Consider the following 72,089-nt stretch of genomic DNA (forward strand, 5'->3'; position numbering starts at 1 on the left):
TTGAAGCTTTGATTGTATAAAAATTGTTTTCATTATCAGTTTATTAGTTTCAAGTAAGATTATGAATTTGATTTTATTTATTATGTTATTTATTGTTGCAAGAAAAGGAATGAAATTAAGTCTTAGTGATCGAATGTTCATGCATATTAGTGATGTCGGATAACTAAATAAGTTATTATCGATTTGATTAAAATTGTTTAAAGTTTGTTTTAAAGTATTATTCAATTTATTTTATTGTTTTGAAAAAGGATATAGATGCAATTTGTATATTTCACATTATATTATTTATAGATTCAATATTTGCAGAGTTATTGATAGTTAATAAGGGGGATTTTTCAATTTTGCGTGCGAAAATAACACCATTGCGTACCCATACAAATTTCCAGTTTTCCTCCTTGGCTTTGGATTGGAAGAAGATGACGATTTCTAAAAGTCAATTGGTCGTTTATATATATATATGAATTTATTGTTTGTGTTGACTTGTTCCTCTTTGTTTATTATATTTAAATCCACTCTATGTTTTTTTAATTTTGCTCATGAATTCGTTCTTTTTTCTCAGTGTAGAGAATGCTATAATTACTTTATTTTGTTTTTCGATTATGTATGCATTGCCTATATCATCTTCTTTTATTTCCACATTAATTGTTGTACCAATTGTTTTGACAACTTCATACTCAGAGAGTTCTCTATTTTGTATGTTTTTTATTTCAATGTTTTTTTTTATTATTTGTTCTAATTTGTTTATACGTGTTTCGTTAGTATTGATTTGCATATCTATCTTTTTGTCTTTCTCATTGATCTCTTTGACTTGATTAACTAGTGCCGCCAGTGTATTTGATATCGTTGAGAAGGCGAGTTGAATTTCCTCTTTCACTTGTATACCCAGCGGTAAATGAAACAAAGTACTTAGATAATAATCGATGACGTCAGTATGACGTTCTAAGCGAGCAATCTAAGTACTTAGAGTGCAATATATGCGTAATCCAACATATCATGCACTTTAATTATAACATAGATTACGATTTAAGCAGAGAGTTTATTTCTTTAACAAAAACTTAACTAAAGTACCGTTTTATTTTTCTTTTGTATACTACATGAAAAGAAGAAGTGACGTTGTGTTTTGTTAAACAAGTTATTTTATTGTAAAAATTTTAAATAATTGTGGTGATCTAAATGGCAGAAACGGACTTAAAAATTGGGGTAAATTTACTTCATTTCATATAGGTTTTTGCAAATTTTTCCTTCATATATAATAATAAAACTGTAAATATTGTACATAATATAATTTAAAAACTCATTACTAAGTAGAAAAGGGACATAGCCCCTAAACTCTTTATACTCTAAGTCAAATGTAATACAATTGATTTTATTCGAAATAAATAAATAAAATAAAATAAATAAAAAAATTTACTTCATATATTCTAGTTTTAATACTGACAATTTCCTCTTGATTATTTACAGGATCTCTAAAGGAAGATGACCGGAAGTTTCAAAAGAAAATTAAGATTCATTTCATTTATCTTCGTTAAAATTGTTTAATTATATTTTTATTGAATTAACTATGATACATGTTTATTATTTGATGATAATTTTTAAATAAACTTGCATAATTTTAAAATAAATATTAAAAATATATATTTTTTCTATAACAAAATCGGAAGTCATGGTACTTTAACTTACAAATGAAAATAGGATTGTAATCTACATACATTACATTCTTATTTGCAAGCGTTTATAGGCGTCTCATTACCTTCGCTTAGAACTCCACACATTATGTAAGTGAAATTTTAATTTGTCTTAATGATGTTGTGGCTTACATTCTAAGCGAGAGCACATCGATGAGGCGGCCTAGAGTTATATAAATATACTTAATACACTTACTATTCTATGTACATATATACATACAATTACGTATTTATTATAATTTCCATTATTGTTTCTATTTTCTTAATTTCATTTTACTTATACCTATTTTATAAATTATCATATATTTTACTTTAAAACACTTTATCAAATATTCCCTTTTTTAAAACTTATTATCAAATATTTTATTTTTCATTATTATTATCGAATATTCCATTTTACGTTAAATATTCTTACCATTCAATATTTATTGTTACTTCCAAAACCGTTAATTTAAAATGTTATAAAATAAGATATGACTGTTAAAATCAGAGCCATATAGTAGAGATATAGGCGAAACTGAAGGGGTTGTCAAACAAAATTTGTTATTCTCTTCACACAGACGAGTTCTGAGAGAATAAAACACACTTGATAGAACTAAACGCACTCACAAAACTTCAACATTTCGTCGCGAAATTGCGAGGATATTAGCACTTAATAGTTTTTCTTATCACTTAAACTTAATATTTGTTATTTTTTGCGACACTTTTATTGCATTTAAAACCCCGAAAATAATTTATATTTTACAAATGAAAAAAAAAAAAAAAAAATTTTTATTCTTTGACATTTCATTTTAATTAAAACTGAAAAAAGAAAACTTGTAAATTTTGGTATTGAAAATGAAAAAAGTATTTCACATACTTTTTTTGTTCTTCCATTAGTGCAGAAAAAAATAACAAAAAGACGTGTTTATAATATGTTTTAAGATGAAATATATTCTGAAAAAAAATTAATTAACTGTTATTTTCATTCTGTAGTATATAAAATCCCAGTAATAACATACAAAAAATAACGTATCAGAAATACATTTATTATTTAGCACCTTTTGAACAACTGTGTTTATTTTTGTGCTTCTACTAATACATTTTCACCAGTTAGGTTTTTGACAGGGGACTTAGGTCTTTGACAATCACTTTCGCCTATGTGCTACTATATGATCAGAGCATTAATATTTTGTCACTTGAAAAGACAAGTTAAATTTTAAATAAAGAAAATAGAGTATTATTCACACACAATCAAAATTAGTTTCAATCATATTTATAATTCTAGGACACTTTTATGTTAAATCTAAGTGGAAGAATAAGTGAAAGCATCACCACTGACTGCCACGAAATATCACTTAGATAAGAGAGTACATAATTGTTCAATTCACAATCAAGTTGTATATTGTACCTACTAAAGTGTAGTAACAGTGATTGTGAACAGATCTTTGCAGCAAGTCATAAGTTTATGTTCTCAATGAAAAAAAAACAATCAAAACAAATATACATAACAATGTCAAAAGATAAAAAAATCAAAAAATATTAAACTAATTAAACATGCGAAATGAACCAAATTAATTTCTTTGAATTTTCAATTCTTTTATTTTCTTTATTCCACATTTTAAACTAATAAATAAACAGTTTTTAATTAAATTTTAGCTCTTTTGTTTTGGTAAACAGCTGTTTGTTTTTCATTTCAGTGTTACCACTTTATCGTTTTTTATGCTAAAATCGTTTGAATTTTTTGTTTATATGTTGAAATAAACATTTGGCAACACTAAACTTTCTTACAACATTCGAAAAACATATGAAAAATTGTCGTAGGAGTTGTACAGAGCTTTTGCATAGAAAATACCAACAACATTGTTATGACTATTGTAGCAGCTGCTGACATACAACGCATCGATTGTGAATTGAACAAATGTGTATTTTTACCGCTGGGAAGTGGTCAATGCAAGAGTTTGTTTTCTTTGTTATGTCTCAATCCATTTCAAGAGATCATCTCGGTGTATTTTGTTGTTGTGATGCTTTGGTTTTAAATATTAATATTCATATCGCCAATGATAATTATATCTTGCTTATTGTTTTGTGTGTTTATTATTGTATCGAGTTCTAATATGAATTCGTTTACATTATTTTTTGGCGGTCGATAAACTGCGAATAAAGAGAATGTTTTGTTTTTATTTGTAACATCCCTGCCAGCAAATTTGAGTTTAATTTTGGATAAATGAACTAAATTTACACTATTTAGGCTCAACTTCATGTTTCTCAGTGCTAAATAAAAATATTTACAAAAACAAAATACATTATTTTCTAATTTTTATCCCATTTTTTTAAAATTTAAGTTCGATCTAATATACCAAAAGAAACGTAAATGATAATAATTAGATAGAATAAAAATGTATAAAAAGAACACTTTTTAATACACTAACAAGATAATTTAAGGCAGAATTATTTTTGCTCTCAAAATTTAAAAGAAAAAGTGTTTGTATATTTCAGTAAATATATTAAGTTTATAGTGATCTGTTGTGTGAATAGTAACATTTGTGAAATTTTGTAATGATTTTATTTAAAATTTAATATATAAAAGATAAATTTAATATATAATAAACATGAGTGAGAGATTAGTGAGTATAAACAATTTTAAATTATTCATAAAGTAAGAGAAATAAAGAAAATGTATTATAAAGTCGCTTTTACTACATAAAATAGTGTAAAATTAGATACATTTCCAGTTTCCCTATTGCTATGGCAAAACTGGAAATTTTACTAATCTTACGCACTTTTATGCTATAAAAAAGAGACTTAAAACTGAAACGAAATCGACTCACTAAGTAAGTATTAAACATGAGGAACAGTTTCTTACCAACGCGATCACTTTTCTTCCTTTCAAATTGTGCAATATTAGATGTTTTTTAGATATTTTTACCTACACGTTGTTACGTTATGGATACTATTTAGATAGCAATTGTTTGCAGGAACATGGCTTCTATGTATATGTATATACATATACATATGTATATAGATTGAATAAAGAGTTGGAACTATATTATATGCGTATACCCTGCCAGCAAATTTGAGTTTAATTTTGGATAAATGAACTAAATTTACACTATTTAGGCTCAACTTCATGTTTCTCAGTGATAAATAAAAATATTTACAAAAACAAAATAGATTTTTTTCTAATTTTTATCCCATTTTTTTAAAATTTAAGTTCGATCTAATATACCAAAAGAAACGTAAATGATAATAATTAGATAGAATAAAAATGTATAAAAAGAACACTTTTTAATACACTAACAAGATAATTTAAGGCAGAATTATTTTTGCTCTCAAAATTTAAAAGAAAAAGTGTTTGTATATTTCAGTAAATATATTAAGTTTAGTTTATAGTGATCAGTTGTGTGAATAGTAACACATTGTGAAATTTTGTAATGATTTTATTTAAAATTTAATATATAAAAAATAAATTTAATATATAATAAACATAAGTGAGAGATTAGTGAGTATAAACAATTTTAAATTATTCATAAAGTAAGAGAAATAAAGAAAATGTATTATCGCTTTTATTACATAAAATAGTGTAAAATTAGATAAATTTCCAGTTTCACTATTGCAGGGTACCCTGCAAACAATTGCTATCTAAATAGTATCCATAACGTAACAACGTGTTGGTAAAAATATCTAAAAAACATCTAATATTGCACAATTTGAAAGGAAGAAAAGTGACCGCGTTGGTAAGAAACTGTTCCTCCTGTTTAATACTTACTTAGTGAGTCGATTTCGTTTCAGTTTTAAGTCACTTTTTTATAGCATAAAAGTGCGTAAAATTAGTAAAATTTCCAGTTTTGCAATAGCAATAGGGAAACTGGAAATTTATCTAATTTTACACTATTTTATGTAGTAAAAGCGACTTTATAATACATTTTCTTTATTTCTCTTACTTTATGAATAATTTAAAATTGTTTATACTCACTAAATAGTGTAAATTTAGTTCATTTATCTAAAATTAAACTCAAATTTGCTGGCAGGGTAAAAGAGTGAAGACGTATTAAAGAAAAATAAAATAAATGTGCTTGTTTTTTTTATTTATTTCAAAAAATTTAGAGCCATAAGACTACTTATGTGATGGTTTGATTACATCCGTAAACAAAATTTTGACTTGTGGTATAGTCTAAACTGTCTTTAAGGTATGTTCAGAAACGTCATGATTCCATCACAAATAAGAGATTTAGTTTTAATTTTGTTTTACTTCTGCCCTACTGTAGCTCATTTTATATTTTAAACATTGGATGGTTTAATTTGTTACATAAATACTTTTTTTATAATTTATTTGGAATTTAACATTTGTTGAGTAAGGTAAAAAATATATTTAAAAAAGGATTGTTTAAAATATTTATTTTTCTTTACGATTGGAAGTGCGTATGTAGTCTAAGTGGTTAGAGGCTCAAACTGAAATTATATAATCTGGGTTCGAATATCATTGATGTAAGGACACTTTTATTAAAAAAATGTTAAAAGATATTATCAATATTTACAGCATAAAAGTACCAAAAAGAAGTGGTGGGTGGATACAATTTATACATTTTTACTGTTTACCACTGAAGATTAAAATAGTACCAGTTCATTTTTAAAAATCTGGGAAACTTATTTATTTTTGACACTCAAAAATTTATTAAAAAATATATTTCTTTTTTAAAAAGTACCAATTTTAGTTACTTTTTTTACCCTTCATTGCTCGAATTTTAAAAAAGTATCGAAAGGATTTTTAAAACCCTTTAATTTAAATAGGATTCATTGAAATGTTTATTTGCGTGGTTATTTGTTTAAAAGATTTGGACGGTAATATAATGTTCTAATGGGAAAGTTTTTACCCTGTTAGCTCTCTATAGTGTCGAATTTCGAAAAAGTACCAGATACCTATCAATTATTTTTTTATATAAAAAAGGATATATTTCTAATTTTATTTATATCTTCGCTTCTTTGGGAGATATTAAAGATACCAGTTTTACCCTTTTTTACCCATTTCGAGTTTTTAAAAATCGAGTTTTTAAAAATCCCTTCTTAGTGGATCTATAAAATACCAAAGGAATCTATAACCAAAATTTCATGACTCTAGCTTTAACGGTTTGGGCTGGGCGATAATGAATCAGCCAGTCAATCAGTCACGCAAGCCTTTTATATATATATATAGATTTACTTTACCTAATATTCTATGGTGTTGACCACTTGCAGTCTTTACATTGGAGAATATTGGTATTATTATACCCTCCACCACCATCAGTGGTGATAGAGGGTATATATAAGTTTGTCGTTCCGTGTGTAACACCAAGAAATATTCATCTAAGACCCAACAAAGTATATATATTCTGGGTCCTTATGAAATTCTGAGTCGATTTAGCTATGTCCGTCTGTCTGTCTGTCTGTCTGTGTAAAACACGCTCACGTTAAAACTAAGTAAAGGCAATCAACCAAATTCACCCAAAACATTTATTATTATCCTAAGCAGTTTGGTATTGAAAATCAGCAAAATCGGTTCACAACGTAAAAAGTTATGAGTAAAAATTTCAGACTACCTCGAAAAAAATTACGTTTTCCTAATTCTTTTGAAGTTTTCTCAGAAACTACTAAAGATATTGCGATGAATTTTGTCATACATTATTTTTTCAGGACAGTGATTAATTATATTCAAAATCTTTACAATCGATCCAATTTTTCCCATAGCCCCCATACAAAGGTATATATTCCCGGAAATTAGTTTATCGTTAATAACTCCCTCAAATATATCGGTATCAACACAAAATTTTGTATATATAAATATAATATGAACAGAAATACTACTAACGTAGATCTCAGTCGGTCCACAATTGGTCATAGCTCCCATATAAGGTCCACATCCGAAAATCAACTAAACGCACATATTTCATTGATGAATAAAGCTATTGTGATAAAATTCGGGCTGGATATGTTTTGTGTACATGCAAATCATTCTACAAAATTTTTTGCGGATCGGTCCATTATTGGTCATAGCTCCCATATAAGGCCCACTTCCGAAAATCATTTAAAAGCTCATATTTCATTGTCAAATAAAGATATTTTGATAAAATTCGACACAAATATGTTTAGTCTAAATATAAATCACTCTACGAAATTTTTTCCGGATAGGCCCATAATTGGTCATAGCTCCCATATAAGGTCGACTTCCGAAAATCACTTAAACGCATATATTTCATTGAATTATAAAGCTATCGGGATAAAATTCGACACAAATCTGTTTTGTACACATACAAATCTTTCTACAAAATTTTTTACGGATCGGTCCATTATTGGTCATAGATCCCATATAAGGCCCACTTACGAAAATCACTTAAAAGCACATATTTCAATGTCAAGTAAAGCTATCTTGATAAAATTCGACACAAATATGTTTTGCCTAAACATAAATCACTCTACGAAATTTTTTCTGGATAGGCCCATAATTGGTCATAGCTCCCATATAAGGTCCACTTCCGAAAATCACTTACACGCATATATTTCATTGAATTCTTAAGCTATAGGAATATAATTCGACTTGAATAAGTTTTGTATACATACAAATCATTTAACCACCTTTTTCTCGGATCGGTCCATTATTGGTCATAGCTCCCATATAAGGTCCACTTCTGAGAATCACTTAAACGCACATATTTCATTGTCAAATAAAGTTATCTTGAGAAAATTCGACACTTATATGTTTTGTCTTTACATAAATCACTCTACGAAATTTTTTCCGGATAGGCCCTTAATTGCTCATAGCTCCTATATAAAGTCCACTTCCTAAAATCACCTAAACGCACCTATTGGAGTAAAATTATACTTGATCTTTTTCTGCATTATACGAAATTGTTTCCTGATCGGTGCATAATTGGTCACAACTCCCATATAAGGACCATTTCTGAAAATTACTTGAACGCACATTTTATACATAGGTATACAATTTTTTCTGGATCGGTCCATATTTTGGCGACTTATCTAAAAATTAGATAGTTAGATGGGTTTCAATAAAAAGTAGCTTGCTGGTGGAGGGTATTTAAGATTCGGCATAGCCGAATATAACACTCTAACTTGTTTTTAAACCTAATTCTTCTGCTAGTTCTCTACATCCTTTTCCTAATATGCTCACAGATGCTCCACTATCTAATAATCCTAATATTTCTTTTCCTTCTAATTCTACTTCTACATAAACACGATTATCTTTTAATTTATCTATCCTAATTACAGAATCCACAATCATTCTTTTACATTCCTGTTTTTTTAAATTTTTAAAATTCTTTGTGACAAAGGTTTTCGAAGTTTTTCAGTGTTAAATATTTGTGCTCTCACATAATCATAACAGTCTTGTTTAGTTTTTATAGGTAATTTGTGTCTTATTTTAGGCATATATTTCGCTATTTGTTCCCAATGTTCTAAATTTTCATTATCTTTATCTGTTTGATGACTGTGTAATTTTCTTTGTTGGGATTTTTGGATGGACGTAGGTCCCCAGTCATTCCCACGCCCCGTTTCAAGTTTCCCTGACAAATTGGGCAGTTTGGAGTTATCACGTTTGGTTTGCCACAACGGCAACGGAGGACATTCCATAAAAACGTGTCCTGGCACTTTACAATTCCAACATACCAGATTAGATTTTTGTTGATTTAAATGTATAGCAGGAACTTATAAATCCTCAGTTATACCCCCTTCCAAGTTTGTATATTATCTCGAAGTTTGACCTGGATGTTTGGTACTGACTTAGCAATGCTTGCTTCAACCCTAGCCATTTAACACCGAAATGAGTTTGGACGAATAACCAGTATCAATCCTTCGCTGGACCTGATAACAATAGATGGAAGTCTCTTTCTAACTCTTCTACTGGAATTTCATATTGAGCCTCTAAACGTTCTATACGGAAAATGAAATCCTCTACGGTCATACGTAAGTTATTCCCATCAAAAATGAGACCCATTTATCTATTCTTATCCACATTTTTGGTAACTCTTTGTGTACGGCTACATTTGGAATAGACGATGTATTTGGGACATTATTATGCCGAAACTATAACCAGTGGTTGCTTGATTGCTACCAAAATTTCCATTAAATGGTAAGTTACCGACTATATTCTCGCCATAATTAGTGTTAAATTGAATACCAGTGGCTTGAGGAATCTGATTTGTTGCCATTGTTAGTAGTTATTTTAGGAGTTAATCTATCTATATATATAAAAGGCTTGCGTGACTGATTGACTGACTGATTCATCATCGCCCAGCCCAAACCGTTAAAGCTAGAGTCATGAAATTTTGGTTATAGATTCCTTTGGTATTTTATAGATCCACTAAGAAGGGATTTTTGAAAACTCGTATGTTTATGGGATGAAATGGGTAAAAAAGGGTAAAATTGGTATAATATCTCCCAAAGAAGCAAAGATATAAATAAAATTAGAAATATATCTTTTTTTATATAAAAAAATAATTGATAGGTGTCTGGCACTTTTTCAAAATTCGACACTATAGAGAGAGAGCTAACAGGGTAAAAAACTTTCCCATTAGAACATTATATTACCGTCCAAATCTTTTCAACAAATAACCATGCAAATAAATATTTTAATGAATCCTATTTAAATTAAAGGGTTTTAGAAATCCTTTCGATACTTTTTTAATATCTCCCAAAGAAGCAAAGATATAAATAAACTTAGAAATATATCCTTTTTTATATAAAAAAATAATTGATAGGGGTCTGGTACTTTTTCGAAATTCGACACTATAGAGAGCTAACAGGGTAAAAACTTTCCCATTAGAACATTATATTACCGTCCAAATCTTTTAAACAAATAACCACGCAAATAAACATTTCAATGAATCCTATTTAAATTAAAGGGTTTTAGAAATCCTTTCGATACTTTTTTAAAATTCGAGCAATGAAGGGTAAAAAAGTGACTAAAATTGGTACTTTAAAAAGAAAATATATATTTTTTAATAAATTTTTGAGCGTCAAAAATAAATAAGTTTCCCAGATTTTTATACCCTACACCACTTTAGTGGGGAGGGTATATTGGGTTTGTGCTGATGTTTGTAACGCACAATAATATTGGTCCTATACCCACCTTAAAGTATACCAATCGGCTCAGAATCATTTTCTGAGTCGATTTAGCTATGTCCGTCCGTCTGTCCGTCCGTCCATGTAAACCTTGTAATCAAACTACAGGTCGCAATTTTGAAGATAATTCAATGAAATTTGGTACATGATCTTCTATTGTCCCAGGGACGAAGCCTATTGAAAATGGTTAAAATCGGTCCATTATTTCAGCCCCCATACAACTGAACCCCCCAATAGGGCTTGTAATCCTTGTAATCAAACTACAGGTCGCAATTTTGGAGATAATTCAATGAAATTTGGCACATGATCTTTTATGGTATCACAGACGAAGCCTATTGAAAATGGTTAACATCGGTCCATAATTTCACCTAGCCCTCATACAACTGAACCCCCGAATAGGGCTTTTAAACCTTGTAATCAAACTACAGGTAGCAATTTTGGAGATAATTCATTGAAATTTGGCACATGATCTTTTATGGTATCGTAGACGAAGCCTATTGAAAATGGTTAAGATCGGTCCATTATTTCACCTAGCCCCCATACAACTGAACCCGCCGAATAGGGCTTTTAAGTTCATAATTATGTTTAATATACTCATTTCTCGACAAAAAGCTGCAAAAACCAAGTTGTATACAAGACTTGATGACCCGCACGAATTCCATAATAATAGGTTCTCATATGACCCTAGCCCCTATGAAAAGCCCCCATAAAAATTTCACTTAAATGTCCACAATTTTATTCAACAATAAACGGTTTAAGTATGTATATCTAAGGCAAGGTACAATTCAACTTAATTGCTTTATTATGGCAACTAAATCACATTATATTTTTGTCAAAGGTGTAGGGTATTATATGGTCGGCCTCGCCCGACTATAATTTCTTACTTGTTAAAAATGAACTGGTACTATTTTAATCTTCAGTGGTAAACAGTAAAGCCCCCTTCACACGAGCACACAAGTAATATGATCTGTCAAAATTTTGTGTAGAAGAGAACGGATGGGATCGTCTAAACGCAATATGTAATGAAACCATCACACATTGAGAGAAAATACGGATAGAAAATTTGACAGTCGTATGGCTCTCTTCATTTTTTGAAATGATTCAAAAAACAAGCAAGTCGCATTAGATCAGGGATGTATTTTTATATAAACACGTACAAAAAAAGTGAAACAGCTGTTCCATCTTACTTTTTTATTGTTTTATACCAATCGTGTAAACGCAAAAAATATAAATCATACGACTTTTCTTCTCTTTTTTGTCATACGGATGGAATTTCATTTTACTTTTTCATTAGACTTGTCGTACGTAAAGTATGACCGTGTGAAGGGCCCTTAAAAATGTATAAATTGTATCCACCCACCACTTTTTTTGGTACTGTTATGCTGTAAATATTGATAATATCTTTTAACATTTTTTTAATAAAAGTGTCCTCACATCAATGATATTCGAACCCAGATTATATAATTTCAGTTTGAGCCTCTAACCACTTAGACTACATACGCACTTCCAATCGTAAAGAAAAATAAATATTTTAAACAATTCTTTTTTAAATATATTTTTCACCTTACTCAACAAATGTTAAATTCCAAATAAATTATAAAAAAGTATTTATGTAACAAATTAAATCATCCAATGTTTAAAATATAAAATGAGCTACAGTAGGGCAGAAGTAAAACAAAATTAAAACTAAATCTCTTATTTGTGATGGAATCATGACGTTTCTGAACATACCTTAAAGCCAGTTTAGACTATACAACAAGTCAAAATTTTGTTTACGGATGTAATCAAACCATCACATAGTCTTATGGCTCTTAATTTTTTAAAATAAATAAAAAAACAAGCACATTTATTTTATTTTTTTTTTTTAATATGTCTTCACTCTTTTATACGCATATAATATAGTTCCAACTCCTTATTCAATCTATATACATATGTATATCTATATACATATATGTAGAAGCCATGTGTGACTGATTGACTGACTGATTCATCATCGCCCAGCCCAAACCGCTAAAGCTTGATTCATGATATTTGGATACTGTGTTCCTTTGACATTGTATAGATCCACTAAGAAGGGATTTTGGAAAAGTCGAACGTTTAGGGAATGAAATGGGTAAAAATGGTAACCTTTATATCTTCTACAAAAGCAGAGATATAAATAAAATTCCAAATATATCATCTATTATACAAAAAAATAATTGATAGGTGTCTGGCACTTTTTAAAAAATCGGGATTTTATAGAGCTAAAAGTGTAAAAACTGTCCGTGTAAGACCTTTTCTTAGCCTGTTAATCTTCTAAACAAATGACCATACAAATAAGACTTTTAATGTATCTTATTCTAATCGAAGGATGTTAGAAATCCTTTCGTTACTTTTTAAAAGTTTGGGTAATGAAGGGATAAAAACGGTGTCTAAAATTGGTACTTTAAAAAAACAAGTTAGAGTGCTATATTCGGCCATGACGAATCTTAAATACCCTCCACCAGCAAACTACTTTTATTAAAGCCCATTTAAATATCTAATTATAGACATTTAGTAATTTCTTTGTGCATACATGGAATTAATTTTGATTAGGTCAAAAAAATGTATATTAAGTGATTTTCGGATATTTTCCTTTTACGGGTGCTATGGTCTATTATTTAGCTGAATAATTTATCTATACACAGAACATACTCATGTGGTATTAAGTGATTTTCAGAAGTGAACCTTATATGGGAGATATGGCCAATTATGGTCCGATCCAGAAAAAAAATCCGTATAATGATTTATATATTCAAAGAACACATTCATGACGAATTTTATCCCGATAACTTTGATTGTCAATGAAATTGTGCGTTTAAGTAATTTCCGGAAATGGTCCTTATATGGGAGTTATGACCAATTATGTACTGATTCAGAAAAAATTTTGCAAAATGACTTATATGTACACAAAACATATTCAAGTTGAATTTGATAGCTTTATTTATCAATGCGTTTCAGTGATTTTCGGAAGTGGTCCTTAAATGGGAGCTATGACCAATTATGGACCGATCCGGAAAAACTTTCGCGGAATGATTTATAAATACACAAAACATTTTCATGTTGAATTTTATCCCGATAGCTTAATTCATCAATGAAATATGTGCTTTTAAGTGATTTTCGGGAGTGGACGTTATATGGGAGTTATGACCAATTGTGGCCTGATACGGAAATTTCGCGGAATGATTTATAAATACACAAGACATATTCGTTTCGAATTTTATACCGATAGCTTTATTCATCAATGAAAAATGAGCTTTTAAGTAATTTTCGGAAGTGGACCTTATATGGGATATATAACCAATTATGGGCCGATCCAGAAAAAATTTCGCACAGTGATTTGTATATACAGAAAACACATTCATGTCGAATTTTATCACTATAGCTTTTTTTGTCAATGAAATAAGTGCGTTTAAGTGAGTTTCGGGAGTGAACACTATATGGCACCTATGACCAATTGTGGACCGATACAGATCTACGTTGGCATTATGATTCCTGTTCATATTATATTTATACATACAAAATTGTTTGTTGATATCGATATAATTGGGGGAGTTATTCACGATAAATTAATTTCCGGGTACATGTACCTTTGTATGGGGCTATGGGAAATTTTGAATCGATTGTTATGACTTTGAACATAATTTATCTCCGGCAGAAAAAAATAATGCGTGGCAAAATTCATCGACATATCATTGGTAGTTTCTGAGAAAACTACTTTAGAAAGGGGGAAAAATTTTTTTTCGAGGTAGTCTGAAATTTTTATTCATAACTTTTTACTTTGTGAACTGAATTTGCTGATTTTTAATATCAAACTGCTTAGGACAATAATAAATATTTTCGATGAATTTAAATCTACTCAGAATTTCACAAGGACCCAGAATATATATACTTTGTTGGGTCTTAGGTGAATATTTCTTGGCGTTACACACGGAACGACAAACTTATATATACCCTCTATCACCACTGATGGTGGTGGAGAATATAAAAAAATAAAATATTTAGAGTATATATGTAGAGTATAATATGTTGGTCACACACGACTATACTTCCTATAAATGGACGCTAAATTTAGAGCTTTTTTGTTCATAAGAATCTAAAATTTATTTATCTGATAACAGGAACACTTGCCGTAAATCAGTTTAAAGTTGTAAAATACATAAAGTTCATAACATTTACTATAATTACAATCAAAATGTCCTTATTTATTATCCTTTTGTTACAAAAACTATTAAAGTTTTAAAATCTGAAAGTTTTTCTAAATGTTCTTATTATAAACTCTCAAATGTATAATACAAATTTTAGACTTTCTAAAGCTAAATAAGGATGCGGAAAAAAGGCTAGAAAAATCCAGAAGCTAAACCATACATTTCGAGGCTAATGATAAGTAATAAGGCAAATTTAGCCTTAAAAATTATTTTTTAAAAGGCCCTACCAGCGATTAAAAATCTTGATCTCAGTACAATATGTTTTAAAAAAATTCTGCAATGTTTTCGAAACGGGTCTCAAAAATTCCACAACTGTGAGCTTATCGCGTGAAAAATAATTTAAATTTTTGTTAGAGTATATCTGATCCGCAAATGTAATAAAAGCTAAAGTTACTGCTTCATGGCTGACGTAGAGCAGTATGAAAATTAAAAATTGTGAAAAAAGTGTGATTTTTTTTACTTAAATGGCCGTAACCAAGACATTAATCATAAATTTTGGATTTCTTTTTTTGGGTTGAAAGACAACACTTGCATCTTTAAAACAAAATATCCAATTTGAAAATCGGTTGCAAACTACCAAACATATATTTTTTTAAAGTTAAAACTTCAAAAATAGCTCTTTTTCACATCTTTTGCTCTTTAAAAGGAACTAAACGCAGAGATCGGGAAAAATTAAAAATATATTCCTACTCTATGAACTATAACGAAATGGAATTGATATATGAGAACCCCTGCATTTTTTGCTGTATCACTGTGTAATTTTCTATTTTCAAATTTTGATTTTCAAAATTAGTTACTTTTGAATGAAAACTGCAACAACTTAGTGCGTTGCCACTACTATGCTTACTAAACACAGCTTCTCTACGACTTATATTCAAACAGCTGTTATTTACATACACATGGCGTATAATTCAATGGATGATGGTAAGTAGTACGACAAATTTTAATATTTATCTTTTATTTTTTTATTTTCAGGAATCTAGGACAACCTTTGGACATGGAGATGGGTAATTATGTATTGTTCCAATTGTTTTCTTTACTTTTATTAATATGTTTTCTTTTCTCTTTTCAGGTGCAAAATATAAACCAAAAAAAAAAAAAAAAAAAAACAAACAACAAAATTAAATCCACCGAGATTTGGCTGGAGGAGTGGTGGTTCCAACTGCATTTTTTGTTAGCCCAATCTCCTAATAATAAATCCACCGGGAGTGGGCAGGAGTGGTGGCTCCATACGTATTTAGTAGCCCCTCCCTGTTACCAAAAAAAATAAATCCACCGAGATTGAGCTGGAGGAGTGATAGCACTAACTGCAATTATTAGCTCAATCTCAATTACAAAAGAAATCCACCAGGAGTGGTGGTTCCATACTTATTTAATAGCCCCTCCCTGTTACCAAAAAAAATAAATCCACCGAGATTGAGGTGGAGGAGTGGTGGCTCCAACTGCAATTAGTAGCTCAATATCAATTACAAAAGTAGCTCCATACACAATCCCTATTTAAAATACTAATTTTGGGAAAAAAGGGGTTTTAGGATTAGACGACCTCTTCCCAAACAGCGATTTCCCCGATTAGTTCATGAGGTCCTAGTCTATAATTATTTCTGTATTCCGCAAAATCTTCTAAAACTTTATCTATTGCCATTTCATCTACGTGTACAATTTCTGGAGCTAAATTAAAAGTACGCCAAAAATATATTCCTAGGTATAAATGTTGTTCCAAATCAGGACAAAGATATAAAATTATATTATCTTTCTTTTCTTTATACTTTATGAATAGACTAGCTTGCTGCCCGCTACTTCGTTAGCGATAAATTTTTGTATTTAATTGAATTAAAATTAGGCCCTATACTACGTGGTAGCCAGTGTTCTAATAACGAAAATCTTATTCTCGGGTCTTTTTGGTACCATAAACCTTCCGTGGCAAATCGAGTTTTCTAAAACCATTCACAAACAAATTTATATGTATTTTTTACAGTATATTCTATTATTTAGATACTAAATTTGAAAGAGGGATTAACCGACCGCCCCCCTACCCTTGCTTTTTCTCCTTGTAAAACAATGATACTTGAAACTTTCCGATTATGTATTAAAAAAAGATAAAATTTTGTTTAGATTAAATATCGAAAACTTCAAAGCATTTGCAGCGGAATTTTTTTAACGCTGGGAAAAAATAATATACTTTTCGACGTATTATTTTATATGCTATGTTGAATTTATAGGCCCCATTTGAAATTTTCAAAAATTTTATAAAAGTTGTTACTTTAATATATACATTTGTAAATAATTCTTCCAAATTTTTATTGTAAATGTCAAAACACTCTCAATTTTTATACCCTCCATCAGTGGGTATCAGTGGGTATACAACAAAGTATATGTATAAATATCCGGTTCTTATGAAATTCTGAGTCGATTTCGCTATGTCCGTCTGTATGTCTGCCTAAAACACGCTCACGGTAAAGCTAAGCAAAAGAAATCAACCAAACTCACCGAAAATATTCACTGTTGTCCTAAGCAGTTTGACATTGCAAATCAGCAAAAATGGTTTACAACTCGAAAAAATAACCGTTTTTTTCCTAAATCTTAAAAAGTGTCAGAAACTACAAAAATAATTCGATGAATTTTGTCACGTGTTATTTTTTCGCCCAGTGATCTATTATGTTCAAATCATACAAAGGTACGTATTTCCGGAAATGGATTTATCGTTTAAAATTTCGTTATCACCACATCCGAAAATTATCATCCATCTCCGAAAATTACGTAAACGAACACATTTAGAGAAAAGAGATATCGCTATAAAATTCGATATGAGTATAAGTACATATTTTTGTATATACAAATCATTCCGCAAAAATTTTTTTGGATCAGGTCATAATTGGTCATAGCTCCCATAAAAGACCATCGTTCGAAAATTATTACTTAAGTGAATATAATTCATTAACGACATTGAGGTAAAATTCGACAGTAATCTATCTATATAAATAAAAATCAATTGTCGTTCGTTGGTAATTGCATCAGTTGAGAACGGCTAAACCGATTTGGACAATTTTTTTACTGAAATGTTTGTCATAGTCCAACTTAGGTTTTTACGGAAAGAAAAATTGACAACGCCCACTTTTACGCACACTTTTTTCGATTTATCTAAAATCGGAAAACGGCTGCACCGATTTGGATAATTTTTTATTTAGTAGTAATCTAATTTAAGTTTTTACTGAAAGAAAAATTTACCACGCCCACTTTTTTCGATTTATCTAAAATCGGAAAACGGCTGCACCGATTTGGCTAAATTTTTTAAAACATGTTCGTAGTAATCAAATTTAAAGTTTTACTGAAAGAATAATTGACCACGCCCACTTTTACGCTCACTTTTTTCGATTTATCTAAAATCACAAATCGAACATAAACATTTTTTTTAATTTGGACAGGACAACGTCTGTCGGGCCAGCTAGTATGTAATGAATGTCGTAATTTTAAGCATATTCAAAAATAGAAATTTGTATATTATTTTGTTTTTATATGACTCCTATACAGTAAAAGTCGTTTTGCAGATCAGATATACTCTAACAAAAATTTAAATTATTTTTCACGCGATAAGCTCACAATTGTGGAATTTTTGAGACCCATTTCGAAAACATTGCAGAATTTTCTTGAAACATATTGTACTGAGATCAAGATTTTTAATCGCTAGTAGGGCCTTTTAAAAAATAATTTTTAATGCTAAATTTGCCTTTTTACTTATCATTAGCCTCGAAATGTATGGTTTAGCTTCTGGTTTTTTCTAGCCTTTTTTCCGCATCCTTATTTAGCTTTAGAAAGTCTAAAATTTGTATTATACATTTGAGAGTTTATAATAAGAACATTTAGAAAAACTTTCAGATTTTAAAACTTTAATAGTTTTTGTAACAAAAGGATAATAAATAAGGACATTTTGATTGTAATTATAGTAAATGTTATGAACTTTATGTATTTTACAACTTTAAACTGATTTACGGCAAGTGTTTCTGTTATCAGATAAATAAATTTTAGATTCTTATGAACAAAAAAGCTCTAAATTTAGCGTCCATTTATAGGAAGTATAGTGGTGTGTGACCAACATATTATACTCTACAGCAATTATAAGTATAATTTAACAAATATTTTATTTTTTTATATTCTCCACCACCATCAGTGGTGATAGAGGGTATATATAAGTTTGTCGTTCCGTGTGTAACACCAAGAAATATTCACCTAAGACCCAACAAAGTATATATATTCTGGGTCCTTGTGAAATTCTGAGTAGATTTAGTTATGTCCGTCTGTCTGTCTGAGTAAAACACGCTCACGTTAAAACTAAGCAAAGGAAATCAACCAAATTCATCGAAAATATTTATTATTGTCCTAAGCAGTTTGATATTGAAAATCAGCAAATTCAGTTCACAAAGTAAAAAGTTATGAATAAAAATTTTAGACTACCTCGAAAAAAAATTTTTCCTCCTTTCTAAAGTAGTTTTCTCAGAAACTACCAATGATATGTCGATGAATTTTGCCACGCATTATTTTTTTCTGCCGGAGATCAATTATGTTCAAAGTCATAACAATCGATTCAAAATTTTCCATAGCCCCATACAAAGGTACATGTACCCGGAAATTAATTTATCGTGAATAACTCCCCCAATTATATCGATATCAACAAACAATTTTGTATGTATAATATAAACAGGAATCATAATGCCAACGAAGATCTGTATCGGTCCACAATTGGTCATAGGTGCCATATAGTGTTCACTCCCGAAACTCACTTAAACGCACTTATTTCATTGACAAAAAAAGCTATAGTGATAAAATTCGACATGAATGTGTTTTCTGTATATACAAATCACTGTGCGAAATTTTTTCTGGATCGGCCCATAATTGGTCATATATCCCATATAAGGTCCACTTCCGAAAATTACTTAAAAGCTCATTTTTCATTTATGAATAAAGCTATCGGTATAAAATTCGAAACGAATATGTCTTGTGTATTTATAAATCATTCCGCGAAATTTCCGTATCAGGCCACAATTGGTCATAACTCCCATATAACGTCCACTTCCGAAAATCACTTAAAAGCACATATTTCATTGATGAATTAAGCTATCGGGATAAAATTCAACATGAAAATGTTTTGTGTATTTATAAATCATTCCGCGAAAGTTTTTCCGGATCGGTCCATAATTGGTCATAGCTCCCATTTAAGGACCACTTCCGAAAATCACTGAAACGCATTGATAAATAAAGCTATCAAATTCAACTTGAATATGTTTTGTGTACATATAAGTCATTTTGCAAACTTTTTTCTGAATCAGTACATAATTGGTCATAACTCCCATATAAGGACCATTTCCGAAAATTACTTAAACGCACAATTTCATTGACAATCAAAGTTATCGGGATAAAATTCGTCATGAATGTGTTCTTTGAATATATAAATCATTATACGGATTTTTTTCTGGATCGGACCATAATTGGCCATATCTCCCATATAAGGTTCACTTCTGAAAATCACTTAATACCACATGAGTATGTTCTGTGTATAGATAAATTATTCACCTAAATAATAGATCATAGCACCCGTAAAAGGAAAATATCCGAAAATCACTTAATATAAATTTTTTTTGACCTATTCAAAATTAATTTCATGTATGCACAAAGAAATTACTAAATGTCTATAATTAGATATTTAAATGGGCTTTAATAAAAGTAGTTTGCTGGTGAAGGGTATTTAAGATTCGTCATGGCCGAATATAGCACTCTAACTTGTTTTTTTAAAGTACCAATTTAAGACACCGTTTTTATCCCTTCATTACCCAAACTTTTAAAAAGTAACGAAAGTATTTCTAACATCCTTCGATCAGAATAAATTACATTAAAAGTCTTATTTGTATGGTCATTTGTTTAGAAGATTACAGGCTAAGAAAAGGTCTTACACGGACAGTTTTTACCCTTTTAGCTCTATAAAATCCCGATTTTTGAAAAAGTACCAGACACCTATCAATTATTTTTTTTGTATAATAGATGATATATTTGGAATTTTATTTATATCTCTGCTTCTGTAGAAGATATAAAGGTTACCATTTTTACCCATTTCATTCCCTAAACGTTCGACTTTTCAAAAATCCCTTCTTAGTGGATCTATACAATGTCAAAGGAACACAGTATCCAAATATCATGAATCAAGCTTTAGCAGTTTGGGCTGGGCGATGATGAATCAGTCAGTCAATCAGTCACACCCCTGCCAGCAAATTTGAGTTTAATTTTGGATAAATGAACTAAATTTACACTAGTTAGGCTCAACTTCATGTTTCTCAGTGCTAAATAAAAATATTTACAAAAATAAAATACATTATTTTGTAATTTTTATCCCATTTTTGTAAAATTTAAGTTGGATCTAATATACCAAATAGAAACGTAAATGATAATAATTAGATAGAATAAAAATGTATAAAAAGAACACTTTTTAATACACTAACAAGATAATTTAAGGCAGAATTATTTTTGCTCTCAAAATTTAAAAGAAAAAGTGTTTGTATATTTCAGTAAATATATTAAGTTTATAGTGATCTGTTGTGTGAATAGTAACATTTGTGAAATTTTGTAATGATTTTATTTAAAATTTAATAAATAAAAAATAAATTGAAATAACTTGAGCAAACTTCTATAGATTGGAAGAGCGGGGGGAAAACAAGTGGATCAATCTAAAAGAAGTTTGAATTAATTATAATTACTCTCGTCCGAGTAATTATAATTATATGCGTGCCGTAAAAAAAAGAAAAGAGAAATAAGCGGGGATTAATAAAATATTTCTTTTCCTTTTAATAAGAGAGTAAGGGTTTTGGGGAATGAGGAAACTCACCTTTTGTTCTGCCGGGCCAAATCAAAGTAAATGAAGTGGAGTTGGTTTTTTTTTGTATTTTATTTTATTTTATTTTGTTCACAGCACTGAGAGATTAAAGAGCGGGAGAGATATTTTAATGTTTTCACAACGACTGATGAATTACAAGTGAAGTTTTATTTTCGCGATTACAATAAAGGAAGCTTAAGATTTATACAAAATGGCAATTCAGCTAATAATTACAACAATTTGACAATTCATTTTTCGTACTAAAAAGGGTTTACTTAACAATGATATATTTATAATATTACGGTAATGCAGTTTATGACAATTCAATGCAATTCAATTTAACTGGCAACAGTAAGAATATAAATAAAAAAGTAAACAATTCAAATCTTATAATTCACAAAATAATTCAATAAAATAATTCAATAAAAAAATAATAATAATATAAAAAAAAATATTGTGTCCAAGATTGGACATGCCGCCGGCCTTGCCCTTAGGCAACAGATGGCCCCTTGTTGGTGGAGCAGAGTACTTCTGCTAAGGATTTAATGGCTTCGATGATTATATTTTGATTTATGTTGGCGGAAGTTGTTGGTTGAGTTGTTTGTGGGTCTGGTGTTTGAGCGGTTGATGTGTTTGGTGGTTGATTCTGTTGAGGTCTTTGAATCGTTGATAGTAGGGTGCGTCTGTGCGGCTTGGGCCGTTGATGACGTTGCTGGCTCGTTTGGTTGCCGACGGTAATACGAAGCTTTGGTGGGTGTAACATCGTATGATGAAACCGGTGGCATCTGCGGCAGCTTGCCATTGAGGTACAGTCCCGAACAATATGGCTTTTGGCCAAACAGTTGACACAGTATTTGTGTCTAGTTACCACCTCAATCCTCCGGATGACTGTCATGTTCAGGAATTTTGGGCAAAACCGTATGGCATGGAACCTCATACAAAGTTTGCACTGGTACAATGCCGGATCCCTTCGGGTGTTGTGCTGGGTAGTGTGGTGACGGCTTCGCTGCCTATTGTGGCCTTCACTTTGCCGTGAGGTTACGCCTCTGTGGTGATGACTGCTGCTTTGGCTGCGACGTTCTCCTGACCAAGTGGTGGTGCTGTGGTAGTCGTCATTATTGGGGGCTTCTCTTGGCCGAGTGGTAGTGCTGCTGTCTTCGCTTGGCCGTGTAGCGGTAAGTCTTCGGTTGGTTCTAGGAGGAAAAAAAGTGTAAGTAACTGATAAAACAAATTAAGGTGGATTAGTGCTGGGAAAATTAGGGATTGTTAAGTGTGTAAGTGTAATAATGAGAAGTGTTAAATGAGAGATTAGTGTGAAAGGAGTTAGAGTAATTAAAATATATAAAAAGATATTGCTACAGGAGATATTATTTATGATATTATTTATATTGGATTAGAATTTTAATCTAAGTTAAAATTCTAATCATGATTTTCGCTTAAAAATGGTAGGTAACATAATTTGACGATGGGCCGAGTAATGATTCCTGAGCTTATTCTTACTTCGGCAATGCGTACATTATTATCTGAACCAAAGTAAGTTTTTTCGATTCTTCCTAGACGCCATTCGTAAGGCGGCTGAAGATCGTCCATTACAACGACGAGATCTCCGATTTTAAGATTTGTAGTAGAGTTTTTCCACTTATAGCGTTTGTGTAAAGTTTTAAGATAATCATTTTTCCAGCGTATTGAGAATTGATGATGCATAGCTTTTAATTTTTCCCACCTATTAATAAGAGATATATTTTGATAATCTTGTTCTGGGAGAGCCATTATCGGGACTCCTCTTAGGAAATGTCCTGGGGTTAGAGCAGTTAGATCTGAAGGGTCTTCAGATAAAGCTGAGATTGGGCGAGAGTTTAGTACGCCTTCAATTCGAGTTATAATTGTTGAGAATTCTTCAAATGTGAATTTTTGAGCACCAGTAATTCGTTTTAAATGAAATTTGAAACTTTTTACGGCGGCTTCCCATAAGCCGCCCATATGAGGAGCGTGTGGGGGAATAAATTTCCACTCAAAGCCGTGTGTCAAGTACTTTTGAGCTATATCTTGAGATGCGTTTTTTATAAAAGAGGAAAATTCTCGTAAAAGTTCTCTACTAGCCCCTACAAAGTTTCTACCGTTATCAGATACTACCCTTTGGGGTAGTCCTCGCCTCCCAACGAAACGAGAAAATGCAGCTTGAAATGCCGCTGAAGACAGATCAGAGCATACTTCTAAGTGAACAGCTTTCGTACTAAAGCAAACGAATACGCTTACGTACCCTTTGACAAAAGTAGATTTTCGTAAAGCTGACGCTTTGAGCTCAAAAGGCCCAGCAAAGTCAATGCCTGTTATTTGAAAAGGTAGCGACAAATTACATCTGGTAGGGGGTAGAGGAGCCATTATTTGAGAACAGGGTTGCTGTTTGTAAATTATACAAGTTTTACAGTTTCGTATTATATTTTTTACACGAGGCTTGAGTCTGAATACATAAAATTCAGTTTGTACCATTCGGCACATTTGACCACATTCGGCATGGGATAAGAATTCGTGTAAATATTTGAGATAAAGTTTACAAAAATGTGAATTACCGGGTAAAATTATAGGATAGCGTTCGCTATAGGGAAGTGATGATTGCGATAATCTTCCATTTACTCGTAAAATTGAGTTCGAGTCTATAAATGGATTAAGGGATTTTAGCGAACTTTTATTGGGTAATGCTTGAGATTTTAAGCAACATTCGTATTCTTCGAAATAGAATGTTTTTTGAGCGAGTATAATTAGTTTATTTTTTGAAAATTTCATTTCATCTTGAGTTAAAGATAATTGAGTAGCGGAATTAACTTTTTTACATTTGTTAATAAATCGAAAAACATAGCACATAATACGTAAGGCTTTGCTATACGACGAAAATCTTTCAAGACTATCTGTTTGTTGAGTTTCTGAATGCATTGATACTATTTTCTTTGGACATTCAGGGTTTTTTAAAGGATTTCTGTTAGGCCACTCAGACGATGGTTTAGTTAGCCATGATGGTCCATGCCACCAAAGTGAATTGTGAACAAGGTCTTGAGGTTTACAACCTCGAGTTCCCAAGTCTGCTGGATTATCATGCGTTGGGACATGTTTCCATATGGCGTTTGGCGTTAAACGATGAATTTCTGCAATACGATTTGCAACATATGTTTCCCACGTAGATGGGTGTTTAGAGAGCCAACCTAACACAATGGATGAATCAGTCCAAAGAAAGATTTCTTTAGTATTAAAATTTAATGAAGAAATAACGTAATTTACTAATTTTGATAGCAAAACTGCACCATTTAGTTCCAGTCTTGGAAGACAAACAGTTTGAATTGGTGCCACTTTACTTTTAGCTACAAGTAAATTTACAAAAGTGTTATAAGTTTTCGTTTTACATCGAATAAACACTGTAGCGCAATATGCTGTTTTAGACGCGTCTGAGAATCCGTGGATTTGAATATCGTCAGATGGCGTATACTGTAACCAGCGTGGAATGGAAATTGTTTTGATTTGAGATAAATCTCTGACTAGATTATTCCACTTTTGAAGAGATTCAGATGAAACATCTTCATCCCATTCCAAGCCTTCTAACCACAGCTGCTGCATCAGCATTTTTGCTCTGATGACGATGGGTGCAAGCCATCCAGCTGGATCAAAAAGTTTTGCAACTGACGATAAAATTTGACGTTTTGTTATTCTTTGAGATTCATCAATGGGTGAAAAACTATAAGAAAATGTATCAGTTATTGCATTCCACTTGATGCCAAGTGTTTTAGTAGAACTTGCTTCGTGAAATCGTAAGAAGTCCAAATCATAAAGATCTTCTTTGGGTAAATGAGCAAGTAATTGCGGGTTATTAGCAGTAATTTTCTTTAATGGGAAACCTGCTGAGTTTAATGTTTCAATAAGTTGAGTTTGAGCAGAAAGAGTTTCTTCAATTGAATAACCTCCTGAGAGAATGTCATCGACATAAGTTTCTGAGCGCAGAATTGATGCTGCTTTTGGGTGTGCAGGTTCGGAATCTGTTGCGAGTTGAAGAAGTGTCCGAATCGCGAGATAGGGAGCACAATTTATGCCAAAAGTGACGGTTTTGAGCTGATAATCTTTAACTGATTCATCTGACTCAGTTTGAAATAAAATTCTTTGAAAAGATCTATCAGCAGGGTGCACAAGTATTTGGCGATACATTTTTTGTATGTCGCCACTAAATACATATTGGTATTTTCTCCAATTGAGGATAATCGTAATTAAATCATTTTGTAGAGTGGGACCTGTGTATAACACATCATTGAGCGAGAATTTAGATTTTGATTTTCTTGATGCGTTAAATACGACTCTTAATTTGGTCGTTTTGTGTTCTGGGCGAACAACTGCGTGGTGCGGTAAGTAAAAAGAATAATATTTATCTTGGGATACAATTTCACTTGAAGAAGTTTCTTCCATGTGATCTAGAGTTATATAATCGTTCAGAACTGATTTATATTGAGCTTCAAGTTCTGGATCTTTTGCGAGTGTTTTCTCCATTCTGGAGTATTGAGCTAATGCAATATATCGGGATGAGCCAAGGGAAACTTTGTCGGGAAATTCTGATCTGAATGGTAGTCGAACGACGTATCTACCATTCTCATGTCGAGTTGTAGTTTGGGTATAAAACTTTTCACAAATTTCATGTTCAACGGTGTTTGGATGAGAAGTAGGAATTTCTTCCTGTTCCCAAAACATTTTCAAAGTATTATTTAAATCTGAAGTTTCACATTGTGTGACCGAAGTGGTAAAAGTTTGAATAGTTTGGGTTTTAATGGGACCACTAAGAACCCAACCAAAAACAGTGTGATAAGCTGAAGTTTGACCACATACATTCTTTTTAATACCTTCTAAATTAAGAAATTGTTCATAATCATTTCCTATAATGAGATTAATTTGAGCAGATTTATTGAAAGTTGGATCCGCTAGATCCAATTCTGAAAGCTCAGGCGAGTCAGGCATTTCAAAAGAATATGTTGGAAGCCATTTAGTGACTTTGGGCATTACTATAGCTTTAACTGGAATTCTTAAATTGTATCTTTTTGCATATAATACGAATTCACATTCTTTGTTAGCTATTTGTTTTTGGCCGCCAATACCAATAATTTCAAAATGAGAATTTTGATAAGGTAATTGAAGGCGATTTCGCACTTTTTCGGTTAAAAATGTTCGTTGAGAACCAGGGTCTATTAGAGCCCTAACAGTAAAAAGTTGACCTTGATGATCAATTTGTACTAATGCAGTATGCAACAGAATATTTTCATTATTCATTGAACAATTAGCTTGAATTTGATTTGAGCATGCTGGGAAATCATTTTGAGCTATAATTTGTTCAGTTTGGGCAGAATTCGACAAAGTTTTATGAGTTATATTTTTATTTTCTTTTGGCTCTTGATTTTTTTGCGAGTGTTCTGGGATTTGAGCGGGATTTTGTAACTTTGGTCTCATATGAAGCAAAGTATGATGATTTTTTTTACAATGGAGACAAGTTTTTTTACTTTTGCAATTTAGTTTAAAATGAGATGAACTCAAACAATTGTTGCAAATTTTATTTTTAAAAACGTAATCCACTCTTTGTTGTACCGTAAAGGTTCTAAATTTGGGACATGTTCTCAGTGAGTGAATTTCGTTACAGAGTTTACATTCGGGTTCATAGAGATTTTCATGAGATGTATAAGTTTGTATTTTGGATTCAGGTGCATTTGTTAAAGTAAAACAACTTTTTGAAATTTTTATGCTATTAATGCGTTCTACTGCTTCATATCTGTCAACAAGGAATTGTGACATTTGAGACCACTTGGGAAGTTCTCGAGGGGAAGTTAAAGACTGTTCCCAAAGCGAAAGAGTAAAATCTGGCAATTTTGTTGAAATTAGGCGAATTAAAATAGGGTCCCAACTTTCAACTTCTACCCCGAGAGTTCTTAAAGTTGCTAGCGAATCATTAACTGAAGATTGTATTCTTCTAATTGATTCGCTGTTTTCAGCGGTTGCTGGCGGAATATTAAAAAGGAGTTTTATTTGGTTATCAACCAGAACACGTTTGTTTTCATAGCGGGTTTTCAAAGCATTCCACGCTAATTCAAAATTTTCATGAGATAAGGGATATCTCTTTACAATGTCACCAGCTTCCCCTCGTGTTTTATTTCGAAGGTGGTATAATTTTGTGACAGGAGAGAGTTTTGAGTGATTTATATATACGGCCGTGAACATGTCACGAAACGATGGCCATTGTTCGTAACTGCCTTTAAATATTTCTGTATCGCAAGGGGGAAGTTTTATACAGTTACTTGAGTTATCTGGCGCAAAATTTTGAGTGAGTGGTTGGTTTGGGATTGAGTATCGGGCTGCTGCCTCGAACCCTGCTACATTAGAACTATCTAGTCTAGTAGCTTTTATTAAATCAAGAATTTGAGATGTGCATAAGTAATATGCGTCTACACACGCATTAAAATTAGTTTTCGCTTCTTCTTTAAATTCGGGTTTTATAGAGTTATCAGAAGCTAACATGACTCCTTCATAAGAAGCTTCGACTTTAACCCATCTTGCGTCCTAATCTTTTAATTTTACTTCAAGAACAGATTCAGATTGTTCTTCAATAGGCGTTCTATTGAATCGGTCACAAAATTGGAGAAGATGGTCGCAGTCGAATACAAAGCGCTCTTTTGGAGCTGAAGTAGACTTTGTATTTGATGTAGAAGTCATATTGAAATGAGTTTAATATAGATTTAAGCTTATTTTAGCTTTAAAGCGTAGTGATTGAAATTTAATTTCTTTGTAATAGCGGTAAATTAGGGTATAAGCTGTTAAAAGCTGAGTTATGAAACGAGAATAAAAATTTTCTTCAAAATTTTATTCTTTTTCGTAAAAGCGGATATAATAAAAGTGGATAATTGCAACTTTTTGTGAAAATGTTTTTATTAAAGGAGCTGGTATTTGGTGAAAGCGGATAAAATATAAAGTAAACCAAACGAGAATTAGGTATTTATTAAAATTTTTTATCGTTCTTCTTTATTCACTTTACTGAGAAGCGGTTATTAAAATAGTAATATGAACATAAAGAAGTAGTATCGATAGCGGCGAATTGAAATTTAATTTCAAATTTTAATAACTTTTCTTTATTCACTTTACTGAAAAGGCGGTTATTTAATAAAATAGTAATATGAACATAAAGAAAAAGTTATAATTTAAAATTTAACTTAATCAATTATTCGTATTTCTTTATACTCTGGGTAAAGGGGCTATAGCGTTATAGCACTAGATACCAATTATCTAGTTAAAAATTGAGTATACGAATAGAATAATTTACGAAGTGATAAAAAATTTAAAAAAAAATTGTAATTTTGGGCAAAATTGTTCAATTTTTATTATTCTCGGTGGTTTGTTTATATGCGATTATTAGAGAAAAACTAGAGCTGATATCTAGTTAAAGGTGAATCAAATCGCGGAAATAAAAAACTAAATTTAGAGCAAATTAGTTTTTATAATTTTCAACCAAATTTATTTTTCGATTATTAAAGAAGGGCTATAACTAGAGCTGATATCTAGTTAAAATGGTAAATAAAATCGCGGAATAAAATTTAAATTTAGAGCCAAAAAATCCTATAACTAGAGCTGATATCTAGTTAAAAAGGGTAATTCAAATCGCGGAAATCAAAAAAAAATTAAAATTTTAGAGCAAATTAAGTTTTTGTATTTCAAACAAAGTTATTTGTGTTTCGATATTCTCTTTATGTTTAATGGAGCTATTGATTTATAGCACTAGATAAGTTATATCTAGTTAATTTCTTAGCAGTCGTTGAGAATAATCGAAACAAATTTCAAGAAAAAGAGTTTTCACACAAATTAAAAAAAAAAAATTATTCGATATTCTTTTATTCTCTTTATCCTTGTATTTATCAGAACTAGATAACTAGTTAAAATTGAGCATTATTTGAGAATAAAGATATTCGAATTGAGCTGTAAACAAAATTTAAATATTAAGATATAGAGATGGGATATGTATAATATAGTATAATTTTAAAATTGTAAAATTTTTCAAATTTTATAAATGTGCACGTTTAAAAGTGTATTCGCTTGTAAATTGTTACTATGTGCTATTGCGCTTTATATAGGGGATTTAATTTTTCAAAAAACGTTAAATAAATAGTAAGGTATAATTGAATTGAAATTATTTAAATTTATTTAAATCAGTAAAAAAAATTACTAATTGCGTTAAAAAATTTTGTAAAAATTAAAATGAAATTTATTTCATTAAAAAATTATTTTGTTTATAATTTTTCCCGATAAATTAAAAAAGCACTATGGTAACACTTGATTGTGTCGGATTACTAAAAAAGCACGATGGTAACCCTTATTGAGAATGAGCGAGAATGTATATGAAAAAAATATAAGTGATGACAACACGACCACTATTAAGCGATTTTTTTTTTTTTTTCGAATACACTTTTACACTTGCACTTTTTATTTAATATTTTTGGATTGAGTAATTATTTTGATTTAGTAAAATATTTTGATTTGGGATAATTTAATGAGATTAAAATAATAACAAATTTATTTTTCTGCTTTTAGTAATTTTGGAAAAATTTTATTTAAATTTATTATTTTTTATTTTAAGTTTTGTTTTTTAGCGAGTAGTGAACTTTTTTAAATAATAACTTTGTGTTGTTAATATTGTTTTTATTTTTATTGTTCTTTATTTAAGTTGTTGTTGCTTATAATTCTTTGCAGTGGACTGTATGTAATTTTATTTCAGTTTAAGCAACAACAAAAATATTTAAATGATGAGAACAACACAAAGTATTCTTATTTATTTTACACTCGAGAAAAATATCAGCACAAGTTTTCACAATTTTTAATTTTAATAAAAATTTCACTGTGATTGAATTTTTCTTTAAGTATCACTTGAGTAAATAAAGTAATTTATTTGAGAAAATAAATTACTTTTATTTAAGCAGAAAAATAAATTTATTTTATTATTGCACTTTAATATTTTTTTTCTTCGTAATATTTTCTTTTAATTATTAGGAGCACACTTAATTTTTTTTTTGTGTAATATTTTTCGTTTTAATTTATTTTCTTTTATGTGAGAAACACTTGCATAAAAAACCATACAACAAATATATTTTCAATTTTGCTTTATTCTCGTTTGTTTATTTCTTTTGGACAAATATTATTACACAAACAATTTAACGGGATAATTACATGAGATTTGTAATAGGTATGGATTAGTAATATGTATATATGCAAACATGTATTGGGTAGGGGAAAAATTTATTTGCGGTAATTATGTGCACTTATATATAATTTTTTTTTAATTTAATTTTTATTAAAAAAAATTAAAATAAAATACCGATTTTACTTATTTAAAAAAATATGGCGTCACAATTTTTTCTCAATATGGCGTTATTTATTAAACTTTTTTTTTTTGGTATATAAGAAAAACCGCAAATTTTTATTTATTTCAAATAAATATGGCGACACAAGTTTTTATACAACAAAATTGCGCTTTTTTATTATATAGGGCACCGCTATTTTTATGTAAAATTATGCTCTTTAAAATATATAGGAACCGCTAATTTTTTATGTACACTTTATGTAAAATTATGCGCTTTTTATTCAAAAAATTTTAAATATGTATATAAGGAACCGCTATATTATATGTAAAAATTTGCGCTTTTTATTCTTTATTTTAAATATATAGAACCCGTAATTTTTTATATGGCGACACGAAATTTTTTTTTTTTGCACTTTTTAAGAAACAAATTTTTTCACTTTGCTAACACATTTATTTGTAACACATTTACATATATACATAAATATATTTTTTTTTATAGGGATTTTTTTGCAATTTTTGGCACTTTTATGTATTTATTCTTTTAGAGATTTTCTTTTTTTTCTTTTTTTTTTAATATTTGTTGTATGTTTTTTGTCACTTTTTTTGAGAGATTTATGTATTTTTTGCTTTTAATTTTTATTTCAAGAGCGAGATTTTAGGGGTTGTTTTTGAATTTTAAATATTCTTTTTTCTTGCACTTTAATATAGAGAGATATATGATGTTTTTTTATGTGATTTTTTGATGAGTGTATGTATGTGTGTGTGCGCGAGTGGGATTTTTTGAAAAAAATGAGATTTTTACTTACTTTTTGTCCGGCTTTTTAAAACTGATGAGCATGTAATTTACCTCATTCTTGCGGTGATCTTTGTAGGAAAATTTGTTGGTATTTTGCTGGTTATTTTTCAATATACTGAGAGGCTCGATTGGACCATGAAATAACTTGAGCAAACTTCTATAGATTGGAAGAGCGGGGGGAAAACAAGTGGATCAATCTAAAAGAAGTTTGAATTAATTATAATTACTCTCGTCCGAGTAATTATAATTATATGCGTGCCGTAAAAAAAAGAAAAGAGAAATAAGCGGGGATTAATAAAATATTTCTTTTCCTTTTAATAAGAGAGTAAGGGTTTTGGGGAATGAGGAAACTCACCTTTTGTTCTGCCGGGCCAAATCAAAGTAAATGAAGTGGAGTTGGTTTTTTTTTGTATTTTATTTTATTTTATTTTGTTCACAGCACTGAGAGATTAAAGAGCGGGAGAGATATTTTAATGTTTTCACAACGACTGATGAATTACAAGTGAAGTTTTATTTTCGCGATTACAATAAAGGAAGCTTAAGATTTATACAAAATGGCAATTCAGCTAATAATTACAACAATTTGACAATTCATTTTTCGTACTAAAAAGGGTTTACTTAACAATGATATATTTATAATATTACGGTAATGCAGTTTATGACAATTCAATGCAATTCAATTTAACTGGCAACAGTAAGAATATAAATAAAAAAGTAAACAATTCAAATCTTATAATTCACAAAATAATTCAATAAAATAATTCAATAAAAAAATAATAATAATATAAAAAAAAATATTGTGTCCAAGATTGGACATAAATTTAATATATAATAAACATAAGTGAGAGATTAGTGAGTGTTCACATCAGTGAACACATAACACTGTCCATCCCTGACGTCATTTAATACCCACACATAACTGCAGCCAACTTCATCTACATATGAACGTCAGCTGAAGTTTTGGCTTTCATCTTTAACTTACTTCTATTCTAATCCACCTGTGAGAAGAACAAAAAGTGTGTGCGCTAAACGAACCAACAAACAAAACAACAAACCCTACAACAGCGAATTAAAAGTTTGTAAATAAATAAATAAATTATAAACTTAACCCTAAATAAAAACTAGTGATAAAACTTATAATTAGTGATAAACCCTAAAACTAAAAATAAATACTAAATCTAGTGGAAATCTTAATTTTCTTAATTTATATCACAGTTTGTATATCACAGTTAAACCAATTAAAATTTATATCTAAAACTTATATCTATTGTTAAAGGAATTAAATGATTGTGAAAACCCTAAACCAATATTAAAACATTAAAACCCTAAAACCTTTAAAAATACTTACAACTAAAATAAAATCTGAATTTATAACCTAAAAATACTTACCCTATATACTTACCTTATATACTTACCCAAAAGATCAATAAACACATAAGTATTATAACGTTTTATGAAAATATCCCAAGCCTTTCTTATTTACCCTTCCTCCTAATTCCCGCGTAAGTACCCATCTACCCATCTCCCTCTAACCCCTAAATAAACATTGGTCCAAACGAGCCTTTAAAAAAGAAACGGCTACATACATAAATTACAGTCCACAAAAAGAAAGCTGAAAATAAAAGTAAGCTTAAAAATAAAAAGTGTGAAGAAAGTGAAAAGTGTTGAAAGTAAGCAAAAGCAAGTGTATGTAAAAAAAAAATAATAAAAAACCCACCCTTAAAAATAAAACTAAAAATAAAAAAAAAAAAAAAAAGAGAATAAACAATTAAAAATACCCTACAAACTAAAACATAAATAATATAAACTAAATTAAAAATAAAATTGTGTAAAAAATTACAATTGTAAAAAAAAACAAAACAAAAAGTGTACAAATTGTAACAAAAAACAGACAAAAAGCTTAAAACAAATAAATTGTGTAAAATAAACAACAAAGTGCACAAAGTAAAAAACAAAATATTTGTTACAAAAGACAACAAAAAATGTTCAACAAATAAAACTGAAACAAATTTAAAATAAACAGAAAACACAACAAATCAAAATTCTCAACATAAAAACAGTGAAAAGATAAAAAATACATTACAAATAAAAACAAATATTTTTAACAAGAACATACATCAAAAAAAAAAAAAATAAATAAATACAGTGAAACACAAAATATTAATCTAAAAAGAAAAAAAAATTACCCACATACCCCAATACCTATTTGTTAAAAAAAAAATAAATAAATAAACATATAAAAACTACAAAAACAGAAATTATTAATACATAATTATTTAACAAATTAACAAAAATTTAAAAAAAAATATATACACACAAATTCATTAAAACAAAAATAAATAACAACTACACATATTGAAAATAATACAAAACTTACAAAAGAAAAACACACACTGTACATATTTTTGAAAATAGTAAAAAAACATTAATACACAAAAATAAACAAGAAATAAAACACACACAAAACATATACACACGCTTAAACATACATACCAGACCCAGCTTACATATTACAACAGCCACACTACACACAAGATCAACACACATCATAGCGGGAAGAAGGTGTAAAGAAGAATCGACAACACAAGAGATTTTTTTTGGTTTATCTCTTGTGAAGGTTTGTACCCTACCCCCAGCAAACAAGGTAAGTGTATTTTTTACAACTTACTAATAAAATTTAAATTTCCATTATTTTGTATTATATTAGTTTTATTTGTCAAGCAATATAATATAAAAATATTTTCTATTCAAAACCCACTCACCCACCCACCCTATTAAAAGCTTTTTTGGAAATATTTTTATATATTGCTTGATTAAGCTAATATTACCACCCGAATTGTGTAGCATACCCATACACACATAAAATACCCTGTCGGAAATTTAAGTTTGCTGTTACAAATTTTTTGTAGATTTTTAAATTAAATTAACCCAATATGTCCGATTTAAAATCTTTGGCCGCCACTTTAATGCGATATATCCAAATGGATTTGGAGTCTTTTGAGGAAGATTATCGCTCCTCTCCGGAAAGTTTTCAATCGCTACCCGCACTCAAATTCAAAAAACGTGAATTAAGTGATTTATGGTCTAAAATTGACCATAAATTCACTCAAATTAGAGAATCCGCAGATTTACTCGATCCAAAGAAGGCTGAAACAATCAATTTAACGGAAGTTGTGCATCATTTTAGATCTGCCAGAAATTTTTATAGAACTAGTATGATCTCAATAGATGAATCTATTGAAGAGATTACTAAGGCCAATGATACCCGAGCCTCATTACCCGAACCCTCACAACCCAACAATTCCGTAGCCTTCAATGTACCTCCATGCGATATGCCTACATTTAATGGAGATTTTAAATCTTGGCTTCTTTCCGGGATCTTTTTAAAGCCATATATGGTAACAACACACGCTTAAGTGGAGTTGAAAAACTCTTCTATCTTAAGCAAAAAACAAGCGGCGAAGCCAAAGAAATCGTTGACAACGCACCCCTAACTAATGATGGCTTTCTCATTGCGTGGACCCAACTCGTCTCTCAATTTGAAAATAGACGAATGCAAATCAATGCGCAATTGAAAACACTTTTTAATTTACCCACAGTAAGCACCATGTGCAGTGCTTCTATAAGAAAGCTTCAGAGAAAGATTAATTGTTGTATTGCTAATTTAAATTCATTAGAAATTGATACGGATAATTGGGATCCTATCTTTGTATATCTTTGCTTATCAAAATTACCCAAAGAAACCCGAAGAGAGTTTGAGAAAACTCTCAATGATAGCGCTGAAATGCCGCAATGGACGAATCTTGATGTGTTCTTAACGAACACTTTTAAGGAACTTACATCAGTAAACGATGTTCCAGATTCGAATCCTAATACCCACCCTAACAACCACCCTAAAACCAAACAATTTACTGAAACAAAATATAACCCTGACAGAAGAGCCAAAGCGTTTCACAATGTAACCCATTCTTCAAAGAAACCCCACCCAAACCCCAAACCTCAAAATGAACAAAAATTCTCTAACCCAAACCATATACCCAATTCAAATACCCAAAAGAATGCAAATGCCCAAAATACCCAAAAGAAACCAAATACCCAAAACACCCAAACTAAACTCTATGGGTCCATTTGCAAACTTTGTGAAAAGAATCACACCCTAAGAGAATGTTCTTCATTTAATTCTTTAGGATTAAACCAAAGAATTGAATTTGTAAATGAGAATGGAATTTGTTACAATTGTTTAGCTACTGGACATGTCATAAAAGATTGTTATAGCGCATTTAAGTGTAGATATTGCGGCGGTAAACATAATTCGCTTTTACACAAGCCGAACTCTAACCCTAACCCACATGTTGAAAATACTCAGGCGTCAACATCACAAAACGCAGTACAGTCTTTCTCAACCCACACCCAATCAAGCAAACCCATACCCATAGATGACAGAACAAAGTTATTAGGAACTGCAGTTCTGAATGTTGAAGTTCAAGGTGAATTATTTCCAGCTAGAGCGCTTATTGACCCAGCTTCAGACTTCTCGTTTATCACAGATAAACTGAGAAGGAAGCTAAAATTACCCACTACACCCATAGTTGCTGAAATATCAGGATTGAATGAAATAGTTTCAGCTCGTTCGAACAAATTATGTCAAGTTTTATTGCGCTCTAACACACAAAATGAATTTAAATTGAATATCCAAGCAATTGTTGTTAAAACATTAACCAAAAACTTACCCACCCAAAATTTAAACCCCACCCTAATACAAGACTTGGAAAATATTCAATTGGCTGACCAAAAATTCTACGAAAGTCGACCTATAGACTTTATTATTGGCAGCGATTTTTACCCACAGATTTTAAAATCTGGAGTCAGAAAAGACTTACTCAATACCCTTATAGCTCAGGAGACTGAGTTTGGCTGGATTTTAACAGGACCCGTTCAGAATTCGCAAAATAACCAACCCTTAGTTTCATACTTCAGTTCAGTCACGCTTGATAAAGTTTTGACCAAGTTCTGGGAAATTGAAGATGTACCCACCCAACCCAAAGTTTCAGAAGAAAGTTCTTTATGTGAAGAAACTTTCAAGACCACTACCCTTCGATTACCAAATGGCCGTTATCAGGTAAATTTACCATTTATATACCCTACTGTCGAGTTAGGAAACTCTAGACACGTTGCTATGGCTCAATTTCTACGTAACGAGAAAAGTTTGATGAAAAAGCCAGAGCTTAAAATGGAATATGATAACGTGCTACAAGAGTATATCGATTTAGGTCATATGAAACTAATTAATTATAACCCAAACACTCCTTCAAACACCCATTATTATTTACCCCATCACGCTGTTGTTAAACTTGATCGTGTTACGACAAAAGTTCGAGTTGTATTTAATGCATCTAGCAAAACCTCGAACAGCAACAGTCTTAATGATACCCTACACACTGGTCCTACCCTACAACAAGATTTAGTTGTACTTATCTTGAAATGGCGCTTTTACAAGATAGTTTATAATGCCGACATTACAAAAATGTACCGGCAAATTATGCTAAACCCTACCCACACACCCTTCCAACGGATATTATTCCGTAAAAGCGTCAACGAACCCATTCAAGATTATGAACTGCAAACAGTTACATTTGGTGTTAACTGTGCACCATATTTGGCTATTAGAACCCTACACAAATTAGCCGATGACATTCAAAATACCCACCCTATAGCTTCGCAAATATTGCGAAACAACATGTATGTTGATGATGTCTTAGCCGGAGGTCACACAATTGAAGAAGCTCAAAAAGCTCAAACCCAATTGATCGCGGCTCTAGACTCTGCTGGTTTTCCTTTGAGAAAATGGATTTCCAATACAAAGGAATTATTACACAATTTACCCGAAGAACATCTACTAGATGTTGATTTACTCACCCTACCCGAATCAAATAATGCTAAAACGTTAGGCATTCGTTGGAACGCTAAGGAAGATACGTTTTTCTTTAATGTACCCTTAATTGAAAGAAAATCAGCATACACAAAGCGAACTGTGTTATCAGACATTGCTCGTCTTTTTGACCCAGCTGGTTGGTTAGCGCCAATTGTTATATCTGCCAAGATTATTATGCAGCAAATTTGGCAAGATAATACAGCATGGGATGAATGTCTTAACCCACTCACCCTTATAAAATGGCAAAAGTTTTTGCAGTTCTACGATAATATTAATAGAATTCGTATTCCAAGATGGATTAACTTTTCACCTTCAGCAAAAATTGAGTTTCATGGTTTTTCAGATGCTTCTGAAAAGGCATACTCTGCATGTCTATATGCACGAGTAACACCCATAGACGGACCTAATTCCATAACCCTACTCTTCGCTAAGACGAGAGTTGCGCCAATCAAAGTAATCTCGTTACCAAAACTTGAACTTTGTGGTGCAGTGTTGTTGGCAAATATGACACACAATGTACTCACCCAACTCAACCTACCCTTACATCAGACGTATTTCTGGACCGACTCATCTATAGTTTTGGCCTGGCTTAGTAAACACCCTAACTCGTGGAATACATTTGTGGCAAACAGAGTTTCAACAATTCTACAAACAGTAGGAGTAGATAACTGGAATCATGTTGCTTCACACGATAATCCTGCCGATGTTGCTAGCCGAGGATGTAATGCTGATGAGTTAAAAGATGACACTTTATGGTGGAATGGACCATCGTGGTTGAAAGAAGTCGCGTCGAAGTGGCCAACAACAAATAAACACTTTATTACTCAAGCTGAAGCTAAAGTTAGCCAGTCGTTTGCTACGACAGTTAATACCCACCCTACCTTAAATACGAATACTGAAAACCCAGATATATTATCAAGATTTTCGAAATTGTCAAAAGCTCTAAGAGTAATGACATATGTCTATCGATTTTGTGATCGCGCATCATATACCCGAAGAAATACAATTCGAAATGATAGAGTTATTCTCGATCGAAAGAACCCACAACTAGTCAATGATAGACTACGTTTATTAACTACCCACCCAAGTATTGAACTTGATGCGTCAGAGATCAAATCTACCCGTGATAGACTTATTATTCATTGTCAGACAGAATATTTCAACAACGAATATAACTGTTTGAAGAGAAAATACCCTATACCCAACAAAAGTGACCTGCTTACCCTAACTCCATTTTTAGATTCTGCAATGATAATGCGTGCAAATGGTAGACTAGCAAATTCCAACAGTTTGTCCTATTCCGAAAGACACCCAATATTAATACCCTATAAAAGTGCATTTGCTAAATTACTAGTACAACACGTCCACCTGGTAACCCTGCATGGTGGAAATCAACTTATGTTGAGAATAATCCGATCAGGATATTGGATTCCGAAACTTAAGAATCTGATTAGTAATGTTGTTAACAAATGCTCACCCTGCATAAGATATAGGAATAGACAAACAACCCAATTTATGGCGGCGTTGCCACCAGAAAGAACCCAAATAGATAAAGCTTTTACAAATGTTGGCGTTGATTTTGCAGGACCATTTGACGTCAAAGCATACAGTGGCAGAACTTGTAAAATAACGAAAGGTTACGTTTGTGTTTTTGTTTGCTTTGCAACAAAGGCCATCCACTTGGAGCCAACATCTGATTTGTCTACCCAAGCCTTTATGGCAGCCTTCGCTCGATTTTTTTCGAGGCGGGGATGCCCTGTCACCATTTACTCTGACAATGGAACAAATTTCATAGGTGCTAGCAAGTTATTGAAAAAGGAGCGACAGGAATTTATTAAACAGCTAAAAGGATCTGTTACGTCCACTAGCAGTTTTCAGAATTTGACGTGGCATTTTATACCCCCAGGTGCACCACACATGGGCGGTTTATGGGAGGCAGGAGTTAAAAGCTTTAAAGCTCATTTGAAGAAAATAAATACCCTAAAATATACATTTGAAGAGCTAGCTACACTCCTTGCTCGAATAGAAGGATGCCTAAACTCGAGACCCTTAAGCCCGTCAAGTGAAAACCCTCAGGATCTTAACCCGTTAACCCCAGGACACTTTTTAATTGGCTCACCCATACTTACCCCTGCAGAACCCGACACAAGCAGTGATAATATAACCCTGGCAAACAGATGGCAAAAATTAAGGATACAACATCACAACTTTTGTAAAAGATGGAAAGATGAATATCTTAAAGAGCTCCATAAAAGATATAAGTGGAAAAACCCTACCCGAAAAGTTGAAATAGGTGATATTGTAGTAATTAGACAAGACAATTTAGCACCCAATGAATGGTTACTTGGACGTGTGACCAAAACACACCCTGGTTCTGATGGTAGAAATAGAGTAGTTGACTTACAAACTTCAACTGGAACTCTAACACGACCAATTACTAAAATTGTTGTTTTACCCGCTAATTAGTCTAATACTTTTACTCAAACCCTAACCCAATATGACAATATGCTTAATTATTTCAACTAACCCATATACTAACCCAATATATTATGAATCATATTTAACACTTCACCCTAACACACTAATTCATTCATAATATTTCATTTTCATAAACCATCTTTTAATTCCATACAGAATGGCACCCAATAACAAACGAGGATCTAACTCTGGTCGCTCTGGTCGCCGTAATACGCATCACCACAAAGGAAGCCGAAGCCATCATAACCCCAAAAGAACAACAAAATATTATGGTTGCGGTATTGGTAAGGCTGATCATAGGCTAATAAACTGCCATAAATTCAATAAAATGAATTTGGCAGAAAAATATAAAACTGCGGTCAGCTTACACTACTGTGTGAATTGTTTGGCAAGAAACCATTTAATTGGAAAATGCCCTAGTAAGGCTCGTTGCCAACAATGCGGTGGCAAGCATCACTCAACCCTACATGGTCCAAATAGGATTTTAAAGAATTTGCTCCAAGACCGATCCCCACCACCAACTCCAGCCCCAAGAACTCAACCCATACCAGCTCCACGCCATTCCCTAGCAACAACACCCATAACCACACCAATTACAACATCCATGACGAAAACCTTCGTACCGACTGTAGTTGTGCAGATGATCATGGAAAGCGGAAACCGGATAGCAAGGGCCATATTAAACCCCAGCCTAACAAAGTCCCGAATTGCATCCGTGTTAGTACGAGACACCAGTTTGAAACCCTTCACAATCGACAACGAGGTTTTCGTCAAAGTGTTAATTGGACCAAATCTAGCATCAAACGTTAGATACGAGGTTTGTATGGAAGTTGTTAAAGATCTTCCAAAAACCCCTTACCCAAACCCAATGGACGAAGCCATTAAAAACAAAGTTTGTCGTATCTCACTTGCTGACCCCGAATTTTATTCGAACAAACCTGTCTCTATGGAGATTGGAGGAGATTTATACACCAGCATTCTTCAGCCCAATGTAATCCACATCGACGGGGGCTCACTTATAGCCCAGGATTCTACCCTTGGCTGGCTGGTCATGGGATCATCTACCCAATAAACCCGCACACAATGAAGTATTTTACATGCATAATTTACCCTATTACCCTACACCATTTTTATTGAATAAATAAAAATAATTGTCCTTTTCTCTTCACAGGTTGCCAGGCCCGGGAGGATGTTCACATCAGTGAACACATAACACTGTCCATCCCTGACGTCATTTAATACCCACACATAACTGCAGCCAACTTCATCTACATATGAACGTCAGCTGAAGTTTTGGCTTTCATCTTTAACTTACTTCTATTCTAATCCACCTGTGAGAAGAACAAAAAGTGTGTGCGCTAAACGAACCAACAAACAAAACAACAAACCCTACAACAGCGAATTAAAAGTTTGTAAATAAATAAATAAATTATAAACTTAACCCTAAATAAAAACTAGTGATAAAACTTATAATTAGTGATAAACCCTAAAACTAAAAATAAATACTAAATCTAGTGGAAATCTTAATTTTCTTAATTTATATCACAGTTTGTATATCACAGTTAAACCAATTAAAATTTATATCTAAAACTTATATCTATTGTTAAAGGAATTAAATGATTGTGAAAACCCTAAACCAATATTAAAACATTAAAACCCTAAACCTTTAAAAATACTTACAACTAAAATAAAATCTGAATTTATAACCTAAAAATACTTACCCTATATACTTACCTTATATACTTACCCAAAAGATCAATAAACACATAAGTATTATAACGTTTTATGAAAATATCCCAAGCCTTTCTTATTTACCCTTCCTCCTAATTCCCGCGTAAGTACCCATCTACCCATCTCCCTCTAACCCCTAAATAAACAGTGAGTATAAACAATTTTAAATTATTCATAAAGTAAGAGAAATAAAGAAAATGTATTATAAAGTCGCTTTTAGTACATAAAATAGTGTAAAATTAGATAAATTTCCAGTTTCACTATTGCTATGGCAAAACTGGAAATTTTACTAATTTTACTTTTTTATAGCATAAAAGTGACTTAAAACTGAAACGAAATCGACTCACTAAGTAAGTATTAAACAGGAGGAACAGTTTCTTACCAACGCGGTCACTTTTCTTCCTTTCAAATTGTGCAATATTAGATGTTTTTTAGATATTTTTACCTACACGTTGTTACGTTATGGATACTATTTAGATAGCAATTGTTTGCAGGGATTGATTCTTATTGTTTCGAATGAGTTTGTATTTATGTTGATATTTGTGTGAATAATGTTTTCTCTTACATAGACGGCTACACCTCCACCTTTACCATCTCTATTAAAGAAATACGAATTGAAACCATTTATATTATAAACATGTTGCTCTTCATTTTTGATATTGGTTTCCACAAGAACTATAAAGTTAATATTATTTATGATATTAATCAAACTAGCTAGGAACGGATTAAAATTTAATCGTAGTGAACGTATATTCATATATATCGAGCCCTTTTCGCACAAAAGACGTAACCGACAAAAACTAAATTTTACAGGAGAGCATTTTTTTTAATTATCTTCGAAGTAGGACATAGCATTATTCCAAAACTCCGTTAATAAATGTTATTACATCTAAAATGTAGGATGCAGTTTGTTTCGATTTTATATTGATGCTATATCCGATTTTGTTGTCGCTTACGTCTTTTTTGCCGAGACAAATTTTTATGATATAAACAATGTTGAGGCGGTTACGTATAAATTTTCTGCCTAAAAAAATTAATTTTTGTGTATATCTCTATATATTATGCATAAATCTGAAAATTAAGATTGTAATAAATATTTTTTCATAAGATTTTAAGATCATCTAGCGATGTCTGTACTTCAGTCTTTTTGTTGAAAACCGGATAGGTTCCGAACGTTATGAGCTAGAGTGATGAAAATCTCCAAAAATGCTTATTGATGACAAATGTTGTTTTGTGTTAATAATGGGCAAAATCGGTTCATGATTTCACTTAGCCCCCATACAAGTGCCCCCCCCCCCCCGAGTATAGTTAAAACATTCATAAATATGTTGTTTATGTAGCAATCGCTATAAAATGTTGAAGAAGTCAGTTATATATACCTGTAAATTATGTTGGGAAGTATGACAGATGTCAGGCAATATTTGACCCTATCGACCCTTTAAGACAATGATTTTATGACCATAGCTGTCTTAAAAATATCAGTATAGCAACGAAATTTGATGTATGATGATGTTTTATGATGGTTTCCTATGCCCCTCATACAGAAAATAATTTTACAGTTAATAAATCTTTCAAAAATTAAGAAAGTATGATGAAATTCTACAAAAAACATTTGTTTTCAAAACTAATCACGCGTTTAAATTCTATAGACCTCGGTGCACAATTAACCAAATCCCTCGTTAAAGGCCGTATTCTGAAAATCACCCTGATGTCCACATTAATATCCATACATGGTAGTACAATTCACCATATATCGAATAAATAAGTAAATTCTGGTACTATTGATTCATTAAGAGTCCATATACAGGTCCGCCTTCCGAAATCCACAAATTTACAACCAAATATAAGATTTGGTTAAATATTAGTAATATAAATGCAATGTAATTAGTAATTAGAATGAACTAAATTCATAAAAAATTAAAGAAAATTATAAATTTCAGAACATAAATTGCAATGGCATAGTGATAATTACATGAATTTATTACAATTATACTCAGATATGTTGCATTTCATTCACAAACAAATTTAATACGTTAATTTGTTCAAAATTTTTCTATGAATTTAATATATTTTAAAAGAAAATTTAGACGTAACCGACACCTTGCTGTTACAAAATTCATAAACAGAAAATAAATGTGTATTTACGTCTTTTTTCTTTTTCTTGTAAAGTTGAAACCATTGGATCTGTAGCTACGAAATTTTCAGAGATGATGCTAAAAGACCTAAATTATCGATTTCTATAAAAAAACGAAAATCGAAAATCAAGTCGCTTACGTCCATTTTGCAAAAAGGGCTCGATATGTTTTCTTTGGTTACATTTTTTATTTATAGTTTTATTTAGTATTCGTTGCTCCATATCGTTGATTTGTTTACCCATCTCAGAAATCTGTTTCGTTTTCTCCTTCCCTGCCAGCAAATTTGAGTTTAATTTTGGATAAATGAACTAAATTTACACTATTTAGGCTCAACTTCATGTTTCTCAGTGATAAATAAAAATATTTACAAAAACAAAATACATTATTTTCTAATTTTTATCCCATTTTTTAAAATATAAGTTCGATCTAATATACCAAAAAGAAACGTAAATGATAATAATTAGATAGAATAAAAATGTATAAAAAGAACACTTTTTATACCCTCCACCACCATCAGTGGTGATAGAGGGTATATATAAGTTTGTCATTCCGTGTGTAACACCAAGAAATATTCATCTGAGACCCAACAAAGTATATATATTCTGGGTTCTTAGAAATTCTGAGTCGATTTAGCTATGTCCGTCCGTCTGTCTGTGTAAAACACGCTCACTTTAACACGAAGCAATATAATTTAACCAAATTCACCTAAAATATTCATTGTTATCCGGTACAGTTTGGTATTGAAAATGAGTAAAATTTAAAACAACTCCGAAAAAAATAAGCTTTTTTTACACATTCTAAAATAATTTTCTCGAAAACAATGCAAGATAATTTCATGAAAGTCATCATACATTCGTTTCTACATAAGATCTTGATTCCTGCTGAAAATTGCTAAAATCGGTCCATAACTTCATATACCTTCCATACAAAAGTACATATTCCCGGAAAATTAGTTTTTTGTTAATAACTTCCGTCAGAATATTGATATCTTCACAAAATTTTACAAATTAAAATCTTATGTCAATTTTTTCCGATCGGTCCACAATTGGTCATAGCTCCCATACAAGGACCCTTCCCGAAAATCACTTAAACGAACATAACTCATTACTAAATCAAGATATCCATATACAATTTTGTACAATTATTGCTCTCGCATACCAAAATATTACTATGAAATTTTTTTCCGATCGGTCCATAATTGGTCATAGCTCCCATACAAGGACCCTTCCCGAAAATCACTTAAACGCGCATAACTCATTACTAAATTAAGATATCCATATAAAATTTGGTACAAGTATTGCTCATATGCACAGAAATATTACTATGAAATTTTTTCCGATCGGTCCATAATTGGTTATAGCTCCCATACAAGGTCCCCTCCCGAAAATCACTTAAACGCACATAACTCATTACAAAATATTGATATCCACACATTTAGCACAAATATTGCTCTTATATACATAAATTACACTATAAAATTGTTTTGCAATCGGTCCATATTTGGTCATACCTCTCATACTAGGTCCACTCCAGAAAATCACTTAAATGCACAATATTCATTGCTAAATAATGCTATAGATACAGAATTTTGAAATTTTGTCTTTATATACATAATTGGTCTATAGCTCCCATACAAGGTCCTTTTACGAAAATCTCTTAAACGCACATTACTCATTACCAAATAAAGCTATTGATACAAAATTTGGCACAAATATTAGTTTGGTATACAAAAATTCTATTTAAAGATTTTTTCACGATCGGTTCATAACATGGGTGCGGTCGGTCCCATGCAAGTGTCCCTTCAGAAAATCACTTGAAGACACATTACTTATTACTAAATTACGATATATATACAAAATTTGACTGAAATATAGCTTTTATGTACAGAAATTTTGCTTAAAGAATATTTTATGATCGGTCTATAATTGGTCATATCTCCCATACTAGGTCCTGCCCCTAAAAGCAATTTAACCGTATTTAACTAGTTGCATTATCAATTTGTGTAGAACAAAATTATATATTAAACGCACATTACTCATTACCAAATAAAGCTATTGATACAAAATTTGGCACAAATATTAGTTTGGTATACAAAAATTCTATTTCAAGATTTTTTCACGATCGGTCCATAACATGTCCCTTCAGAAAATCACTTGAACACACATTACTTATTACTACATTACGATATAGATACAAAATTTGACTGAAATATAGCTTTTATGTACAGAAATTTTGCTTAAAGAATATTTTACGATCGGTCTATAATTGGTCATATCTCCCATACTAGATCCTACCCCTAAAAGCAATTTAACCGTATTTAACTAGTTGCATTATCAATTCGTGTAGAACAAAATTATATATATATGTATTTTGAAAATCCTTAAATCTTTCACACACATGCATACATACCGTTAAAGCATATCTAAGGGCGCTATAAAAATATAAAAGAAAATGGGGTTTGTAATGTTCAAGAAATCTTGGAATTGTAATTTAAGACATGAGAAAACTTATTTCTACAAATATTTGATCAATTAAAAAAGTATTAATATAAAAGTAGCTAGTGGAGGGTATTTAAGATTCGGCTCAGCCGAATATAGCACTCTAACTTGTTAATACACTAACAAGATAATTTAAGGCAGAATTATTTTTGCTCTCAAAATTTAAAAGAAAAAGTGTTTGTATATTTCAGTAAATATATTAAGTTTAGTTTATAGTGATCAGTTGTGTGAATAGTAACACATTGTGAAATTTTGTAATGATTTTATTTAAAATTTAATATATAACAAGTTAGAGTGCTATATTCGGCTGAGCCGAATCTTAAATACCCTCCACCAGCTACTTTTATATTAATACTTTTCTTATTGATCAAATATTTGTAGAAATAAGTTTTCTCATATCTTAAATAGAAAAATCCCTAGATTCAAACAGCTCAAATCTATTACAATTCCAAGATTTATTGCACATTACCAACGCTTGGCGATTTTTATTAATTTGCATGTATGCATGTGTGTGAAAGATTTAAGGATTTTCAAAATACATATATATAATTTTGTTCTACACAAATTGATAATGCAACTAGTTAAATACGGATTTAGGGGCAGGACCTAGTATGGGAGATATGACCAATTATAGACCGATCGTAAAAAAATCTTTAAGCAAAACTTCTGGATATGAAAGCTATATTTCAGTAAAATTTTGTATCTATATCGTAATTTAGTAATAAGTAATGTGTGTTATGAACCGATCGTGCAAAAATCTTGAAATATAATTTTTGTATCAACAGCTTTATTTGGTAATGAGTAATGTGCATTTAAGAGATTTTCGAAAGAGGACCTTGTATGGGAGCTATGACCAATTGTGTATATAAAAACAAAATTTCAAAATTCTGCATCTATATCATTATTTGGTAATGAATATTGTACAATTAAGTAATTTTCTGGAGGGGGCCCAGTAATTTATGTATATAAGAGCAATATTTGTGCTAAATGTATGGATATCAATATTTTGTAATGAGTTATGTGCGTTTATGTGATTTTCGGGAGGGAACCTTGCATGGGAGCTATGACCAAGGATGGACCGATAGGAAAAAAATTTTACAGTAATATTTCTGTGCATATGAGCAATACTTGTACCACATTTTATGTGGATATCCTAGTTTAGTAATGAGTTAAGCGCGTTTAAGTGATTTTCGGGAAAGGACCTTGTATGGGAGCTATGACCAATTATGGACCGATCGGAAAAAAATTTCACAGTAATATTTCTGTGCATTTGGGCAATACTTGTACCAAATTTTATATGGATATCTTAATTTAGTAATGAGATATGCGCGTTTAAGTGATTTTCTGGAAGGGACCTTGTATGGGAGCTATGACCAATTATGGACCGATCGGAAAAAAATTTCACAGTAATATTTCTGTATATGTGAGCAATACCTGTATCAAATTTTATGTTTATGTATTTTATCTTAATTTAGTAATGAGTTATGTGCGTTTAAGTGATTTTCGGGAGGGGACCTTGAATAGGAGCTATGACCAATTATGAACCGATCGGAAAAAAATTTCACAGTAATAGTTTTGTGCATATGAGCAATACTTGTACCAAATTTTATATATACATCTTAATTTGTGAATGAGTTGTGTGCGTTTAAGTGATTTTCGGGAGGGGACCGTGTATGTGAGCTATGACCAATTATGGACCGATCAAAAAAAAAAATTCTCAGTAATATTTCTGTATGTGAGAGTAATACATGTACCAAATTTTATATGGATATCTTAATTTTGTAACAAGTTATGCGCGTTTAAGTGATTTTAGGGATGGGACCTTGTATGGGAGCTATGACCAATAATGGACCGATCGGAAAAAAAATTTCGCAATAATATTTCTGTGATTTTCGGGAGGACCGATGGAAAAACAAATTTCACAGTAATACTTCTGTACGTGAGGGCAATACTTGTACCAAATTTTATATAGATAACTTGATTTAGAAATGAATTATTTGCGTTTAAGTTATTTTCGGGAGGAGACCTTGTATGGGAGCTATGTACAATTATGGACCGATCCAGAAAATTTTTTCTCTGAATGAATTCTATTGACATAAGATTTTAATTTGTAAAATTTTGTAAAGATTTCGACATTGTGACGGAAGTTATTAACAAAAAACCCATTTTCCGGGAATATGTACTTTTGTATGGGAGGTATATGAAATTGTGGACCGATTCTGGCAATTTTCAGCAGGAGTCAAGCTCTTGTGAAGAAACGAATGTGTGCTGATTTTCATGGAATTATCTTTTATAGTTTTCGAGAAAATTACATGAGAATGTGTAAAAAAAAGCTTATTTTTTTCGAGGTTGTTTCAAATTTTGATTCATAACTTTTCCCGGTGTAAACCGATTTGGCTCATTTTCAATACCAAACTGCCTAGGATAATAATAAATATTTTGGGTGAATTTCGTTAATTTTTATTGCTTCGTGTTAACGAGAGAATGTTTTATACAGACAGACAGACGGACGGACAGACGGACATAGCTAAATCGACTCAGAATTTCATAAGGTCCAAGAATATATATACTTTGTTGGGTCTCAGATGAATATTTCTTGGTGTTACACACGGAATGACAAAGTTATATATACCCTCTATCACCACTGATGGTGGTGGAGGGTATAAAAAAATAAATTTAATATATAATAAACATAAGTGAGAGATTAGTGAGTATAAACAATTTTAAATTATTCATAAAGTAAGAAAAATAAAGAAAATGTATTATAAAGTCGCTTTTACTACATAAAATAGTGTAAAATTAGATAAATTTCCAGTTTCACTATTGCTATGGCAAAACTGGAAATTTTACTAATTTTACGCACTTTTATGCTATAAAAAAGTGACTTAAAACTGAAACGAAATCGACTCACTAAGTAAGTATTAAACAGGAGGAACAGTTTCTTACCAACGCGGTCACTTTTCTTCCTTTCAAATTGTGCAATATTAGATGTTTTTTAGATATTTTTACCTACACGTTGTTACGTTATGGATACTATTTAGATAGCAATTGTTTGCAGGGTTATTGCTTTCACAAAGTTCACTTACTCGATTTGTAAGAGAGGTGATTGAGTTTGTAATTGTTGTGATAGCTGTTTGGAAATTATGATTCTTTTGAGCATTGTTTTCACACATTTGTTTTGCAAATTCTTGCATTGTTGTTTTGATGTAGTTAATATCAACTCTCACGGGCTTTATCTCATTTATATCAGATTTCATGAAAGATACTTCTGATTTTAATTCTCTGACATATTTTTAACCATGGAAACACTATTATTTACATCGGTCAATGATAAAGAGTTTTTAAAGCGTTTAACCTCATCATTTTCTTCTTGTTCCGCATCTCTTTGCTGTTTTTGATTTGCTTGTACTGGGCCGTCATATACTATAGATCAGGGATGGCAAATTTGGTACGATGGTACTTTTTTTGATACTATTTGATGTTCAAAAGTACCGTGATACTCCCGAGTCTTATTTGATACTCTCAGGGCCAATATCTCAACCTCCGGTTATCGTTTAACAGGTGGATATACTGCCGGTTAAAATAATTTTTGTATGTAAAATGTCAATTTATCGTTATGATAAAACATAATCAGACAATGAGAAAATGGGGGTCAAAGATCTTTAAAAATTCAAATTTGAAATTCCAAGAATGTTTTGAAATCTAGTTTTAAAAGCCACTTTTTAGAAGTATGTTTTGCAAATAACCAATGCAGCTCATTTCGAATTTTTATCTTGATTGACATTATATGAATATTAATCTAATTAAATTCCATTGTTAATATTATATGAGAAAATTACCAAAAATTTCAATTTTGAAAAAATATTTGACTTTAAAACTAATTATTTCCAAATGATAGGAGCTCGAAAGACTCAATTTCTATCTAATATAAAACGATATGTTTTGAAATTAAGAATTCAATCATAGATAATAAGAGAAATTTTTGGTGAAAATTATTTGGACTTTAAAGCAAATTATTGTTTCATGTCATGGATGGTCTTATGTATGATCTCATGTGTAGAATTTGACTATGACTATTGATTTTTTAACAAATGAACACCTATGTACATCGAATTTTAATTTAATAACACATATGTATATTAGGGTGCCCCAAAATGAAAATTGCTGATGTTCCCACAGAAAATGAAAATTTAGTTCATTCTAAGATACCATTTCTCAAAATTTTTGTCCTGACGTCAATATTTGGTTTTTATGTTATTTTGTTCACATTTTTGACAAATAAACCATATGCAAATTTAGTATCATATGAAAGGTCCTTGGGAGACGATTTCAATGACATACACAAATTTGTATACAACACCAAAATGATTACAAATGTCGTAATTTTTCGGAAAAATTTTAAGTTTTTCATATTTTTACATAGAAATATATAATGTAATTAATTGAAATTATTATATTATAAACCTCACCTCACCTAAATTTCACCGAAATGTTTTTTTCTGTTTTTCGAAATTCTTTATGTTTTGTATTTTATCTTAATATTTTAAACTCTATTTTGTCCCAGGTATTCTGTTAGCTATATTTATCTAACATACTTAATATGTACATCAGCATACGCGTAATTTCATTAGCTTTACAATGGTATATAACACTTTATGGTTTCATTCTATTATCAACTAACATAGTTTATCAACTAACATAGTTAACTAACATAGTAACACAATTTAACCTAAATATCTACTTGTTTGTTACGCTTGCTTTGTAAATATAAAATAAATATAAATATAAATAAATAAATCGGGGTAATATTTTTATGGTAGCTTTATGATACCATGGACATTGAAGTTCATCAAATTATATCTAAAGGTTAACATTGAGGGACGGACAAAGATTAATTATATCAATATATGTATATTAGGGTGATCAATTCAGTTTTTCAATCGGTCTTAAAACCGTTTTTTTCTGATTAACAGTGTCGGTTTTTTCTAAATGTTGATTTTTTCGAATATCGAATAACCCGGTTTTTTAACTTTTTAAAAGCCGGTTTCGAATACTTTTATTTGCTTTGTATTCAAAGATTACTTCAATTAAATTTTGAAATAAATAATAATACAGCCTGTCTAAATTTTAAAATATTCGAGTCAAGAAACTAGAATATATTTTTTTAAAGCACCTTTGGTTAAACTTTTTTGATTTTTGTTGTACTCTCATCTTCACAACAAGGCATGCTTGGAAAACTGAAATTTACAAATAATATTAATCTAAAACAAAACTAATATTTTTTAGTTTAAGAGTAGCACATATTGTTTTTGGGCTTATTTGCAATATTTATTTCAAATATTGAAATAGAAATATGAGCATTTTAAGGGTAAAGTTTTAACATAATTACATGTATATATTGGTAAATTATTGTAATTTGCTACTTTAGTTGTAAGAAAAAACATTTAAAAAAGTTTATAATTCTAAAACCTGCATAATATGTAGTGTAGATGCTAAAAATGTACAACAATAATTAGAATTATCTATCCCTGCATTAATATATTTTCGTTAATTTTCATTGCAAAAGCAAGAAACGAGCGACAACAGAACCTCTTTCAATGACAGCTCATATGAGACTGAATTGTGTATTCTTTGCGTGTGAGTATCTGTGTAAATTTAGTAACGGTCAAAATACACAGTGTATAGGAGTTGCCGATCGTGGTTTTAGAGTCTCAAATTGTTGTTGTTAAATATTTTTTACACACTTTTTAACGGTTGTTTTTTCATACATTTTTTTCATGTAGACAGTCAAATATTTTTAGGATAACAATGAATATTTTTAGTGAATTTGGTTAATTTCTTACCAGTTCCAGATCCAGTTCAAGCGTTTTTTAAATTTTGGTTTTTTACTTATATTCTTTTTTATTTTTTCTCATTTTTATATTTTTCCCTAACAATCACTTGTTTAAATTTAATTTCGATTTTTATAAATATTTTTATTTGGTTCAATAAATGTTTTTGTTTGAGTTATGTTTTTATGTCTGCATATGGAATACAACAATAAAACAACTTTTGGAATGTACTAAAATAAATTGATATAATTCTTATTTGGTTTATAAGCATTTCAGTTTTAAAAATACAAAATATAGCTCGGGGGAGTTTTCCAATTTTTCCTACCGAGCGCGTCTCCGGGTGGCGGATAGAGGGGTGGTGATGGACCATCTGTCCTCCCCCAGCTTTAGTTTCACTCAAGCTGAGGGAAGGCAGATTGTCCACCACCTGGGAATATTACATTCGCCGCGGACCAAAAATCTGGAAAAAACAACATAGAAAATAAAAAGATAAAAGTTAGGATGCAGGGCATAAATAACCCAGTACCGGCGGCAAGTGTTGATCCACTCGCGAGTCACGTGTCGTCGTCATCCTGCAATCGTGAGCAAAATACTACTACGGAGGTGGGTACCTTGGCCTTTGTGGCGAACAATGCGTCAAGTGTACAGCATGCCATTGGCAAAAATATAGGGGTGAAAGATAAGGATGTACTCGAAGAGAGCTCTAATAAAGGAACCTCAAGTCAGAATCCTGCGAGTAAGGTTGACAACGCCAAGCCAGACGAAACGTCGGCGAAACCAACCTCGAAGGTAAGGGTATCTCAAAAGAAGCCCCGAAAAATGAGGAAGGAGAAGCTAGACGGTGGAAAAGGAAAAGAGCCGCCAAAGTTGACAGAAGAAGACACCGGGACAATCTCTGCTATGCAATTTACGATGCCGGTAACCCGACAGGCAAAATTCCAATGGACCAGCAGAGAAAGATAGAAGATCTGGTGAACAATAAGATAGTGGACCACGCAATCGCTTCAAAGGGCAAACAACCAATAGAGAGCGTGAGCTGTGAGTTCAGCATGGGCGTGATGTTGATGAGGTTGGCATCTCACCAATGTGTTAGCACCCTAAAGAACTTGGTAGAAAGTATCTCTACTCCCTGGGACGGCGCTAAGCTGGGACTGGCAAAGAAGAGTGAACTATCGGTGCTCTTAAAGTCCACTGTTTACATAAAAGGATGGGGCCGTAATCTGGCTAATTCTTGGAGGTAAAAATGCTGAGCTGGCCGTGGAAATAATATTTTAAACTCTATTTTGTCCCAGGTATTCTGTTAGCTATATTTATCTAACATACTTAATATGTACATCAGCATACGCGTAATTTCATTAGCTTTACAATGGTATATAACACTTTATGGTTTCATTCTATTATCAACTAACATAGTTTATCAACTAACATAGTTAACTAACATAGTAACACAATTTAACCTAAATATCTACTTGTTTGTTACGCTTGCTTTGTAAATATAAAATAAATATAAATATAAATAAATAAGTTGAATTTCTAAATTCATCCTTGAGTAGGGCCAAATGTGGCCTGAATTTCTTTAAGACAGGATTTACTTATAACAAATTGTATCATGACTGATTTTAATATACATATTTACGAATTACAATATCGGGGTAATATTTTTATGGTAGCTTTATGATACCATGGACATTGAAGTTCATCAAATTATATCTAAAAGGTTAACATTGAGGGACGGACAAAGATTAATTATATCAATATATGTATATTAGGGTGATCAATTCAGTTTTTCAATCGGTCTTAAAACCGTTTTTTTCTGATTAACAGTGTCGGTTTTTTCTAAATGTTGATTTTTTCGAATATCGAATAACCCGGTTTTTTAACTTTTTAAAAGCCGGTTTCGAATACTTTTATTTGCTTTGTATTCAAAGATTACTTCAATTAAATTTTGAAATAAATAATAATACAGCCTGTCTAAATTTTAAAATATTCGAGTCAAGAAACTAGAATATATTTTTTTAAAGCACCTTTGGTTAAACTTTTTTGATTTTTGTTGTACTCTCATCTTCACAACAAGGCATGCTTGGAAAACTGAAATTTACAAATAATATTAATCTAAAACAAAACTAATATTTTTTAGTTTAAGAGTAGCACATATTGTTTTTGGGCTTATTTGCAATATTTATTTCAAATATTGAAATAGAAATATGAGCATTTTAAGGGTAAAGTTTTAACATAATTACATGTATATATTGGTAAATTATTGTAATTTGCTACTTTAGTTGTAAGAAAAAACATTTAAAAAAGTTTATAATTCTAAAACCTGCATAATATGTAGTGTAGATGCTAAAAATGTACAACAATAATTAGAATTATCTATCCCTGCATTAAGAAAGAAACGAGCGACAACAGAACCTCTTTCAATGACAGCTCATATGAGACTGAATTGTGTATTCTTTGCGTGTGAGTATCTGTGTAAATTTAGTAACGGTCAAAATACACAGTGTATAGGAGTTGCCGATCGTGGTTTTAGAGTCTCAAATTGTTGTTGTTAAATATTTTTTACACACTTTTTAACGGTTGTTTTTTCATACATTTTTTTCATGTAGACAGTCAAATATTTTTAGGATAACAATGAATATTTTTAGTGAATTTGGTTAATTTCTTACCAGTTCCAGATCCAGTTCAAGCGTTTTTTAAATTTTGGTTTTTTACTTATATTCTTTTTTATTTTTCCTCATTTTTATATTTTTTTTCCTAACAATCACTTGTTTAAATTTAATTTCGATTTTTATAAATATTTTTATTTGGTTCAATAAATGTTTTTGTTTGAGTTATGTTTTTATGTCTGCATATGGAATACAACAATAAAACAACTTTTGGAATGTACTAAAATAAATTGATATAATTCTTATTTGGTTTATAAGCATTTCAGTTTTAAAAATACAAAATATAGCTCGGGGGAGTTTTCCAATTTTTCCTACCGAGCGCGTCTCCGGGTGGCGGATAGGGGGGTGGTGATGGAACATATGTCCTCCCCCAGCTTTAGTTTCACTCAAGCTGAGGGAGGGCAGATTGTCCACCACCTGGGAATATTACATTCCCCGCGGACCAAAAATCTGGAAAAAACAACATGGAAAATAAAAATAAAAAGATAAAAGTTACGATGCAGGGCATAAATAACCCAGTACCGGCGGCAAGTGTTGATCCACTCGCGAGTCACGTGTCGTCGTCATCCTGCAATCGTGAGCAAAATACTACTACGGAGGTGGGTACCTTGGCCTTTGTGGCGAACAATGCGTCAAGTGTACAGCATGCCATTGGCAAAAATATAGGGGTGAAAGATAAGGATGTACTCGAAGAGAGCTCTAATAAAGGAACCTCAAGTCAGAATCCTGCGAGTAAGGTTGACAACGCCAAGCCAGACGAAACGTCGGCGAAACCAACCTCGAAGGTAAGGGTATCTCAAAAGAAGCCCCGAAAAATGAGGAAGGAGAAGCTAGACGGTGGAAAAGGAAAAGAGCCGCCAAAGTTGACAGAAGAAGACACCGGGACAATCTCTGCTATGCAATTTACGATGCCGGTAACCCGACAGGCAAAATTCCAATGGACCAGCAGAGAAAGATAGAAGATCTGGTGAACAATAAGATAGTGGACCACGCAATCGCTTCAAAGGGCAAACAACCAATAGAGAGCGTGAGCTGTGAGTTCAGCATGGGCGTGATGTTGATGAGGTTGGCATCTCACCAATGTGTTAGCACCCTAAAGAACTTGGTAGAAAGTATCTCTACTCCCTGGGACGGCGCTAAGCTGGGACTGGCAAAGAAGAGTGAACTATCGGTGCTCTTAAAGTCCACTGTTTACATAAAAGGATGGGGCCGTAATCTGGCTAATTCTTGGAGGTAAAAATGCTGAGCTGGCCGTGGAAAAATGGGATGTCTTTTACAGGAAAGAAGAACCTGAGGGAACTCTATTTGTAATACGTATCGACAAAAATTCAATGGCTAGTCTTGCCAATGTCATATTCAAAATTAGGAAAGATTAGGATCCTAAAATCTAGGAAGTTACCATTAACTCGCCAGAAGAAAGTGCAGCTGCCCTTTCCAAAATTGGGAAGGCGCCGATTGAAGGGGCTGTCAAAACCGGCCCCGACAACGACACTAAAACACTTACGTCGGTACCCAAAGCATCATTAGCAAGTACTGGAAATGTTGAGGAGCCAAGAAGAAAGTGCAGCTGCCCTTTCCAAAACTGGGAAGGCGCTGATTGAAGGGGCTGTCAAAACCGGCACCGACAAGGACTCTAAAACACTTACGTCGGTACCCAAAGCATCATTAGCAAGTACTGGTAATGTTGAGGAGCCAAATCCTAAAATCGAGGAAATTAGGTAGGTGTCGATTAAACAGTCTCATATTCCAATGCCAGATAAGGATACCGCAGTGCCATCAATAGTACCCACTGCATCAAAAGCCACTTCTGCCTACCCGGAGGAGACAAGTGCAAGGAGCGAGGAGGTGAAAACCAACTCGCTGGAAGACAGTTTAATGGATTACCATGATTGAGGTTATCCAAATAAACCTTCATCGGAGCGAGACGGCTACCAACGCTCTGATAGCAAAAATTAACACATGCAAAATACATATAGCTTTAATCAAGGAACCCTGGACGATTCGCAACAAGGTTTCTAGATTAAATCACGTAAATTTCCAACTTATTTACGCTGATACAGGGTCTCGCCCGAGAACATGTATCTTATGCCACAAGAACTTATGTATGTTTCTCCTCTCAACAGGATTATCCACATCGGATGCAACCGTACTGGAGCAAGGTAGTGGCAACATTTATCTCGCTTCCGTTTACCTGCCCTTCGATTCTCCGACACTATCACCAACGTCGGATCTGATGAAACTGGTTGAAGAGGCACAAAGGAAAAATAAGAAAATTGTTATAGGTTGTGATGTAAATTCCCACCATGTAGCTTGGGGTAGTACAAACACCAATCGCAGGGGACAAGCCCTTATGGATTTCCTTAATACTAAAGACTTGATCACATTGAACTTAGGTAATAAAGCTACCTTTGTAAATAGAATCAGAGAAGAAGTATTAGATATAACTATATGTTCACAAGAGCTTATAAACGAAATTCAAGATTGGAGAGTTTCGGATGAGCACTCCTTTTCTGACCATCGGTACATAAGATTCAAAATACTAAGACCACCACCAAAGCTGATAAAGTTTCGGAATAAGTCTAAAGCTAATTGGACAATGTTCGGATCTTTCAATGTCGAAATAAGGAGGATCGTTCGAGGACAGCTGCCCTCTGCAAGAGCGAAGATTTGAGCAGGAGAAACCCTGGGTAACCAGGGAGATCCGGAACCTTCGGAAGAGTCTTCGCCAACTATTTAACCGGACACGGCGTAAAAAGACCGCAGTATACTGGGATTAGTATCGTAATAAACTTGGTGAATATAAGAAAATAGTTCGAAAAGCCAAACGAGACTTCTGTGAACAGGTATATAGCGTAAAACTCATGTTCAGCCGGAATCTATGATCGATGAAAAGGGCAGGAGGCTGGAGGATATGGAGGAGACAATGAAACTCCTAATAAACTCTCATTTCCCACATTTTATAGACATAGACATAGATGAACCGATATCTGACATGGTTAAAGGGGCAATCAAGAGCTTTGCTCCCTATAAAGCTGCAAGTCCGTATGGTATTTTCCCTGAACTTTTACGGATGGAGGCGGGACTGGTATCCGTACATCTATCACAAATGTTCACTGCATGCTTGAAGTTAAATTGCAGGATGCAAGGGTAATATTTATACCTGAACCAGAAAAACCTAGTTTTGCGACACCAAAGTTCTATCGGCCGATAATTCTTACATACTTCCTACTTAAAACCATGGAACGGCTAGTTGATAGTATGGTTAAAAGCAGTATACCAGACAAAGACCTTAAATATAAGCAGCATGATTATATAAAGGGACGATCGGTGGAAACAGCTTTTAACGAAGTTGTCCACTACATAGGTGCATCCTTTGACAGCAAACTGTATACACTGGCGATATGCATTGACGTCGAAGGGGCCTTCAATAACGTGCATACTGATACTCTTATCCTCAATGTTAACCAGGCAAAAATGGAGATCTGTCTTCTCACAAGAAAGACAAAAATTTACACGTATACTGAACCTTTGCTTCCTGGGCAAGAAGATACCAGTAACAGACAAAGTTAAGTACTTAGGTGTAATCCTCGACCAGAAATTAAAATGAAGATAGGATCAACAAGGCACATCGGTGTTGGCGATATGTAGGAGAACTATAGGCATGAAATGGGGTCTTAGTCCTACTATGACAAATTGGCTTTATAAAAGTGTAATTAGACCAATTCTAGCTTCTGCTTCAATAATCGGGTGGACTTCTTTAGACAAAAAGTGCAAAATCAAACTACTACAGGGTGTTGAGCGTACATACTGCTTGGGTATAAGTGGTGCCATGTGTACTACTTCAACCAAGGCTGTGGAAACGTTGCTAGATATTCCACCCATTGAAACATATATAAGATATGAGGCGGCGCTTACAGCCGAACGGCTCTTTACTTTAGGCGAACTGGCCAAAAACGGTTATAGTACACGTCATCAATGTATACTGGACACATTAAAAGGTTATACACAATCATCGGACGTGTCTGATCGTATACCATACACAGAATATGTCGGAAACTTTGAAACGCTGATCCCAGATAGAATATCTTGGTCAAGCAGAACATTAGAACAAATACCAATAGGAATCCGTTGTTACACGGATGGTTCTAAATTGGGGGATAAAGTAGGGCTGTTGGGTTCTATATTTAAGACCCAGATACAGAAATATACCACCGTTTACCAAATCAGAACACAAGCTTCCAGGGTGAGAGAATCCCATAAAGCCTTTTTGAATAATGAAACAGTGAGTAGAACCACTAAGATCCAATGGGGTGACCCTGATGAGAGCAAGACGAAAAATCTCCTCAAAATTAGCAAGTCTGAAGTTAGTATGATGGTACGTATTCTGAGTGGACACACAGGATTACGAGCACATCTATGCAAAATTGGACGTGCGGATTCAGACGAATGTAGAGCATGTGGAGAGGACAGTAAAACTCTGGAGCACTTTCTTTGCCACTGCCAGGCATTCGTCGAAGTTAGAACCAAGTATCTTGGAAGTGATGTTATTCCGGAAATAACATTCCTGACTAACACTGATTGGAAGATTCTTAGGAATTATGTTCAGGAAACTGAGTTTCTGAACACTGAAAAATAATTCATTCAGTGATTTTTTTCTAATAAGGAGCGCACAACAGGCCCGATAGCGGCCTAGGAGTATTTCTTCGGATTTGATGTAGTATACATCATTCTATCAACCTAACCTAAATAATAGTTTCAAAAATTTGGGGTTTCTTTTAAGTGTTGTAAGGAAAAAAGTAAGTTTCTTCTTTTCAGTATTCAAATTATTTGTAGATTTGGTTAACGAATTTGTAAAATTATATATGAAAAATTAAGTAAATATTTTACTTCTTTCTATTAACATAATTGATTTAAATCTAAAAACTGTTTAATAAAGATTTTTGCCGATTATAGCAAAAATTTTGTTTGATAATTAATTTTAAATTCAGCAAAATTCATGTTTGTTTTGGTAAAGAAATATTTTTGAAATTGTAGTGAATTTTTAATAAATTTTTTAGCTAACAGCAATTTTTTTTATTTGACAAAAAAATGAATCTGTTTTAATTATAATTTTAAACGATTATATTTTCGGAAAAAACTCAAATCTAGGCATTATAGTATTAATGCATGAATATTTGACAATATTCCAATTGGCCAGCACTATTTTTAGGCAATTTGGAAATGACCGACTGTCAACCAAATGATGGACAAAATCATTTGATTTGCCTTTTTCATAGTTTGTTGGTTAAATATAATGCCATTAAGTAATTAATCATGTAAATTATATTGATTAGTGTTATAATAATGCAAGATATGTATATTCGCAAAAATAGTATTTGCAAAAATGTATCAATAATTATAAGGAAAACAAGTCAGAGTGCTATATTCGGCTATGCCGAATCTTAAATACCCTCCACCTGTATGCTACCCAGCAAAAACTCGGTAATGGGTTGTACTTCCATAACCACATACTTTTCAATGACTACTACTTACCGTCTGCATTACTTAGAAGTACTCTAGTAATGACTTTCTTATAATCTGATATAGAAGTACTTTATTTTCGGCTTTGTTATTTTGTTTACACATTTTATTTAATGCGTGTTAAGAATTGTGTTTTACAAAATAGAAAACAAAATTAGTTTTGTATGTGAAAATCATTATTTGACGCGCAATAAAATAACTAAGCAGTGGTGGTGGAGTAGAACATTTGACTAACAAACCGAAGTCCTGGTTCGTATTGTAGCTGGCTCTTTTTATTATTAACAATAATCAACAATTGTTTTGTAAGAGAAATTGCAAGTACTTCTTTAACTTTCTATTTGTAAGCGAGCGTAGAAGTACTTGCCTCCAATGACATCACCGTGTTAAAATAATGACTTAAAATGCTAATGAAGAAGTAGTGAAAAGAGGTTTTATTAGCTTTTTAACTCATTACTTTTCAATGTAAGTTTTTCCTGGGAACTTTCATACTTTCCTGGTACTATCATATATACCATTTATGGAGATATGACCAATTATTGGCCAATCCGATCAAAATTTCGCAGAATGATTTATCGATAAAAAAACACACTATGTATTTTATCTGTATATACTTATATTGTAATGAAATATATTGGAAAAAGTGATTAAGGAAGTTGACCTTATATTTCTTATATACACAAAATATACTCATGTACATTTTGCAGGGTGTTTCATATCTACTTTAAACACATTCATGACATTTACACCGATATCTTCATTCAGTTATGTGCTTTTACGTGGTTATCGGAAATGGGCCTTATATGGGAGCTATGCCCAATTATGGACCAATTCATCCAATTATCTTTAGTAGTTTCTAAGAAAACTACTCAAGAATTATAAAAAAAAACATAATTTTTTTCGAGGTAGTCTGAAATTTTTACTCATAACTTTTTACGTTGTGAATTTGTCCGATTTCTTTTGTTTAGTTTTAACGTGAGAGTGTTTGAGGCAGGCAGACGGACAGACACAGGTAAATCTTCTCAGACTTTCATAAGGATCCAGAGTATATATACTTTGTTGAGCCTCAGATGAATATTTCTTGGTGTTACACACGAAATGACAAACTTATATATACCCTCAATCACCATTGATGGTGGTGGAGGGTACCCTGAAAAAAATCCATTACTCATATATACGAAAAATGTCGTACATTGTACGGATCGTTCGTTGTTTCGCACCACGAAATTCTTTCGTAATATATACGAAATTGTACGAAATATTTTAGTATAATGCAATATAATCTTGAAGAAATTAATTTACATAAATTGAAAACAGAGAATTTTGAATAAATATGGTAAAATATTAATTTATGCAAACATTTCTGTTTATTTTAAAATAATTTTTCTAATTTTAGTTCAAAATTATTCTCCTCACGAATTTTTAATTTTTTTTTATGAAAATAATTCGTGAATAATATTATACTTTTTCTTAAATTTTATAAAAATGTTGTAGTTTTATTTAATGATAATATAATTAATATCATTATGTTTAATTTCGCTAAAATTTAAGAAAGGCTTTCGTACTTTCGTAAAAATAGAAAAGGGTTTTATTAAATAATATTTCGTATTATACACGAAATTTTGTAAATATTACGAAAATATAAGTTACGAAATTTTATTTCGTAAAGTTGAGCATGGATTATTTTCAGTGTATAATAAATAAAAATACTCTGAAAATAATCCATGATTAACTTTCGTAACTACTTTTTTTCGTGATATATACTAAAATTTCGTGTATACTACGAAATATTATTCAATCCACCCCTTTTCTAATTTTACGAAAGTACGAAAACCTGTCGTAATATATTTTTTCGTATATATTAAGAAATATTGTTTTATTTTACAACAATAATTTCGTTAAGGCAAGTAATATTTAACGAAAGTAACGAATTTCTTTCGTAACAAAATTATTTAGTACACTGAAAAAAATCTATGCCTAATATATACGAAAAATATCGTACATTGTATGAATCTTTCGTTGTTTCGCACCACGAAATTTTTTCGTAATACACACGAAATTGTACGAAATATGCCCGAAATTGTACGAAATATTTTAGTGTAATGCAAAATAATATTGGAAATTTTAATTTAAATAAATTGAAAAAAGTGAATTTTGAATAAATATGGTAAAATTTACGAAATATTAATTTATGCAAACATTTTTGTTCATTTTAAAATAATTTTTCTAATTTTAGTTAAAAATTATTCTCCACACGAATTTTTAATTTTTTTATGAAAATAATTCGTGAATTATATTATACTTTTTCTTAATTTTTATAAAAATGTTCTAGTTTAATTTAACGATAATTTAATTAATATCAATATGTTTAATTTCGCTAAAATTTAAGAAAAAATATTACGAAAGGTTTTCGTACTTTCGTAAAAATAGAAAAGGGTCTTATTACATAATATTTCGTATTATACATGAAATTTTTATAAATATTACGAAAAAAGAAGTTACGAATTTTTTTTCGCAAAGTTGAGCATGGATTATTTTCAGTGTAATATACAAGAATTATTTTTGATTTTACAATTAAATTTCTTTAAAGTATCTGTTAATCTGTTATGCCATTTAAAAAAATCGTAAAACAAACAAATTTTTTTTTCGGAAATTATATAAAAGTGTGCTTTGCTACCCTAAAAGCAATGTAAATAAAAAAACACTTTTCGATTTTAAAGATTCTATGTGATGGTTCACACAGGGAAACTTTTTTGGGAAACTTTTGATTTTGTGTGAGAGAGAAAGAGTAAGATATGTCTTTCTCTTTCTCTCACACACAAAATAAAAAGTTTCCCAAAAAAAGTTTCCCTGTGTGAACCGGCACTAACTGTAATAGTTTTCCAGATATATATTTTTTATATATTGGGGATGCCACGCAAATTATTGCAAGTTCGCCAATTTTTCCAAACGTTAATTGAGATTTTAATGTAACTTATGAAAAATTTTGTTAAAATAATTCCCAGATGGGAGATGCCTAGATAATATTGAAAGTCATCCCATTTTTCTCTAAATGTTCACATGAATGTCAAAGTTTTTCATGTAAAATTTTTGTATTTAATTCATATGGGAGGTTCCAATTTGCTAGTCCGCCAATTTATTACCAAAATGTTCACATTGATGTCAAAGTATTCTTGCTCTAATAGTTTCCCAGATATTTAATTCATATGGGAGGTTTAAACCCCTGTGAAAATTTCAGAAAAATCGGTCCAGCCGTTTAGCTGTCTATAAAGTCCAAACAAACAAACATACAAACACACATTAATTTTTATATAAATAGATGGGGGTTGCCACGCCCCCTATTGCTAGTCCTCCAATTTTTCCACCAAATATTCATATATGTCAAAATTGTCCATACAAAATTTGAGGACTCTATTTGTACCATGTTCCGAGATATTCGACTTGCAATTTAAAAATAAAAAGTAGCCTATAGTTCCTTCCAGATATAGGGGAACAAGAAGATCGCTTCAGTGGTTTAGCTTCCTATAAGGTACAAACAAACATACATTGATTTATATATATATATATATATATATATATATATATATATATATATATATATATATATTAGGGATGTTGCGAATGCTAGTTTAGCGAATGCGAATGCGAAAGCGAATAGTAATTTTAAAATTTTGCGAATGCGAATGCGAAAGCGAATGCGAATATATACCGAAATTATTACCTAAGAGAAATTTTTAATTCAAATTTTGCAAAAAAGTTATGTTTGTTTTTATTTGAATTCAATATTACAAACTAAATTTACACAAAAAATCGTTAATAAAATACAAAAAAAAAATTAAAAATATTTTAGTTAAAAACATAAGTTATTTTAATTGAAATTAATTAATTTCCACTTACTAGTAATACGACTAGATAATTCATGTTTCATTACTGATTTTGGCTGCTTATTCCAAGTATACTAAAGGCCTTATTCATAAAAAATATTTTATAAACAGTTTATAAATCAAAATTTTGTTTTATAAACCTTTTATAAAATAAAATGTTGTTTATGAATAAGGGTGTTAATATTTTATTTAGATTTAAAAAATTATATCAGCAACTAAACTGTTTAATGATAAATATACTATTATTTAAAACAAACCCTTTAATATTCAAAATTTAATTGAGCCAAATTATATTTTATAAATAAAAGTTTTGCTGCTTTGTCACTTTTAAGATTGAAGCGTCGAGTATCATATATTAATCCAGCTCCACTAAATAATTGTTCACTAGGAACACTTCCGGGGGGAGTGGATAGAAACTGACGTACTACCGGAACTAAAATTTTATATTTTAAACAGTTTTTTTTCCACCATAGTAGTGGGTCTTGGGAAATGTGAACTTTTCGTTCCTTATCATATTCTTTTAATACCTCGTTTATTTCAGAAACTGTTAATATTTCATCCACTTCGTATTCAATATCACTGCTGTCTTCATTTAAAAACATTTCTATATCAGCTTGTATTTGTGATGAAGCGTTATGGGGACCTGCGTCGTTGTCATTAGCTATTAAAGTAGTTTTCTCTGTTATTTTTGTTGAAGAATTGCACACTTCAACATCGGAATAATTTTGATGTATTAATTTTACAAGTTCAGAGCGAATCTTATTTTTATCATCCTCGCCAAAAAACTTTAGTTTGTATCTTGGATCCAAATATGTTGATATTGAAAATATTGGTGTTTGTCTTAAATCTGAAAATCTGAAATTCAGCTCATACATAAGCGTTTCAATTATTTTGGCTACATAAGGTGGACCGCTTTCCAATGATTTTTCTTTATTTAATTTAGATGCGAGAATGTGTATTAATGGTATAACCGACGAAATCGAAATAGTTGAACTGCTAAGTTCTCGAGTAACCTCCTCAAAAGGTTTTAAGATGTTTACACATTTTTCCATTATTTTCCAATCATCGAGAGTTATGGAAAGTTGCTCGTAGTTGTTAAGATACAATATTATTGAGTCTTTAATTTTCAATAATCTTTCCATCATATAATATGTACTATTCCATCTACAAAAACATAAATTTGATTTATTTTATGGGGACTCCTTAACGACTCTAAACGGCTCCAATTTTTAACACAAAAAAACTTTTAAATCGAAGCCGTTTATTGTCGGTAACTTATGACACATTTACCTGGTTGGACAATCCTGTATTACACCAAGAGGTTTTTGGTTCAGCTTGTTTTTTTGTATATTACTCAGCTTTTCCTTTGCCAAAAGTGAGTGATTGAAATGTGAGACTAGTTTCCTGTTAGTCGCAATAAGCCCTTGAATTTCTTTTAAGTTTAAAGCATTTTTAATACAAAGTTGAAGCTGATGTACGGAACAGTTTATGTGCAAAAAGTTAGTAAGATTCATTGCTCTAATCATATTAGACCCTTTATCATGGACAACGCAGTGTACTTTATCAGAAATTTGCCATTCATTTATCATTGAAAGTATAGTTGATTTTATAACATCGCCAGTATGACTGCCTTCGATGCTTTCACACCTGAGTACAATATTTACTCTTTGGAACTCCAATGATATACCATGTGCTGTCAAACTTAAAAGAGAAACCCCAGCACTGGGTTCCGACCAAATGTCAGTGGTAAAAGAAAGTTTGTTAAATGTTTTTAATAACTGAACAATTTGGTTCTTGATTTCTGCATACATTGTTTCACAAACGTATTCCGTAAAGTATTGCCGTCCCCTCAAAACATAGCGGGGTAATACTGACTCCATTAAACGCCTGAAACCGATTCCTTCTACAAAATTAAACGGAAGATCTTGCAAAGCAACCATCTCTCCAATTAATTTATCTATTTCCTTTGATCTCGGGTTGCACACGTCCCACATAACTTTACCCCTTAAAGATTCATTTATTGTTAATTGTCTTTTTGCGGCTTGCAGAGAAGTTGTTGGCATTGATGTTAAGGCTCTTTTTTCACATTTGGTTTCTTCCATTTTTTTGTACTCCTCATTGTGTTTGTGTTTTAAATGAATAATCAAGCCACTTGTGCACCGACCCTTACGGGATAATATTTTTTCACAAATTGTACATTTGGCTTTTTCTTTTCCTAAAATTGTAAAATATTTCCAAACACTGCTTGATTTTGGCTTCATTTTAAATACTTTTCACGCTTTTCAATAAACAGCAAACATTAACCGTAAAAAAACGTATTTGATGTTTACTTGTTTTTGACGTTTCTTTTAATTTATTTTCGCAAAAAAAAACGTTGCCAGATTTTTTTTTATTTTTTTTTAATGAATCGAATTATTCGCTTAATTTTAGCGAATGCGAAAGCAAATGCGAATGTAAAAAATGAAGCGAATTATTCGCATTCGCATATGCGAATGCGAGCATTCGTTACATCCCTAATATATATATATATGCACTCTATGCACTGAACGAAATATTTGTGGATTTTTGAAATGCTGCTTGTTGAATTATTATTCAATAAATGCATTAGAAATTGAAAAAATTGTTTTAACTGTTTTTGTTTCTCTGTTCAACAAACAGTTATCAAATTTTCTTAAACAAATGGAAAAATAAAACAAAAATATTTTTCTATGAAAAATATATATAATATATAATTAATGTTAAAATGGTCTGCAGAAATAATTAAAGGGAAACAAAAATAACTAAAAAGAAATTATTGTTAAAATATGTATATGGAAATATATGAAAATATATGGAGATTATGCCTAATTCTGCCAATTTTCGGATATGAATTTTAACAATCGTTTCTTTTAGTGCAGAAAAAATAAAAAACATAATACAGCTGAAATAAAAATACATAAACACAAGCAAAAAAACAACTCTGATCTGTTGTGACACAAATTAGAGTTGATTTTCTTTCTGTGTTTAAAAATTAACCCCCGTTAACACCAACTCCGGTTATCGTTTAACCGGTTAAAATAATTTTTGTATGAAAACTGTCAATTTAACCTTACGATAAAATATAACCAGACATTGAGATAATGGGGGTAAGTAATATAAATTAATTAATAATATTAATATAATTATAATAAGTACAAATTTTTATTTTCTTTCATGGACTTTTCTTCTTATACCCACCATCAAAAAAGATGGGGGGTATATTGATTTTGTCATTCCGTTTGTAACACATCGAAATATTGGTCATAGACCCATAAAAGTATATATATTCTGGGTCTTATTAAATTCTAAGACGATCTAGCCATGTCTGTCCGTCCGTCAGTCTGTCTGTTGAAAGCACGATAGAGTCCGAACGGAGCGAGATAGAGGATTGAAATTTTCCACAAGTATATTCTATAGGCAAGATTTGTTTGGTATTGAAAATGGGCAATATCGGTCCACGTTTTCGGACAACCCCATACAAGTGGACCCCCGAAAAACAGCAGTTTCAAAAGTACGAATATAGCGATGAAATTCGACATAAATAAGTTTCATTTGATCCAAAATCTCCCTACCAAATTTTATGAGGATCGATCCATAATTGACACTACCCCCCCCCCCCCCCCCCCTATAAGGCTCCTTCAGAAAATTGGTTTAACGCTCATTACTATCTTAAAAATACTAGTATAACAATGAAATTTGACATAAGTAAGCCTCTTATGATCAAAAACTTCTCTACCAAATTTTATGTCGATCGGTCCATAATTGACCCTACCCCCCATAAAAGGTCCCCTTCAGAAAATTACTTTAACGCTCATTACTGGCTTAAAAATACAAGTATAGTGATAAAATTTAACACACATAAGATTCATATGATTCAAAATCTCCCTACCAAATTTTATGAGGATCGGTCCATAATTGACCCTACCCCTCATATAAGGCCCCCTTCAGAAAATTTGTTTAACGCTCATTACTGGCTTAAAAATACTATTATATATTATATATAAGGTCCCCTTCAGAATATGACTTTAACGCTCATTACTGGCTTAAAAATACGAGTATACATAGTGATGTAATTCGACACACATAAGTTTCAATGATGCAAAAATCTCTCTATCAAACTTTATGTGGATCGGTCCATAATTGACCCTATATAAGATGCCCTTCAAAAAATGACTTAAACGATAATTACTGGCTTAAAAATACAGAATACAGAAAAGCGATGGAATTCGACACACATACATATTTTTTATACGAGTTAAAACCTCTCTACCAAATGTATTGAGGATCGGTCCATAAGAAAATTACTTTAACGATCTTTTTAATACGTGAACAGTTATGAAATTTTATATAAAAAACATTTTTAGGAACATAAATCTTCCTACCCAATTTCATGCGAAAAATGTCGAGAAGTGATATTCGATGTAAAGATTTTTTGAATGAACCAAAATTGGTCTAAAAATTTTTTATGAAAAACGGTCAATTATTAACCCTATCTCTCATATAAGGTTAATTTGATGAGTAATATCCTTTTAAGGCATACGGTTTGGTGGGTATATGAGATTCGGCACAGCCGAATATAACACTCTCACTTGTTTTCTTATGGCTTTTATGTTGAAAGTAATGTCAACATTTATATTTTCTTTGACATATTTCAGAGCTTTTTCTCTCTTACTTTTTCATTTTCGATTTTTTTTTTAATTTTAAATTTCACCACATTTAGTATGATCATTTTTTTAATAAATATTTACTAATTTAAGAAGTACATTAATTTATGTGTTTAATTTTGAAGTATTTCAATTAATCGTAATAATTAAAATTCTCTGATGTACATAATTTTTAAAACTTTAACGTCAGTGTTTTTTTCTTGTTTACATTTTTTCGTATTTTTTGTCAGCTGTTCATAGATGTCACTTAAGGTTGCGGATTGAATTCTATTTTCTACAGGTTCATCCGAGATATAATCCCGAAATAAAACAAATTGGTTAATTCACTAAATATGAGTAATTATCGTTTAAGTCATTTTTTGAAGGGCATCTTATATAGGGTCAATTATGGACCGATCCACATAAAGTTTGATAGAGAGATTTTTGCATCATTGAAACTTATGTGTGTCGAATTACATCACTATACTCGTATTTTTAAGCCAGTAATGATCGTTAAAGTCATATTCTGAAGGGGACCTTATATGGGGGGTAGGGTCAATTATGGACCGATCAACATAAAATTAGGTAGAGAAGTTTTTGATCATAAGAGACTTACTTATGTCAAATTTCATTGTTATAATAGTATTTTTAAGCCAGTAATGAGCGTTAAACAAATTTTCTGAAGGGGGCCTTATATGGGGGTAGGGTCAATTATGGAGCGATCCACATAAAGTTTGGTGGAGAGATATTGGCTTGTATGAAACCTATGTATGTCGAATTTAAGCCAGTAATCAACATTATAGTCATTTTCAAAAGGGGACCTTATATGGGGGGTAGCACCAATTGTGGTCCTATGTCCGACATAATTCAGAATTTTATTTCGGAGGTCAAACAACTGACATATGCGATTTGTGCCATTTGCTCTATAAACAACGAATTTGTGAATGTTTGAAGCTTTTTACACAATATTCCGGGGGGTACATTTGTATGGGGGCTATGTGAAATCGTTGACCGATTTTACCCATTTTCAATACCAAACATTTCTGATCAATAAAAAATATTTTGGGAAAATTTCATCTCAATATCTCCTTTTTTGTGGACGCTATCGTGCCAACAACAGACAGACGGACGGACGGACATAGCTAGATCGTCTTAGAATCTTACGAGGTCCCAGAATATATATACTTTATGGGGTCTGTGAACAATATTTCGATGTGTTACACACGGAATGACAAAATCATCCCATCTTTTTTGATGGTGGGTATAAAAACAAAATAAAATACAAACAAGTTAGAGTGCTATATTCGGCTGAGCCGAATCTTAAATACCCTCCACCAGCTACTTTTATATTAATACTTTTCTAATTGATCAAATATTTGTAGAAATAAGTTTTCTCATATCTTAAATAGAAAAATCCCTAGATTCAAACAGCTCAAATCTATTACAATTCCAAGATTTATTGAACATTACCAACGCTTGGCGATTTTTATTAATTTGCATGTATGCATGTGTGTGAAAGATTTAAGGATTTTCAAAATACATATATATAATTTTGTTCTACACAAATTGATAATGCAACTAGTTAAATACGGTTTTAGGGGCAGGACCTAGTATGGGAGATATGACCAATTATAGACCGATCGTAAAAAAACCTTTAAGCAAAACTTCTGGATATGAAAGCTATATTTCAGTAAAATTTTGTATCTATATCGTAATTTAGTAATAAGTAATGTGTGTTATGAACCGATCGTGCAAAAATCTTGAAATATAATTTTTGTATCAACAGCTTTATTTGGTAATGATTAATGTGCATTTAAGAGATTTTCGAAAGAGGACCTTGTATGGGAGCTATGACCAATTGTGTATATAAAAACAAAATTTCAAAATTCTGCATCTATATCATTATTTGGTAATGAATATTGTACAATTAAGTAATTTTCTGGAGGGGGCCCAGTAATTTATGTATATAAGAGCAATATTTGTGCTAAATGTATGGATATCAATATTTTGTAATGAGTTATGTGTGTTTATGTGATTTTCGGGAGGGAACCTTGCATGGGAGCTATGACCAAGGATGGACCGATAGGAAAAAAATTTTACAGTAATATTTCTGTGCATATGAGCAATACTTGTACCACATTTTATGTGGATATCCTAGTTTAGTAATGAGTTAAGCGCGTTTAAGTGATTTTCGGGAAAGGACCTTGTATGGGAGCTATGACCAATTATGGACCGATCGGAAAAAAAAATTTCACAGTAATATTTCTGTGCATTTGGGCAATACTTGTACCAAATTTTATATGGATATCTTAATTTAGTAATGAGATATGCGCGTTTAAGTGATTTTCTGGAAGGGACCTTGTATGGGAGCTATGACCAATTATGGACCGATCGGAAAAAAATTTCACAGTAATATTTCTGTATATGTGAGCAATACCTGTATCAAATTTTATGTTTATGTATTTTATCTTAATTTAGTAATGAGTTATGTGCGTTTAAGTGATTTTCGGGAGGGGACCTTGAATAGGAGCTATGACCAATTATGAACCGATCGGAAAAAAATTTCACAGTAATAGTTTTGTGCATATGAGCAATACTTGTACCAAATTTTATATATACATCTTAATTTGTGAATGAGTTGTGTGCGTTTAAGTGATTTTCGGGAGGGGACCGTGTATGTGAGCTATGACCAATTATGGACCGATCAGAAAAAAAATTCTCAGTAATATTTCTGTATGTGAGAGT

At 31.4% G+C, this 72,089-nt stretch overlaps 2 protein-coding genes across 2 annotated transcripts; one reads left to right on the forward strand and one right to left on the reverse strand.

Annotated features, from left to right (window-relative positions):
• Window positions 1-21,697: 21,697 nt before the first annotated feature.
• On the reverse strand, window positions 21,698-32,772 carry LOC119611166. Its single transcript, XM_037966667.1, has 3 exons — window positions 32,367-32,772; window positions 32,022-32,208; window positions 21,698-23,050 (listed from the first exon to the last, which is right to left on the reverse strand). Exons 2-3 carry the CDS (start codon window positions 32,051-32,053, stop codon window positions 22,348-22,350), a joined length of 735 nt encoding a protein of 244 aa, XP_037822595.1. The 5' UTR covers window positions 32,054-32,208; window positions 32,367-32,772; the 3' UTR covers window positions 21,698-22,347.
• A 2,846-nt stretch (window positions 32,773-35,618) lies between these two features.
• LOC119611082 lies at window positions 35,619-40,409 on the forward strand. Its single transcript, XM_037966542.1, has 2 exons — window positions 35,619-38,891; window positions 40,020-40,409. Exons 1-2 carry the CDS (start codon window positions 35,619-35,621, stop codon window positions 40,407-40,409), a joined length of 3,663 nt encoding a protein of 1,220 aa, XP_037822470.1.
• Window positions 40,410-72,089: the final 31,680 nt, after the last annotated feature.

Source organism: Lucilia sericata, unplaced genomic scaffold (genome assembly GCF_015586225.1).
Source record: "Lucilia sericata isolate MDLA Ls3-8-SP2 unplaced genomic scaffold, ASM1558622v1 Contig000030F_arrow, whole genome shotgun sequence".
Lineage (NCBI taxonomy): Eukaryota > Metazoa > Arthropoda > Insecta > Diptera > Calliphoridae > Lucilia > Lucilia sericata.

Excerpts from the sequence above, each read along its gene's own strand:
- LOC119611082 (XM_037966542.1), top strand. The coding sequence starts at position 35,619 with ATGTGCAGTGCTTCTATAAGAAAGCTTCAGAGAAAGATTAATTGTTGT. Across the intron at positions 38,892-40,019 it reads AATTGTCAAAAGCTCTAAGA|GATCTTAACCCGTTAACCCC; the intron begins GTAATGACATAT and ends GAAAACCCTCAG.
- LOC119611166 (XM_037966667.1), bottom strand. The coding sequence starts at position 32,053 with ATGCTCATCAGTTTTAAAAAGCCGGACAAAAA. Across the intron at positions 23,051-32,021 it reads TTTAAAAAGCCGGACAAAAA|AACCAACCGAAGACTTACCG; the intron begins GTAAGTAAAAAT and ends TTTTCCTCCTAG.